The sequence below is a fragment of the Elaeis guineensis genome, chromosome 13 (assembly GCF_000442705.2).
Source record: "Elaeis guineensis isolate ETL-2024a chromosome 13, EG11, whole genome shotgun sequence".
Classification (NCBI taxonomy): Eukaryota; Viridiplantae; Streptophyta; class Magnoliopsida; order Arecales; family Arecaceae; genus Elaeis; species Elaeis guineensis.
In genome coordinates, this window is record NC_026005.2 from 77,198,750 (window position 1) to 77,264,363 (window position 65,614).

The 65,614-nt window shown below is 38.8% G+C and overlaps 4 protein-coding genes across 4 annotated transcripts; 2 read left to right on the top strand and 2 right to left on the bottom strand.

The window, feature by feature from the left end:
* Positions 1 to 1,362: 1,362 nt before the first annotated feature.
* On the bottom strand, positions 1,363 to 3,090 carry LOC105055852 (lecithin-cholesterol acyltransferase-like 1). Its single transcript, XM_010937858.4, has 2 exons — positions 2,679 to 3,090; positions 1,363 to 2,501 (listed from the first exon to the last, which is right to left on the bottom strand). Exons 1-2 carry the CDS (start codon positions 3,044 to 3,046, stop codon positions 1,601 to 1,603), a joined length of 1,269 nt encoding a protein of 422 aa, XP_010936160.1. The 5' UTR covers positions 3,047 to 3,090; the 3' UTR covers positions 1,363 to 1,600.
* Positions 3,091 to 14,815: 11,725 nt separating this feature from the next.
* Positions 14,816 to 15,747, top strand: LOC105055851 (uncharacterized). The gene has a single exon (XM_010937857.4). The coding sequence runs from the start codon at positions 14,932 to 14,934 to the stop codon at positions 15,355 to 15,357; it is 426 nt and encodes a 141-aa protein (XP_010936159.1). The 5' UTR covers positions 14,816 to 14,931; the 3' UTR covers positions 15,358 to 15,747.
* A 2,001-nt stretch (positions 15,748 to 17,748) lies between these two features.
* LOC105055849 (peptidyl-prolyl cis-trans isomerase FKBP62) lies at positions 17,749 to 25,241 on the top strand. The gene is given in 18 exon segments (XM_073247409.1): positions 17,749 to 17,846; positions 17,849 to 18,040; positions 18,184 to 18,240; positions 18,243 to 18,269; positions 20,458 to 20,712; positions 20,846 to 20,926; positions 21,132 to 21,212; positions 22,423 to 22,461; positions 22,464 to 22,583; positions 22,586 to 22,615; positions 22,836 to 22,922; positions 23,067 to 23,242; positions 23,313 to 23,424; positions 23,533 to 23,690; positions 23,773 to 23,900; positions 23,993 to 24,132; positions 24,898 to 24,971; positions 25,076 to 25,241. Coding segments are annotated over 18 exon segments (1,887 nt in total). The 5' UTR covers positions 17,749 to 17,821; the 3' UTR covers positions 25,181 to 25,241.
* Positions 25,242 to 32,922: 7,681 nt separating this feature from the next.
* Positions 32,923 to 43,776, bottom strand: LOC105055848 (serine carboxypeptidase-like 18). The gene is given in 15 exon segments (XM_010937854.4): positions 32,923 to 33,134; positions 33,228 to 33,273; positions 33,382 to 33,495; positions 33,606 to 33,724; positions 35,074 to 35,145; positions 35,740 to 35,895; positions 35,975 to 36,055; positions 36,826 to 36,927; positions 38,119 to 38,156; positions 38,872 to 38,974; positions 39,079 to 39,201; positions 39,278 to 39,354; positions 43,207 to 43,352; positions 43,459 to 43,582; positions 43,585 to 43,776. Coding segments are annotated over 15 exon segments (1,428 nt in total). The 5' UTR covers positions 43,628 to 43,776; the 3' UTR covers positions 32,923 to 33,050.
* Between the last annotated feature and the right edge of the window lie 21,838 nt (positions 43,777 to 65,614).

Below are 65,614 nucleotides of genomic sequence, written 5' to 3' on the forward strand. Positions count from 1 at the left end.
TGTGTATTCAAGTATTCTAAATCATAAATAAATTAAGTATTTTTTAAAATAGAAATAATATATTCAAACAATTCAAATGTAGATACAATCAAGAGAATCAGAAAATAAAATATCCTTAAGAGGGCTTGGGATTATCCCCTACAACTCAAAAAAATATTCCTGAGTTCCAAGTACTCTACAACATAGGCTGCAATACAGTCGACTATAGTATTTGCCTTTCAGAAAATATGCCTGGTCACTCACATGGCATTCTGATAACAGCACAGATATATCCTTTAAAAGGAGATGAGGTGTAGTTCTAAATCCACATCACCACCATAGTAGAGTCATATTCGATCATGAGATGGTCGGCCCTTAGGGTTTGCCTGGCATGCATAATCTTAGTCCAGGCAGCACGCAGCTCTACCTCAGGTACCGTAGATGCAAAGAGATAGCTTCTCCCAATAATTATCAATTTGGAATCAGATCCATGAATCACAAAGCTCGCCCGACCCTATATGTCCTAGACACCGCCATCAATATTGACTTTCAAGTACCTCAGAGGAGGGGGCTTCCAAGCAATAAATACTCATCGAATCGCTGTATGAGTAGAATGGGAGTTCCAGATCTCTAAGGGTCTAGAGGTCACGTCAATCATTTTCATAATCAGAATATGAGCTCTCTCTAGAATAAATCTCACTGGGCTTCTCTTGGACCCAAACACCAGGATATTCTTAGCAAGCCAAATGTGATAGGCCATATATAAAGCACATGAACCCAATGCACCGAGAACAACTCCTGTCACACTCCTCCGTAGGTACTCTAAGAATGTTTGAGCAGGAGCTACAGCTTGGATGAATTGCTGGTCCGGTGAGATACTAAACCTGCTTGACTTTCAGACATAAAAATAAAATGTACTTTACCATCTCATTCTCTACACCAGAGTATCAACAGGTTGGCTAGATCTCCATACCTCGGCCCCTCAGAATGGATCTCATTAGAAGCCGATTCTAAGCCACCTTTCAAAGAACGATAAATTAAGCATATTCACCATAGGACTCTAGCCTTAGGCTGGTCATTCTTATTCATTGCTTGCCCGTGGAAAGGTTTGAGGTTTGATTTCAGAAATTCTAGAAAGACAAATAGAAATCCAAATTTTGCTTTTAAAAAGAAGGGCCAAATAATTAAGGGCTAGGAGGGAAAAGAATAGCACTGGAAATTTTAGCAAGGTGACCATATCGATGGTGCATAACCTACAAGCTCATTTTCCAGAGGTCAATTTCAGTGTATGGCCATGAAAGCTTCGTCGACTTCGGACCTTTTTGGGGCAAAAGAGTTTGGAATTTTTGAAAACTAGAACTCAGCAGCAACCCAAGCACGAAATTAGTAAATCTGAACTTTCTTTCTTTTTCTTAAGTACAGAAATTTGAAACAGTACACCAGGCATTTGCAACCAAGATAGTGCATCACCAACATGGCCTTGCTAGCTGTAGGAAGGCTCTGTTCTCCAAGATCTAAATCCAAGCCCAGGACGCGAACCTTACAAGGCCCAATTTGGCCCGGTGCATGACCCGGATACTTGTCTGGTTTGACCGCTTCAGACAACAAAAACAGCAGATCTCTAGAGCACAGAGCTCAGACTAACGGAGTTAATACCACGAATCTCTCCAATAATCTCCTTCAAAGCTGCACCATCTTTTAAAATGGATGCGTGCGACACCCCTGGCAATTTAATCACCTTCAGGACCTGTCTCGCCGAGTCCGCCCACTCTGACTCAAGTGCCAACAAGCTTACCATATTCACAGTCCCATCTCCATCCCCATATACCATCTCGGGTTGCACGTCAAACCCCTCCGTTCCATAGAACAACACTTCTGGCGTCTCGATCCCGGTTCCAACCATACAAGTCACCGGCACACCGGCCTCCATCAATCTCTCGGTCATCGGTAATATCCTCGTGTTATACGGAATAACCCCTTCATTATATCCGATATCCTTGAGAAACTGTGGTATATCGTATGCTGAATAAGTTTTGTTTTGGGCCATGACAAGTGGCTTCTTACCGAACACTGTGGGCGAAGGTAGAAGCCATAGATTGCTCTCCGAGCTCCTCTGCTCGTCTCGAACCAACAATGGGTCAACGATGGGGATGCCGAGGGTGTATCCCGATGCGAAGGTGAGCATCTCTTGAACCGTGCCAGCCCATGGTGCGGAGAGTGTGACCAGGTGTTTGATGTATTTCCGACGCCATGTTAAGGGGTTGCGAACGAGGAGTTGGAGGGCAAAGAGGCCACCGAGGCTGTGGGAGAGGAGGATGACAGGCTTGCCGCCGTTGGCGGCACTAGCTGCTTCGATGAGTTGCCTGAGGTCCTGGAGGTATTGAGTACCCACTTGGCTGGGGTGGCCTTCGGCAGAGAGGCCATAGCGGAAGTCATAGGGGGCGCCGAAGAGGTTGTGACCATCTTCATAGCCGATTTCTTCCAGTGAGTCTACCAGAGTGGCCATGTAGTTGGTGATAAACCTGCACATATTGATTCCTTGCAAGTATAAATTTGGTGCCGGAAAATGATGAGGAGAGAAAGGAGCAAGTTGGCGGCAACATGGTTTGGATTTGGTGAGGATAATTTCCATAGAATTGGCTCATGGAGCTGGCTCGCGCAATAAAAATTTAATAACAACATGGGCTTGGTAAACGTACTTAAGATTAGGGTCAAGGTAGAGAAGCCCCTGAGTAGAACCGAAGTATGGGACTCGGGTCTCGACGCCGGGGGCGTTCCGGTAGTCGTCGATGTCGCCATGGTAGTAGAGTGTCATCCTCTCGGCGAAGCACCGGGTGAGAGGGGCCACCAATACAGTTGGGTCGAACCATAGCCTGAACCATCCCTCTATCCTCCTTTCGACTGCCGAGAGGCAGCAAACAAGGTTGGAGGGCTTGTAGGCTTCAGTTAGCCGGGCCTCCAGCTGGTTGCCTCCGCTTCCAGGTATCACAACCAAGGGGTGAAGCTCGCTGCCTCTCACGGAGAGGCACATAGACAGCAGCAGAGCCATGAAAGCCGCCACTCCCATTCTTGCTGGAATAGTTTGATCTATTTCTGTGCTGCGGAGGAAACGCCAGTTTATTATCTGGATTTTATTGGTTTGGTGTCGTCGTGGTGGGTATTTTGCGTGGTCGGCGCTTCCTTGGACTACTTGGATGGTGGGGTGGCCACGTATTCTCGGTGAACTCTTGGTTGTGATGCGCACCCTGAACTTTTTTGTCTAAAACGATTACAAGTAATGGCTAATTTTTTTAACAAAATAACCTATCAAAAAATAATCAATTTTCTCCGGCGGATTATAAGGCTGGCTCGTAGACTTTCTCAGGGTAGCAACTCTGCATCTGGACTTATAACTGGGAAAAGAATATATTCTCAATTGTAATCCTTGATCAAATTATATGGTCAAAAAGTAACTGGCTGCTCACTGATATTTTATGGCTTGGTTTACATATTAGTCTTGATTGGTTCAAACTCTTTGGTGATCATGTAATAATTAATTTTGAAGGCCGTATTTGATTGCAAAATAAGTTAAACTGAAGTATATGAATTAACTGACTTCTCTTCCTTTTTATTTTCTTTTATAGAAAGGACCGTACACAATAAATTATACAATGTAGCTACTAGCTAGCTCAAAAACCCCTATTCCCCCAAATCTTGGTGAAGGCAGGACTTAATCATAGATAATTTGAGATAACTACAAGAAATAGGATAAATTAAAGAAATACTTCCTTAACTTGAGCCTAATTTTATTTACATCCTCTGCATTTTAAAAAATATCAAACTGGCTCTTCTAACTATCAATATATTCCAATGATCCATCTATCTATCTTTATTAATAGAATAATGTCACGTGATATCATTACTTTATAAAATGATGAAAATACTTTTATTTCCATCTTCTCCATCTCTCTCCTCCCTCCTCTCCGATTGATCCCTTCCTCCTCCATCGCTGGAGTTTCTCTTTTTCTCTTCTTCCCTTTCTCACCCATCCTTCTCATCTATGGTGGTTCCCTCCACCTTCGCCTCTTTTTCACCGACAACCCTCTTCTCCCTCCTTCCCTTCCTCACCTACTTCTCCTCCTCGTCCTTCAAGCTCGTCCATGAGCTGTTTTCCTCCATGATGGCTCCTTTTATCTCCAATCATTCTTCATCGACGACCCCTTCATCCCTTCCTCTCGTTCCTCCTTATCTATTTTTCTTCATCCTCCTCCTCCTCTAAGCCACCTATAAGTTCTTTCCCTCATGGCGGCCCCCTCTACTTCCATCTCTTCTCGTCAGCAATTCATCCTTCTCCTTTTTCTTCCTCGTCACTCTCTTTTTCTTCTTGTCATCCATTTCCTCCAAGTCTGTCCATGAGCCCTCTCTCCATGGTCGTTCTCTTCATCTCTACTCATTCCTTGCTAGTAGTCCCACTCCTCTCTTCTCCTTCCTTCTCACTTACTTTTCCTCTTCATCCTCTTCCTCTTCCAAATCTGCTCATGAGCCCTATCTCTCTAAAATGGCCCCTCCACCTGTATCACTTCTCATTGGTAATCCATCATTCTCCCTCCCCTTTCTCTTCATTCTTTTCTCATTTTTGTCATCTACTTCTTCTAAGGCTATCCACGAGCCCTCCCCTACAATAGTTCTCTCCATCTCTCCACTCATGCTTTGCCGATGGCCCCTTCTCCTCCTCTCCTTCTTCTTCACCTCCTTCTCCTCCTTCTCCTCCTCTAATCCTATTTATGAGGCCTTCAACATCATCTTTCCCCTCTACATTGACCTCCATAGCCCCACCCTCCCTCTCTATGGTGGCTCCTTTCACCTCTATCTTTTTCTTACTGGAGATCTCTCCCATATGAGTGAGAGGCATTTTCGTCCATTGATAGAAAAAGCTATCATCATTTATTGAAAAATGAACGACTGGATAATATTAGAATATATTGATAACTAGAAGGACTAGTTTGATATTTTTAAAGTACAGAAGGTGTAAGTGAAATTTTGCTAAAATCGAAAGGAAGTTCTTTTAATCTATTCCAAAATTTTATCAACTTGATAAGCAAATATCTTTATTTAATCCTCATTTATCCTTCCACCAAACATAGCTTGAATACATATTTGAATGCTAATGCTGTCAAAACTTCAAAACAACCAATGATAGACTACATTTCACAGTAATGGCCAATGTTTTGTGTCTTATGATTAAGCAGTTAATCTTTGGAGTGGAAAAGTTTCATTGAAATTGACATGCTATGCCAATAACCCAAAGGCAATGAACTCAACATGCTTCGAAGCGGAGCAGGGCAATATAGTGTACATCATGTAGTTCTTAGCATATTAAATCTATAATAAGCTTGGCTTGCATCGAAAATTATAAGCGGAAAAATGAGCATTTAAGATCTATTTGGGTAATCTAGCAAGTTAGGCTACCTTTCTTACTTGATTAATGGACTGGGCAGCCCATGGCTCACATTAACCCAACACTTACTCCCCAGCCCAAATCTTATAGGACGATTAAAAGATCTCTTTTGTGTTGGGCGGGGGTGCCTGTTGGGATGATGCAAAGGCTGGAAGTAGGCCCAGCTAGGCCTCAGAGTCGTTGGACATGGGCTAGGCAAAAGGCTTGTTGGACCATAAGTCGGGCCTAAATATAGATCCCGCAGAATTTTCATGCTGAGCTTAGGTCTACGTGTGGCTCGGCCTGTTCCAGACTTGTAGATGATGCCTAGACGAGGCCCGAAGATTGAGCCTAGAATTAGGCCTAATATCAGCTCGGAGCAAGGCCTAAACATGCCCCAATGTGTTAGAATATATCAATTCTGAAAAATTTTATTTTTATTTTTCCAAACTTATTAATTTTTTTAATTTTTTCAACTTTTTGGCTTGTATATTGAGGATGTACTTACAAAGTTGGTTTAATTTATTGATAGCCCTTGACATTGGATTCTTCACCTTGATAAATGAATCAATCCTTTTTGCTCAAGCAAGCTTTTTAAGCTTTTTGTTACGGCAAAAATCTATCCTGAGCCGAGATGGCTGGAGTCGGAAGGTGACCGCGAGTTGATGACTGCATGACCTACAAGAAAAGTCTCCATGAGTCAGAGTGGGCTCCGACGGAGATCCTTCGATGCTCAAGTCAGATTTTTACAATAGGAGAAAAAGAGTCAATGCTTGTTTAGAGAGAGATATGGCATACCTCTTGGATCCCTGATTACTTTTTTTTTATAGATGAGATTGGAGCTATAAGAAGGGGAGAGGCCGCCGAGACCTTTTTGCCCCCCATTGAGTATGTTCTTGAAAATTACGTCGAATCCTCTGACTTCTTTGGATTTGATGGGTGTTGTCATCTCATCTGGTAGATGGCTAGCCACTTTGATTAATGGCTTAGGATTACAACCAGAAATTTTAAGATTGATGTAACCTTATCCTACTCATGGTCACTCGCACATCCTAATGAGATGACATGACCGGGCCACAGACGGGTCTTGCGGTCATCGTGACAGGCTGCTATTTTTAATGGCTCAATTTGATGGTCATACAGGAGCTTCTGATAAATACCACCAGATACAGTGATCGAACTAAAAAATAGGAGGAATGGACCTCGGGGGCTACTTATACGCCATCGGGCAACAAAGCCAGCATGAATGCCCAAGTCGGAGCCAATGTCAGGACTAATGGCTGAAGTAGGAGATTGATAGCATGAACAAGATTTGACGGCTCGAGGATGGTAATGCTAGCAAAGGGTCGGAGGATCCACTAGTAGATCACCAGTTAGCATGGGGGCTGAGGTCGATAGGGAGCTCATAGGTTAAGGTGGATAGTCAGCTCATTTGGGATTCACTCGTATCTTTGGATCGGATGCTAGAGTTATATCCATAACATATGCCCCTTTCTCCCTAGCTTGAGCTAGGGTCAAGCCCAGAGAGTATGAATCAACATGCAGCTCCTGAAGATACGTGTTAGGTCCCAACTTTTCAATCAACATAATGCATCCGTCATGTGGCCATATTCATCTGGAGATGAAGCATCTTTGAAGAACTCCTAGCTATATTTATTTGGAGATGAAGTATCCTTCTCAAGGCTATATTCATTCAGAGATAAAATATCTTTGAGGAACTCCTGGTTATATTCGTCCGGAGATGAAGCATCCTTCTCATGGCTATATTCGTTTGGAGACAAAGCGCCTTCGAGAAACTCCTAGCTATATTCGTCTGGAGACAAAGCACCTTTCTCGTGGCTATATTCCTCTAGAGATGAAATGCCTTCAAGAAACTCCTGACTATATTCATCTGGAGACGAAGCATTCTTCTTATGGCTATATTCGTCCAAAGATGAAGCATCTTAGAAGAATTTCTGGTTATATTTGTCCAAAGATAAAGCATCCTTCTTGTGGCTATATTCATCTGAAGATGAAGTACCTTCATTCTGAGATGAAGCATCCTTTTTGTGGCTATATTCATCTGGAGATATAGTACCTTCAAAGAACTCCTGACTATATTCATTTGGAGATGAAGCACTATTCTCATGGCTATATTTGTTAGGAGACGAAACGTCCTTCTTGTAGCTATATTTATTCAGAGATGAAGCACCTTTGAGAAATTTTTGGCCATATTCGTCTGAAGACAAAGCGCTCTTCTCATGGTTATATTCATCCAGAGGCGAAGCACCTTCAAAAAACTTCTGCAACTTGGCTGAGTTCTTCTTTATCTCAGATGGTTGGAGTTTATGGGCTTCACTTGATGCCTTTTGACTGTTGCCATTATGACTTTCGCTCGACTAGACCATGGGTAAGGAGTGTTGGTCGGCTTTGAAGTCGCAGATCCTATTTTGATCAATTTGCCACTAGTCGGTCTTCATTGGTTGGTATTTTTTAAGTCAATCCTTTCACTCTAATTTTCAGGAGCTTGATTTTAGGAGCTCGACCTTCACAAGCTTGGCTTTTAGGAGCTCGACCTTCACAAGCTCAGATTTCAGGTGGTTTACTTTGGAAGCTTGGGGTCAGCTTGTAGTTTTGCTTTAGCTCGAGTGCTCAAGGACCTATGGTCTTGCGAGAAGGAAAGAAAATAGAATAGCGGATGGGGATTTGAGAAACTCTTACCATGAGGAGCTTTGAGTTTCGTTTGAGAGCCCTTAGATTTTGCTTGGCTCTTTCTTGCTATTCACCTTGGCTTGGTATGCCCTTCACCTCAGTTCGGCCTTGATCTTCACTTCAGATCGATTTTGATCTTTACTTTGGATGGGCTTGATCTTTACTTCGATTGACCTTGATCTTCACCTCAGATGGGCTTGATTTTTACTTTAAATTGGCCTTGATTTTTATCTTGGATGGGCTTGAGCTTTACTTCGGATTGACCTTGATCTTTGCATTGGCTTGGTCTTGACTCTTACTTTGGATTGGCCTTGATCTTCACCTCATATGGGCTTGATCTTTATTTCAAATTGACCATGATTTGTGCATTGGCTAGGCCTTGACTCTTACTTTGGATTGGCCTTGATCTTTAGTTTGGATGGGCTTGATCTTTACTTCGGATTGGCCTTGATCTTTGCATTGGCTTGGCCTTGACTCTTACTTCAGATTGGCCTTGATCTTCATCTCAAATGGACTTAATCTTTACTTCAAATTGGCCTTGATCTTTGCATTGGCTTGGCCTTGACTCTTACTTCGGATTGGCTTTGATCTTTACCTCAGATGGGCTTGATCTTTATTTTGGATTGGTCTTGATCTTTACATACTCTTACTTCAGATTGGCCTTGATCTTCACCTCAGATGGGCTTGATCTTTACTTCGGATTAGCCTGGATTTTTGCATTGGCTATGCCTTGACTCTTACTTCGGATTGACCTTGATCTTTACCTCAAATGGGCTTGATCTTTACTTCGGATTGGCCTTGATCTTTGCATTGGCTTGACCTTGACTTTTATTTTGGATTGACCTTGATCTTCAGCTCAGATGGGCTTGATCTTTACTTCAGATTGACCTTAGTCTTTGCACTAGATTGGTCTTGACTTTTATTTTGAATTAATCTTGATCTTCAGCTCCAATAGGCTTGATCTTTACTTCGGATTGATCTTAGTCTTTGCATTGATTTGGCCTTGACTCTTACTTCAGATTGGCCTTGACCATTGCATTTGCTTGACCTTGACTCTTGCTTCAGATTGGCCTTGATCTTCACCTCAGATGAGTTTGATTTTTACTTTGGATTGATCTTGATCTTTGCATTGGCTTGGCCTTGACTCTTATTTTCGATTGGCCTTCATCTTCACCTCAGATGGGCTTGATCTTTATTTCAGATTGGCCTTGATCTTTGTATTGGTTTGGCCTTGACTCTTACTTCAGATTGGCCTTGATCTTCACCTCAGATGGATTTGATCTTTACTTTGGATTGGCATTGACCTTTGCATTGGCTTGGCCTTGACTCTTACTTTAGATTGATCTTATTCTTCACCTCAGATGGGCTTGATCTTTACTTTGGATTGGCCTTGATTTTTGTATTTGCTTGGCCTTGACCTACTTTGGATTGACCTTGACCTTCATCTCAGATTGGCTTGATCTTTACTTCGAATTGGCCTTGATCTTCGCATTGACTTGGCCTTGACTTTTACTTCGGATTGACTTTGATCTTCACCTCAGATGGACTTGATCTTTACTTTGAATTGGCCTTGATCTTTGCATTGGCTTGGCCTTGACTCGGGTGCTCGAAGGCCTGTAATCCTATCAGAAGGAAAGAAAGTGAAATAATGAATGAGGGCTTAAGAGCCTCTTATCATGAGAGTTTTATGAGAGTTTCTTTTGGAGCTTGATTTTTCTTCCAATTTGAATTCCCTACCTTCTATTTTAGGCCTAACTAGGATAGCTTGGGGGGTTGCCTCCTACGCTGGGTTTGATCATTGCACGACGTGGACTATCATAGTCAACGCCCGCACTTGGATGCTAGAGTATTGAACTGATCCTGGTTCTCTCCAAGAGCTGGCAGAGGAGATTGTGGGGATGCCTCCAGTAGCTAGTATAGAGCATGATTTTTAACCAGAGCTTCTGCCAGCCGGTGTGCTATGGTGTTAGGACGTCTCGAGGATTCTCTTCGTGGCGGCACAGTAATGGGTTGTGCGCTCTTTTCCAAAAGTGGGCAAGATAGTGTCAATCTGTTGCAGTAGAAATCCATTTTGGATCGGGATGTCTAGAGTCAGGTGATGACCATGAGTCGACGGCTGCGTGACATACAAGAAAAATCCCTGAGAGTCGGAGTAGACTCCGATAGAGATCTTTCGACGTTCAAATCAGATTTTTGCAATAGAAGAAAAAGAATCAGTACTTTTTTAGAGAGAGAGATGGCATACCTCTAGGATCCCTAGATCACCTCTTTTTATAGGAGAGGTTGAAGCCGTGAGAAGGAGAGAGGCCGTTAGAGATTTTTTTGCCTTCATTGAGTATGTTCTTGAAAATCACGTCGGATCTTCTGATTTTCTTGAATTTGATGGGTATTGTCACCCTATCTGATAGGTAGCCAGCTACTTTTATTAATAGCTTGGGACTATACCTAAGGGTCCTGAGATTAACATGACCTTACCCTACTCATTGCCATCCGTACATTCTACTAAGATGATGTGATCGGGCCATAGAGGGGTCTTGCGGTCACCGTGACAGGTCGCTATCTTTAATTGCTCGATTTGACGATCGTACGGGGACTTCCAATAGATGCCACCGGATGCCATGATCAGACTAAAGAGCAGGAGGAGGCCTTGGGGGCTAGTTATATGCCGTCGGGCAACAAAGTCGGTGCGAATGCCCAAGTCGGAGCTGACATCCGGACTGACGACTGAATTAGCAGGAGGTCGGTAGCATGCGCAGGATTCAACGGTCTGAGGACGGTAATGCTGGTGAAGAGCTGGAGGATCCATGAATAGATCAACAGCTAGCACGAGGGTTAGAGTCAATAGAGAGCTCGTAGACTGAGGTGGATAGTCAGCTCATTCTCTTCAGACCGGATACTAAAGTTATATCCATAATAGTTTTCATAGCAGCTTACCATATAATAAACTCCTTTCCTTTTCAACCCTTCCTATCATTCTTCTAGTGATTCGACAAGATCAATCTTTGCCGCAAAACCCAAGCTTTCCATCTCAACTTAGGTATTTTTTAATTTTTAATTTTTAGTTTTTATTTTTTGGGGGAAGGAATTAAGTTCGATGTTGCACATTTTAACTGAAAATTAAGGTTATAGTTTCTGTTGGGTATAAAATACCCCTCCCAGCCGAAGTTCGGGTCGGGAGTGACCCTCTCGGGACTCTACCGACGTCCGACCTTGGGCAACATATTTTCGAACCTCTTCGGCGGTTGAGCTTCCGCAACATTCTCAAGTTCTGCTGACGGATAAACTCCCACAGCTTCTTCCGCAAGTGTCGACCAGGTTCCCCCGACGGACGAACCCCTGCCGCATCTCCCAGACTTCTCCAACGATGAGCTTCTTCAGTCGTCTATCAGGCTGCCCCAAATGCTCTCGGGATTCTACTGTCGACCGACCTCCTACAAGGGTCAACCGTTCTCCGGACCTCTTCCAGATTTTTTTCCCCAACAGGATTCGATCGACTCCAATCCAAATTTCTTCCAGAACTTCGTTAGTTCGTCAGTGGCTGAACTTTCCCAACAGTAGATCTCTACGACGGATGGACTCCATCCAAGTTTCTACGACGGTCGACCGCCTTCCGGACTTCGTTCGAGCTCCCACGGGAGCCGGACTCCTTCTCCGAACTCCTACTGCAGGTAGACTTCGTCCGAGCTCCTACGGGAGCGAGACTTCAGCCCTGAGCTCCTATTGCAGGTAGGCCTCATCCGAATTCTGACAAGGGTCGGACTCCGAGCCCCCACCACAAGCGGTCTACTCCGAGCTACCACAACAAGCGGTCTGCTTTGAATTTCTACTACGGACGGTCCACGACAGATTTCTACTGTAAGCCTCCATCCAAACTTCTATTGTGAACGAATTCCCTCCGAACTTCTATTGCAGGCAGGCTTCGACCGAGCTTCCTCTACAAATGATCTCTATCCGGACTTCTACGGGAATCGAACTCCGACCGAACTTCTGTAGCGGACAGATTCAGGAGGAACTCCTACGACACACGAACTCCAGCAGTCGGACCCCTCCAGCGGGTGAACCTCTCCAGCGCCATCCGACATCCGCTGCCAGTCGATCTTCTGTCGGATTCTTCATGAAACCGAACTTCGTCCACAGAAAGCCCCTGACCGAGCTTCTACAGCAGATGACCTTCGCCTGCAACACTAGCGCCCAAGGCACCCAACGGTAGAAGGCTTGCAAGCAATGTCCGAGCTTCTCTTAGACGGAGAACCACCTCTCTCCACCAGACACCCCAATCGAGCTTCGGCCGACAGGCCTGGACTCCCTGCCAGGCCACAGTAATGGCCACGACTCTACTCCACTTCCTGTAACGGATCCCATGCGGCTCCATCATGCTCTGACGAGTCACGACAACGGGTATCACCCCACTCTCCACAACAGGCTCCACGTGGCAGGCCACGGTGATGGCCACGACTCCACTCCATTACTCTCCGTAACAAACTCCTCATGACCCCGAACGGCCCACTACCAGGCGGCTGCAGACATCGCTGTCAATCTGTTACGCCCTCCGCCTATAAAAAGGGACCCCTAGATACGTTATTCCTTAAGCTCTAATCTCTATCTCAAAACTCTGCTAAAAATTTCCGTTCGAGCACTCCATTCTTGTTGAGACAGAGAACTGACTTGAGCATCGAAGGGTTTTGTCGGAGCACCTCCAACTCTGGTTTAGGCTTTCTTTGCAGGTTCTGGCGGTGACCGCGACTCCCTCGACTCCAGCTTCTCCGACGTCGATGAATTTTTGCACCAATAATTTAAAAAAAAAAATATTTACTCTAATAAGGACTAATAGGCTACAATCCATCAGTCAAATCCTTCATTCGTAGAAGGTTAGCATGTTCCAAGTGCAGTCTTGCAAGGCGTTTCTTGAGCAATGATCACAAATACTTGTTGCATGTTCGTTTCTTTAATCCAATCATGCCTTTCAAGCGACCGGTCTTGCCCCCCATCATTGTTCCATGCAGTCAACTCTTCATGGTTACGCCGGTTCGTGGTACAACCCAATGATAGACCATTCCGAGGCCTCTATTGCAACATTTGAATTTGACGTTCGATGGGCGTTGCGCCAGTAGATGTCAATTTTGCCATATCCTCTGCTCGCCCTCTCGCACCAAATTGACCGGCAAACGCGGTTTTACCAACGTCTCAACTCCGACGGGTTCTCAACCTCTGCCAAGCCAGAACGTTGGAAGCGTTCCGTCCTGGGCCTTTACATTTGACTTGACCCCTCCCTAGTCCCCAAGAATGACAAAAATGGAAGAACTGATATGTGTGGACGCGTGGGAAAGGGGACGGTCTCTATTCCCTTCTAAGATTTTTCTGATATCTTAAAGAGTATTGAGACCATAGAGTGATTTCCAGCCGGTAAGGAGCTCAACCAGCTGTCCGACCGACTGTGGATTAATTTATTAAGCAAAAGGGATAAGTTTGAGATGGATATAACGAATTAGTCCATTCAAAGGGTCGGTCTTACTAAATTTTCTGCTTTAATGAGACATGATAATTTTGATTTATGTGAATGCATTTACTCAATTGGCTTTTAAGACCAACGGACCAGAGGGAATGCCGTATATGGTCAGGTACCGTTGGAAATTTGTTCTTGGCCAATAGGAAAAGGATGTCAACGATTTACCTGGTCAGGTACGGTACGAGAGGCAGTTCATCGTTTGTAAGTGCATGGCATCGCCAAACAGAAATTAATGGTCATACGCTTCATGATATAAATAAATATGCACCAGTCTTAAGGGAAAAATCTAGCATCAATCAAAGAAAAATGTAAAAGTTTTTGTTAGGATTTAGGTGCTTGTCCTTGGACTAATTTATCAAGAAATTACTCTACAGTTGTAAGTGGGTAAGATGCAACCGCCATTAGAATGTCGTCAAGCTACCTAAATATACTGCAGACATACCTCTTTAATTGTACATTGCATTTTCCTTAGCTATTTATCCTGATAAATAGAATTTCGCAACTTTCCTTTTTGGTTTCATAAATTGCAAGAATGATTCAAAGGCATTGTTGATGGTAGAATGAAACTTCTTTCTAAACATTCCCTTAGAATTTACCAGAAAAAAACACTTCCTTATAAAAAAATAATAGTGACGATAGAGTAATGCTAGTATGTTGCTCAATCACAACTGCACATTCGAGTTCCTTTTTTGATTTATCTTCTTTATTTGTCAAGATCACAAATCATGTGCTCCTCCGTTCAATATTCAGACTTATTCCATCTATCACCAACCCTTTGACATTCAAGGCCATCCATTATTTTAAAAAATCCAACGGGCAATCGATTTATCAACGTGTCAAGCCACCGACCGTCTGATGAAAGTTGACGGCAGCCCGACAGTGACCCTCTAGCAGGAATACCCCAACTCCCTTCTAATTTTCTGCTCATCATCAGCACTAATTATGCTATAGTTTCCTTCCTATTCCCTTAATCCTTTCTCTAAGTACACTGTTATCTACTTTACAAGTAACTAACTCAAGCACCCAGGAAAACTTGGCGAGGAATTGGCGTAGCATCCGGGGACGTGTGCTCGACGCCATCCCATCGATCCAATTACACCAGTCCACAGCGCTTTCCTCCTTGGAACAAGTCCAAGGGGATCATTTTTTTTTTTTTTTTCTCCCCTTAATCCAAAGCCATCTCCAAACCCCAAGGAACCGCTAGCTATAAGTAACTCTCCTCACATCCATCCTTCCCTCAGCCCAAATCCAACCCTTGCGTGCCTGCCTTCCAAAGGTCTCTCTCTCATTTCCTTGTTTTAACTAAATAGCCGAAAAGTCTCCTCCCTACCACCAAGCCATGTGCAAGGGAACAACTAGTTCACCTAGCAAGCTGAGCTGGTGCTTGAAGGCCCCCATGAGAGCACTGTGCCGTGCTAGAGATTTCTACGTTAAGAGCCTGACGGGCTGCGCGGGCCGCGTGGAGAGGGGGCCTATCAGGGGCATGCCAGCGGGGATGGTGTCGGCGATGCCGCGAAGCCAGAGCCACGGGTTCTACCGGCAGCAGGGCGGCGGCACCGAGGACGACATCCGGGAGCTCATCCGGCTGACGGACAGGGCCAGGCAGGCCCAGTCCAAGGACGGGGTGGTGCCCAGGAGCCCGAGCGTGGCCACCTTGAGGATTGATGAGGACCGGCCCTGCGAGTTCGAGAGCCTGGATATGGTCCCAAGGAGCAAGAGCTGTGCCGTTGTGAACAACAAGAGGAAGGTGGGTGTAATTGCTTGAAGGTGAGCCATATTAATTGGCGCAACGCCCAGAAGAATTTTGAGATGTTCTAGCCGATCGTAGAGATTTCAACACCAAGAGGCCGTGAGACAAAGATGGTTTTGTTGAAGTGGGAGAACTCCTCGAGGGCTCCTGTTGCTGCTAGGTTGTCGGTACTGTTTATTTCCTCCCATACGTGTGTTCTTCCTCAAGACTTGAGGTTTGTGTGTGAATACTGGGGCTTCTTGGCATCTTTTCATCTTCAACCATACGCGTTCGCATGGCCCATGTCTTGTTCTTCCTTCCGATTTTTGTGTAATTAATAGATGGGCAGCTTGGAAATTTCATAGGACCATATTCAAACCTTGTGATAACTATTCCTCGAAAAAATATATTTAAAACTTGTTGCCATTTTGTTGTGAGAAGTGGGGCCTTTTCTAGTTTATTTTATGTTAATTTGATCGATTGAAATGTCGTTAGCGCTGCGGAAGTTTGCATTTGAAACAGGCCTTGATGATTTGGTCTTGATAGGCAGAGACTATACGTCACGACATTATTTTCTTGGCATTTGCAAAGGCAACCAATGTGCAGAAAATTCAAGGGACAAGGGGTTGTCCGGCTTCGCCCATCTCTGGATTCCCAAGTTTCTACTGGAAATTTATGGGCCTCACACTTTTAAAGATTTTTTCTTCTAGTGTTTCTTCCTAGGAAACATCTATTTTTTCCCCTCGCTTTTCGATAGTTATTATAAAACTAAGTAACAATCTCGCTATTTTTTTTTTGGTAAGAACGATCTCGCTATTTGGCACAAATCAGAAAGGACGTCTTCTCCTCCTGACCCACTAAACAGAACAAAAAGTCAGTGTTCTCTATAGTTTTAGATTTTGAAGTTTGAGGTAATTGTGGGATTTTAGATCTCATAATTTTGTGTCGCTTTTTGACATGGCATTTAGTTTGAGCTAATTATGGGATTCTAGATCAAATAATTAATTCAACCCAGCCATAACTCTGCAGAAGTTAGAAGTAACATCCTTTTGTCACTGATCGGAAGCCACTTACCACAAATGCCAAAACGGCTTGGGTCCTTGGGGCAAATCAGGATCCTTCACAATATATGTTTTGGACCATGGACAATTGTGCATCATTGGATAGACGGCATGTCAAGCATCCCTAAAATGAATGGCTATCATTGGATGAAGGAGATGCTAGTAAAGAAGGGCCTCCCCGAGGATTTACTGGATGGCTGCAAACCCTAAATGATGCCGTTATGGATGCTCAGGCACAAGATGCGAGGTAAGCTGATACCCAAGGCTTTTCTTTGTAATTCACTTCCACTTTGAATCTCCTAATTCCTGGTTGCTATATGTAAATAGGATTTGGATTTTTTCTCCTGGCATGTTTCGCCTGCATCTATATGCGAAAAGGAGATCATGAATAGGCTCCTTGAATGCAACAAAAAGAAAAAGAGTATGCTCCAGAGCTACGAAGCAAGCACTAAGTACTTCGCTTGGTGTCTGCCAGCATTTTGGATAATAACTACATGACTTTTAGCTTTTAGTTGAAATGTCAAGGGTGGGATAAGGGATGGTCAATTGTGGTAGATGGTTGCTTGAGGATTTAGGATGTTAAAGTATGGGAATCCGTATAATGGGTTGGGAGACTCTTATTTTATTTAGAAAGTTTTAGGATATAAAATATCATGAAAATATCATTATTTGTGGAATTTATGTACCCATATTATATGAATTGGAAATGAAATTGTGTTGGTCCATGTTTGCAACATTCTTATGGGATTGGTCATTCATTGTACAAAACTGACTGAATTGAAATCAAATGAGGAACAACATTTCAACTAAAACTTAAAAATTGTTGTATTTTCAAATTATTGAGATAAATATTGATTGAGCCTAGAACTTAAATATGACCTTTGATTTTACTTATTTGATCTAAAATAATTTAAATTGCATGATATTTTTAATAGATCAAAAAATTGAATAAATTCATCAATTTAATGATTATTATTGTGATTTATTTTGATACATCAAGCATGATGCGAGTGCACTATATGTTAAATTTTATTGTTGTTAATGGCCATGACCTTACATAAAATTTTACTATTTAATGTGCATGTATGTGTGTGTATATACACACATATACATACATACATATATATATATATATATATATATATAATATGTTATTATTGGAGTACATTATAATATGTCATTATTGGAGTGCATTATTTATTTATTTTGTTTTTTAATTAACAAATGAATTAAGCAGGATATGCTAGTTTATGGCAAGCATGAATTTAATTTTTCCTACCTCATCTTTGCCGTTCCATCAGTGGACCCCTCTTTAGTGATCATCAGAACAGAACAAATTGAAAAAAAGTGAGAAGAAACGAAAACCCGAGATCGGCTCTCTTCGCTGATAGTGCTGCGAGCCGCGGCGCCCTGCTCCCACTCCTTTCTTCCACTCCGAGATGTCGAGGCTCTTTTCCTCGGCCTCCGCGCGAGGGCGGCGGCCGCGAGGGACACCAACCTCGCCGAGCTTGACGACGAGGAACCCGGCGAGGTCATCGAGTCCGCGCCGCCCCTCCGCGTCGGGGAGGAGAGGGAGATAAATGCTGCCGGCCTCAAGAAGAAGCTCCTCAGGGCCGGTCGTGGTTGGGAGACCCCCGTATCCGGCGACGAGGTCACAGGTTCGATGAATTAGAACAAAATTAAGTAAACGATCGGATTGTAGTTCTCTCAGATTCTTGAATTCGAGCTTGGAAGAGGACAAAAATGGTTTTTCGTTAGATTTTCTAGTGATACTACTGTTGGATTTCTTTCGCAATCTCAGTTCATTGCGTGGGTATGTTGCTCGATGGAAGCAAGTTCGATTCCAGCAGGGAGAGAGGCAGCCACTCACTTTTAAGCTCGGCCATGGTGAGTTCTGGTTCCCTTATTTGCAGTTTAGATTGATTTGATGGAAATTTGATGTTTGAATTGCGAACCTTGTTTCCTTTTAAGGGTTTTTGTAAAAGATTTTCCTGCAGGTTTCAATGCGATTGCGGTTGTTTCCATTGAGACTTTGCCTGGTGATTGTTTCGAACTGTTTGTATGATTTCGTTGTGGATTTTGGGGCAAGTTTAGTTTAGGATGCATCATTTGAGTACACCCAAATAAAAGCACCATTTTATTCTATCAAATATGCCTCTTTAATTGAAAAAGACCATTAGGAAGAATATTTGAGCTCTGAAATTTGGGGGAAGATATATCAGGAAACTCAATATGTGCCTCAAGCTTATAAACCATTCTTATTTTGTAGTGCCCCTTCCAAGCAAATATTCGTCATCGCCACTAATTGTGATCTTGAGTAGTTATCGCTTTCCAATTGCAACCTAAATTACACACGATCTAGTTAGTGATTTAAGCTATCGCATTTTCTTTTATAATTCAGACCTGGATCTAAAGACACATATTTGAATTATAATTCAAATCCCATTCTACTTAAAACTTGCATTTTGATTCCATCATTGGCCACCTCAAATGCTCTATATCTTGTTTTGAGTTCTGCAACTTTGTTCTATGAAGTTGTTTTTTCTATAGTCGTGAAATTTGCCCACAATCTGACAGATGAATGAAGTAAACATCATGGGCAGCAATTCCGCTGCGTGGGAAAATATAAAACTCTCTTTTATCTCCCTTACCAGCCATCACTTCCATCTCCATTAACGTGTGAATCAAGAAATGAATACAGAACAGCCAGCAATTTTTCCAAGTCAAACTATAACTCTTTCTCATCTTTTGTTCCATTTGCTTACAAAAAGGGAGTGTGCTAGAAAGTTCCTGAATATGGCTCACCTACATTATTTTGCACCTCACGGTTATATTCTCTAGGAAACTTAGTTTCATGTGCAGGTCTATTTTGAAGTGTGTGCCCAAAATATAGATCTTGATGAAAATGCACTGCTTGCACCTGACTATGTGTCTTTTATTAGTAGCAGATCCACTAGGCCTTTGCTATCTTCAGAAATATTTGAAAGAAAGAGATGGCTTTTTAATCAAGTTTACATTATCTAGCATAAACTCATATGCTAAACATCGTTTTTGTAGCATGTGCTATTAAGTACATTTAATCAGCATTAAATCCTCATCAGACGTCTGTAAAGAACTAGGAGCAAGCAGCTCATATTCTTTATGTTTTATTTTGCACTGTAGTGTTCTTTCCCTCTTTCTGTAAGATGTTTCTCATATAAAGAGGGTAGTCCATGAAAGTTATGCCCTATATTTTGAAGACTGTTCCTTGGTAATGGTGTCTGACTACCTCAATTTTTGCCTTTGGCTTTGAAAACATAAGTTGGACGAACCTTGTATCTTTTGTATGTACCTCCTTCTTAAGAACCTTGGAGATTTCTTTAGTTTGTTGACTGGTCCAAGCATGATCTCTTCTGTATCAGATATTATCCCGATTGATTACCATTTCATCTTGAAGCCCTTTCTCATCTCCTCCATGAAACCATTGTAGTTTTGTTTGCTTGGATAAACTTCGATAACTGTACTTTACTATTTTATTTCAGGACTATTCTCATTCAAATTGTCATTGGCCATTAAGTAATGGAAAAACTGTGCCATAGTGCAGCATGACATGGTGAAATTTGGCTGTCCTTACTAGAAACATTGATATTCTTGAATTATTAAAAAGATAGGGAGTGTATAGAAAATCTTTGTGCAAAAATTGATCATTGAAAAGAATATTAATGTTTAAGGCCGTAATCTACAAAATCATTCCCTTCATAGTGTCAGGGATCTCATGCAACCTAAAGTTAATTCATTCCATTAATCACAACCTAAATGATCTATTCTAACTTGTTATTCTTCCAATGCAACTTAAAATCAAATCCACAATATTTCAAAGTAATTTTACCAACGTAGAACATCTCCTTGTTTGGCTATAAGATCTTTTTCCCGAAAATTTTGTTGGCTTTTGTACTCGAATTTCTTTATTATACTATTTTAAACTTTTAATGGATATTACCTATTTTATATTTGTGGTTTTGTAATCATGGGATTTGACAATTTTATCTGCAGATTTTTTGATTATAGAAACTGATAAATTCTTCTCTTTAATTAGGAGAAATGGTTACTGGTTTGGATCAAGGGATAGTTACTATGACGAAGGGGGAATTAGCATTATTCACTTTGCCTTCTTCATTGGGCTATGGAAATCTTGGTGCTCATGATGTTCCTCCTGGTGCTGATATTCAGTATGAGGTGGAGCTAGTGTCATGGCTGACAGTCATGGACATCTGCAAGGATGGTGGAATTGTCAAGAAAGTTTTATCAGGTTGTGATGATAGGCAAACTGGGGATCTTGATGAAGTTACAGGTAACACCAGGATGATTCTACTCTCCAATTTACTGAATATTTTACTTTTTTTTTTTTTTTTGTGCCTTCCAAAAAGCAACACATAGATTTTGTATTGTTAGAATAATGCTGGTTTTTTCTGTAATGTGTACAGTCAAGTACCAAGTCAGGCTACTTGATGGATCAGTTGTTGCAGAAACCGCTGAAGGAGGATTGGAGTTTTATATAAATGAAGGTGAGATGTGCTACAAATTATATATTCTTTTGAAGAAAAATTGTATTTTATCTGTTTATTTTTCTTCTCTCACATCTTTATTCTTGTGTGATTGATTAACTTTGCTGAAGATCTCCAAATTTTTGCTCAAAAGGTTAATGCAGATAACATGTGCCAAATGTTATTTTGATTTCGTGACCATTGTTCTAACCATTATGTTATGCAGGGCATCTGTGTCCAGCATTGCCAAAGGTCCTGAAGACCATGAAAAAGGGGGAGAAGGCTGTTGTAACTGTTCAACCACAATGTATGTCTCACTATCATGCCAATTGCTGATGTTTGGAACTTTGGACATTTACTTGTAAAACTTGTCATTATTTGTTTTCATTTATGACATTTTTTTCTTGTACTAGAGCTAAATCTCCTCTGCTAGATTTTTTCTTCTTCCAAATAATAGTTTTGGAAATGCTTGCATCATCATCAGAAAGACTGCTGAAGAAGGATTTGTAAATTTAACCCTGGACAGTTGCGATTAAACTTGACAATATGATATGTGCATTTAGACAGCAGACCTCTAGTAGCTGAGGCCTTAATGGTCATGGTTATGGTTATTTCTATGGTGTGGTTTGTTCTGTTTGACTTGATTTATATTCCTTTAGGTGTTCTTTTAGAAACACGAAGTGAGTTCTTTGTATTGCAAAATCTTTTTTGGTTATTTGTCTGGAAAATTCTTTAGCCTTTGTGACATTAACTTGGTGTAATGAGTCTGTTTGTCTGGATGGTGTGGTCCTATTAAGCTCCTATTTATAAAAAAGTGCTGTGGCTCATTAAGTTGATCTTTCTTTCTGGTTATTATTTCTTTTTAGGAACAAAAACAAAGAAAGGTACACCAGAAATTTTTGTCCTATTTCTATTGGAAGAGCTTTCTCTTGGATATCCTATATCAATAAACCTAACAAAATTTTAATTTTGATTGAAGTAGAATAAGGATTTTAAGAACATGCTGCCCTTTTCTATGCAATGCTTTTGCTATATGGATGAATAAATGTCCGCATGATATATATCTTGGGATCTACCAAATGTAGCTGTTCGACAATTAGTTAGGAGTGCAGAATCTTGCAATTACCGCTTTTTTCTGCACATTTTATAGTTCTTCTTCAACAATAAAATCTTCTAATCAATTATGTCAAACAAGGATGAAGGATTAGTATATGTAACACATGGGCCATTCATTAAGTGACTGTAATAGCTCAGTCCAGAATATGGGTTGAAGTAAACTGGTGAAACTGCCTTTTTATGTCTTATCAGGTATAACCGTGACCAGGAAATGAAGCTATGGATTCAAGTAGTCGAATATTTAATCGTTGAATATTTGTTGTCTTGTTTGGGGTTTTAGTCATTGATCTTAGCCTACTTGGATTGCTCTGTGCGAGTGTGTGTGTGTGTGTGTTTTTGTTACGTGTGCCTGTGTGTATGCATGTGTGTTTGATCTCACTCGTGATCATAGTAATCTGCAGATGCATTTGGAGAACAAGGGAGAGATGCTAGTGATGGATTCCTGCTATCCCCTCAAATGCTACGCTGAATATTGATGTTGAATTGTTATCTTTAAAGCCCGTTCTTGATGTCATGGGCGATTTGAAAGTACTGAAAAAGATTTTGAGAGCAGGAGAAGGTTTCCGCGGCCAAATGATGGAGAGATGGTCCGTAGTAAGTATGCTTGCACTTTCCAATGATGAAATGCCATCTATGCATTTATCAAACAGAATTATTGTTTCTTCTGCAGTCTGCTCATGTTCTATTGATCTATCCAGGACTATTCATATCTTGATTTGTCTGTAGATTATAGTTTTTATTGTTGTTAATTTTTTTGTTTGAGAGTTATAGACTGATGTGGACTGCTGAATTTGTATGTATAATTGTACTCCAGTTAGGTATACTGCCATGCTAGAAGATGGCTCTGTGTTTGAGAAAGTAGGCTTTGATGAGGAGCTCTTTGAATTTGTTATAGATGAAGGTCAGCTCTTGTCAACCTCATTCATCTCATTTTCTATTAAACAGCACTGCCTTTATTTCTAATGCATATTAGAGCAGTGGAATGCTCACATTTGTAATCTCCATTTTATGTTATATGGTGATGCATTGTTTATATGCTTTGCAGAACAAGTAATTGCTGGATTAGATTCTGCTGTAGCAACAATGTTAAAGGGTGAATTTTCACAAGTGACCGTGAAACCAGAATATGGTTTTGGAAATGATGAAGTTAAGTTGGCTGTTACAACAGTTCCCCCATGTTCAACTTTGATATATGAAGTGGAGTTGGTGGACTTTATAAAGGTGATGATGCAACCAACTAGATGGTTTAATATTTAGTCATGCATTAACTATACCTTGAATAAAACTACAGGAAAAGGAACCATGGGAAATGAGTGGTCTAGAAAAAATTGAAGCTGCTGAGAAATTAAAAAAGGCAGGCAATGATCTATATAAGATGGGAAAGTTTCAGCGAGCTGCAAAAAATATGACAAGGTAGTGCAGTCAGGGGTGGCTAATAGTCAACTTATTTTGTGATAAATGTCCTCTTCTTGTTGGACCGGTATCTTCTGGAAAAGAGCTGTACTGATGCGGTTACTCTCAGGCTGTTAACTATATTAATGAAGATGGACCCTTCAAAGGTGGTGAGGAAAAGCTAGTTAAAACTCTGAGAGTCTCCTGTTGGCTGAATCATGCAGCATGCTGCCTCAAATTAAAGGATTTTCAGGGAGCTATCGAGTTATGCTCCAAGGTATATTGGAATTTGGGGGATATATGTTATAGTAAGACAGACTAGACTTCACTTCATAACCGTTACTTGTTTACCCGTTCAGGTATTAGATATTGAGTACTGTAATGTGAAGGCTCTATATAGGCGAGCACAAGCTTACATGGAAGCTGCTGATCTGGACTTGGCTAAGTTGGATATTCAGAAAGCACTGGAGGTTGACCCCCAAAACAGGCGAGGGGGGACCCTGATATACAGTTGTGAAATATTTGCTTTTTATTTGTGGTATTATTAACTTCTTGAATGTAAATATTAAATGGTTACAGGGAGGTTAGATCCCTACAAGTGACGTTGAAACAGCTTCAGGCGGAGAGCAACAGAAGAGATGCTAAGCTATATGCTAACATGTTTGAGCGGATGAGAAAAGACACAGATGTTGCACTGAAGGTAATGTCTTTGAACTGAGGTTTTCAATTATGATATTCCCATGTCAGACCTATCCTTTGAGATCATTGTCTGCCATAATAACTATAAGCCATTTGCCTAGACCTTTTGAGTTCAAGCAATTAGCTAATATGTCTAGCAACCAAACCTATGCAAGTGATCACCACTACTGCCAAAAAGTGGAACATGTAGCGACCAGTATCATTTCATAATATCAAAAGTAAAAAAAGGAAAGGCAAAAATTTTACTTGGGCCGGGTGTGCCTTTACATGCATGCGCTTGACTTCTAAGATTTTGTATATTTTGGAACTTTGGGTTCCACATTATGGGTGGCATCAGATATGAGAAGTTTGAGGTGGGGTTGTGAAAGTAGAGATATGTCATTGGGAGTGAGGCGGTTCTGCAGTGGAAGCCAAAAGTATAATCAGGATAATTGTAATTGCACCTATTGAGGATATAATTGCAAATAATGTCAGATTATGTGAGAATATATGAGGTATTGGAGTTGTTGGGAAGTAGGAGCAAGATTATAGGTAATTAACAAAACTATCATGGGCAGAGGAGGTAGTTTGGTAAGTTTTCATAAGCCAACCACAAGGGGTTGGGACCAGGCGTGCTCATTATACGTCTATCTATAATCATGCACTTTATTAGATGTAAGTTCATGATACTTCACTGGAAAATATTGGACGAATGTAGAAAATTGCAAGCAAATGACAAGCTGCTTTTGTTCATTGTGTTGAGCTCATAATCTGCATCTCTCTTGCAGAGACTCAAGGTTGAAAAGCACAGGATGATGAAAGGGATGACCCTGAAGTCCAGACAATGGACATTGAAAATCCCATGGTGAAATAATATGCTGCTCCATTTATAAATTAAGCAGTACTTGGATTCTTCAGAATTGTTCGCTGATTGAATAGTGTTTAAAATGCTTCATGCAGAGAACTGTGGCTGAGAAAGCACAGGAGTTGAAAGTTAATATGGAGTCCCAGGCAATGGAAACTGAAACCCCTCTGGTGGATGCAGCTTTTGCTGGAAACAAGATGATGGTGGATTTGATTGAACGATAAAACAGATGTTGTTGTTTCTTAGATATGTTTATGAATTAATAAAATCTCATCTTCCTGCTTATCATGATGGAAAAATTAGAATGCTAACTTTTCAATCCCTCAGGTCTCAATGCCCTGCCTCAACATTTAAAAAAAAAAAAAAAAAAAAAAAAACTTCCAAATTCATGAATCCTTACTCTTGTTCTAAATTTTGTTAAAAATCTTGGAATTGACCTTTTAGGAAGTTGCTTGGTTACTACATAAAGAAGTTACAGTGGGTGGTCAAGGTGGGGAGAAAACCAGGATGTATGAGAGTGCTGCCTATAGCAGGACTCCACAAGCTTCGAAGTGCAGAACCAATAACCTGTTTTCAGAAATTCAGATGATGCTTATATAAGCAGGAAATACTTCACAAAATTATTATGATTTAAACGGACATCTCAATGCATGATAGATCAACTTTTTCTCCGAGTTATCCTGACCAAATATTCATCAGTACATGTTTCCTCTTCATGCTTTGGGTGATTGCTGGTAGAATCTCTTGTTGAGTGCCAGCTGCCCTTGGAGCATGAATTCGTACTTCTACTAACAATTGAAAGAGTTGAAGCGCAAAATTTTGGCCAACCCATTCTCACGTCAGACATGGATGGACAAGTGTTTTTACCTCGCAGTAAGTAATTTGAATGTCTGGGCCTTCCCCTGTTGTTGCCACTGCCCTGGTAGAGGTACCATCTTGCTTCAGAGTAAAAAAGCAAGCAGCCCTGTTGTTGCTAGGCAGGCCGTAGGTTGAGACGTTGCCTATTTCTTCCGAGCACCTAATTACCAATTATAAATTTCCTCAAAAACGTAAGGGAAATAGCGGCCTTAAATTTGTTTAGTCAGTTATTTGGCTAACTATGTCAGCCTGAAAATACTGCATCCTTTATTGCAGAGCACTTAGATGATGTTTTATGGACTAATCAGGAGATTGCTCCTGGAACTTTCCGTGACATTCTGTTTTTTGGTCTTCTTGGATATATTTACAGCAGACTTATATGAATACTCTATCTTAGCAAAATGAGATTTTTAGAGCCAGGGGTTGGTGAGTTCTAGTGAAAAGCTCGAGGTACAGTGGTTAGCCGTTATTGTAATAGAAAACAAGAAAAGCCACAGTACCTCCACTCTGTCCTTTTCTTCCTTTGGCTTTGGCCTAAGCCAACTCGGCTGTAGCCAAATCAGGCATATATACAATAGATCACTCGTACATTAACCACTTCCCATAAACTTGATGGGAAACCTCCCATTTCATAATAATAATTAAAAAAAATTAATAGCAAATATGCTCTTGACTTCACAGCAAATGAGGTTTAGGTTAATCGGGATCACAGGAGGACAAATACGCTCGAGTTAATGGCAAATAAGCTTTTGGATCTAGTCTCTTCTCTTTCACTCTATTCTTGCCCAAGACTTGGCCACTAGAAAACCAATGATACGGAGGAACTAGCTAAGCGGTCAACTATGAGCAATAGTAGTAAAATTGTCTAGAATATTCGAAATTAATACTCTTAGAAGAAATATAAGAAGAATATTCCATTATCATATAGTTAAGTTAAACCGAAGGATGTACATATAATAAAATTAAAAATTTTAAAAATAAAGTTTAAATTTAAAAAAGATATTGACTAATATTTAATATTAAAAATTATCAAGGATTTCTTATAGAAAAGATGAGAGGACGGGAGAGATGATAAATAAATAATGGATTCCATACCTATTTTATTCAAAAAGAAGATAAAAAAATACCGTTAGGGGATTGTGTTTTTTTGCAACACTAGATTACCAAATAGAGATAATTTGAAATTATCTTTACTTGACAAAAATATCCTCATTTTTTTTATTGAAACCTACAAATACTTTCTTTTAATATTATCCATTCCACAACAATCCCAACTCAAAGTACAACATCAATAAATCATTTTTAGTAGTTCAATATATGATTATGCTAAATCCAAATTTCTAATTTTCTATCTAATAACTTAATTCTTTCCAAATTTAACAATTAATGGTGTGGTTGTGTTTAAATAAATCTATTTAATAAGAATTTTAAAATGCTAAAACTTATTTATAATAAGAAAAATAATTTCTAACATAATATAATAAATTTAAAAATATTTATTAACTCATGTAAATATATTTTAATATTTGAAATAGCTAACAATGACAGCCTTCATATGAGTGGGCCATAAATGGATTCAACAATAAAAAACATGTCGTTCAAAGGTATTGTAAATAAATTGGTAATATTTTCATCTAAGATTATATTCAACCAAATATAGTATTTTTTTTAATGTCATTTCTAGAGTAATTTTTTACCAACCAAACATTATAAAATTTATTTTCTTCCATAATCATATTTCTAAATATCGTCAGGTTATCTCGTAAATTGAAATATCCTAACCAAAACAACCTTAAGCTATGAAGCGAGGCTACAAAGACCATAATAGTTAAATCCAAAAAGTATGAGACTAGCACAATGTAGTCATCAAGGCAAACCAACCTTTGAATTTCATAATGGTCAAAGAAGTGGTTGTTCTTTTTTAATTTTTATAATGTAAATAGTTGGATAATACTTAACTTCTTTTCCACCTATACTACTGGCAGCAAGGTTTGTTGTGCCAGTATTAGGGCCCGAATTGATTGATTGATGGTATAGTTCTGTATACCCTCATAGCATTCTACATCGAGCCCAAATCGACATAGCAGAGAGGGTAGAGGGAGAATGAGAGAGAGGATAAGAGAAAGAGAGAGGAGGGAGGAAAGAGGAGGGAGAAGGAAAGAGGGCTTCTGTTGCCAATTTCACCTGAAAATAGCAAAAATAAAACATAAAATAAGAGTCGAAGCTCCTATTTCAATTGAAAGGAGGGTGGAGCACCTCCTCTAACTTTCCAATAGGTTCGATAGCAGTGCAGTGGCGTCAATGGCTCTTCGATAGCCTTCGAAGGCCTCCTTTCCTCTTTCCCTCTCCTTTCCCTTTTCATCTCTCTCTCTCTCTCTCTATTTTTTCCTTTATTTCCTTCTCTGTCTCTCTCTCTTTTAGCCAGTATCTCATTTCGATTGCTAAAATCATTCCAGTCCACCACCTACGGTTTGATATATTTCAAATTGGGTGGTTTAGGATAGTTTCACAATCCTTAACTAGCAGTCTTTTTCATAAGAAAATAATAGGGATATTATGATGGCTTGGTTTACTAGACTAGCCGACATATTGATGGCCTTGTAGGGCTCTTGGGCTAGCTTGAACTAATCGGGCCCAACTCTAACTGAACCATGTGCTTGGCACATGAGAGGAGGGAGAGGAAGAGAACTCTGATTGAGAGTCTTCTTCTCTCATAATTTTCATCGAAGACCCAGATTTAACCTACCAAACTTAGATTAAAATGGCCATAATTCTTGCCTATACGTATTGATCTCTCTTCCTTAGATTTCCACCATCAAATTCCTCGGGAAATTGCCACTATTTCTGAGTATTTGAGTCCTTTGCTTGGGATTTTGCTAGAGAGATTACTAGTCTTCCTCTTCTGACTTCCAAACTTAGGTATAGGACCTAAGGCTTGATTTTCTTTCTTTTCCAACATTATCGCCATCGATTGGAGCCGACAAACTGTCGGTTTTGGGCAAGAGCAGGATCTTCTCTATTGCAAGCCTTCTTCCTCTATTTTGTCAACCATCGATTACTGTGGCTACTGCTGGGGTCATGTCTCAATCGGCATCGGATGCTTTCATTAGCTGCCAATCTGGGTTCCATGGCTATAGCCGGATGAAGAGGAGAGAGGAAAAAGGGTTCGAATACCTGTTTAAAGAAGAAAAAGAGAGTGAGAGGGCTGCCTCTCTTCTTTATTTCTTCTTTTATTTTAATCTTTCTGTCCTCTCTCTCACTAACTAGGCTGAGAAAAAATTATAAAAAAATAAGAAATAGATAAATAAATTTTAGGGGACTTGGGTGTGACTCATGGCATGTCGATAAAAGGTTTACATAGAATAATTTACACTTTATATATTATTTTACTAACATCTAGATTGGTTTTATAGGAGCACAATTTTTCGAACAGAAAATTATTGAGCAGGTCCTTTAACACTCGATTTGTAAATTGGAGTGTAGACTGATATGTCACAATCTATTGAAAATCTTGAAAAGGAAATAACATGATACAGTATTTTTTTTGAAATTAATGATATTTAATAATTGATGATCAAGAAAAGAGCATTTGGGCTAGCAATGTTGAACCAAAAATAGTCTATCATGTGCAAGAATATAACATTGAGAATAGTCTATGGGTAAAAATATGGTATTGAGAATAACCCCATCATGGATAAGAATGTGGTACTGAAGATAGTTCACCATGGATAAAAATATAACATTGAGAGAATAGCCTCACCATGGGTATGAATGTGATACTGAGAATAGTCTTGCTATAGGTAGAAACATGATACTAAGAATATTCTGCATAAACAGAAACATGACACTAAAAATAGCCCCATCATGGATAGGAATGTAATACTGAGAATTATCTCACCACGGACAGGAATGTGATACTTGAGCTTATTAGTCATGGGCTAAAGCATGATCGTGATTAATCCAAAAATCTTAAAAATAATTATTGATTGATTCGGATCATATTTATGAGATATGATTTTATGAATATGCATGATGTGTATCATATGCTTGTATAACTATTGAGTTACAAACTATGCATGACATGAGATTTTATAGTTTATGATTTTTTTATAATTATTTAATTATTATTTTTGAATCATATTATACTAGTGTAAGTGTATAGGATTTTTTATTAGACTATAAAGCTCATCTTCCTCTATTCTTTTTCTTTTTAGAGTCGCTAGATGCACAGCATTAGTCAGGTTGAACATGAAGTTCGAGTGCTAGACTTATTAGTATCATTAGTTAGTTCAGTTTGTGATACCATAGGATATTTGAATCATTGTAATTGAATAAGTTGACTATTTATCCTGATGAATCTATTTAGTTGATAGCTTGATTTTTATTTATGAATTCTAAAAATATTTGAATTTTTGTCTGTTTTAAGATTTTGTATGATCTCTAGGGCAATGCTCTGGGATTCATGTAGCCGTGTACATGAACGAACCAAATGTTGGGTTTGGAGTATGACTGGACCCAAATCCCTATCAGATAAAAAACAAAGAGAGTCAGGAATCTTCTTCTTCGATGAGTCTAGGTGGGAAATGAACTCCTAGGGTTGTCAGACCGAGTGGAACTATAGGAAGTCCTCTATAAAAAGAAATCCTCTTCTTTCTCTCTTCTTCTATCTTGAGATCATCAATTCCTAGCTTTGCGCTGATTTCCCTTCATTGTGGTTGTCAAAAAACAAGGTCGAAGAAACCACCAGAACCAAGGTAAAACCCTAGCTTTATCTCTCCTATCATCTCCTTTCTTTCCACAGCCTTAGGCACCCCTTGTTGGTCGATACTTTATCGAAAACTGACCAAGATCCGCATCCCTATTTTCACAGCCATCTTCTTCATCCTGTCGGCCACTCATGCCATTGCCCCTTGATGTCGAACTTCTGGTTGGGTCATTGGCCCCCTACCACCTAAATTGATGAGGCCATGGCCGCTGATGAATGGCTAATGACCAAAAAAAACCAAGAAAGGGATGGATCCATTATTTTCAAGCCCTTTCAATGTTTCTTGCCGGTCGGTCATTGTCACTATCACTGGCTGCTAGGGGCAGCAATTAGGTCGGGTCAGATCAGATATGGGTCAGGTCAATGCAGGTTGGATTAGAAAATTATCAATGCAAATCTGATCTATTTATTAAATATGTCAAAAATTCAAATCTGAATCTGACATGTTTATTAAATAGATAATTCGATCTGACCCATTTAATCCATTTATTAAATAGGCTAAACAAGGTCAAATGGGTTAAACATGTTAAATAGATTAAATAGATCTGATTAAATAGATCAGAAATAGTTTAAGCAAGTCTTAAACAGATTAAATAGGTTTTAAACAGGTTAGATATGTTAAATAGGTTAAACATGCTATTTGACTCAACCCAACCTAATTATTAAACGGATTAAAAAGATTAAATGAATCAGATATCTAAAATCCAAATTCAATTTAAATATTAAATGAATTAAACGTGTTGATCTGTTTATGATCCAAATCCATTTGACTTAAATCCAAACTTGTTTATGGGAGATCGAACATGAATCAAATTGATGGATCGGATCTTATTGTGCTGGCTTTACTGACCGCTAGCTAGGCCTTCTGGCATGATTTTCGATGATCTCGATCTTGATTTTCTTTTCTAGGAAAGATAAAAACTCTTTCTCTTTCTTATTTTCTTTCTCTTATTTCTCTCTCCCCTCTTTCTCTGTCCAAAAAAACCTATGGATCCTAGTATCGAGTTCTATCTTGTTGGTCCATGGATCCAAAATGGCCTTGGCAAGGAGATGCTAAAGTGCTCTGGTGCTCATATGACTTGTCAGATCGATCCCTCAGTCAATATTCTTCTCTTCTAACTATTTAGTTTTATCGAATTCATTGAATAAAAATTAATTATTCTTTTAATGTTTTAAATGGAATTAGTAGATTCACTTAGTAAAGTTTAAAGGTCTAAGGCGGACGAGATAAGCAAATTTTATACTCATTACTTTTTAAATTATCATGTTTTCCATGCATATAGTTTACTAATGATGATATCACAATTTATTTAAATAAGATCAACATATATAATATAAAAAATATGCTTTATTATAAGCAATTGTCCTATGAATATTTTTAATGAAAAAGATATGCTTGTGAAGCTCAAATCTTTTTGTATCATTTAATATTTTTTTCATCTACTTATATGTATACTTTAAGAAAAAGATATAGAGATTTTAAAGGCTTTCAAATAGTTATGATAGCCTCACAGAAGTAAGATCAATCAATACCCCAAATTAGCATCTAACAAAAATGATCCTTTACCAATGAGTATAAAATAAATAACAAATATAAAGTGATATTTTATCGAATTACAATGACGGCCCTATCACGAGTGTAAAATGACTATAACAGAAATATCTGTGAACGATGTTTTAAAATATGATAGGAATATATAATAGAAAATGACTTATGACTTTATTTACAATCATATTTATGAGATATTTATTGTTTATGTATGCAGATTGACTTTATGACTTGTTTTGTTATACTATATGAAATGCACTATTTTTGTAATATCTATTATTTTATTTAAATGATACATTATCAAAGAAAAACTTATGTATGATCTAATAAGAAAGTGTAAATTTTACTTGCAAAGTTGTGTAACCCATATCTTTTTATTTTTCTTTTATTCTTTCTAGACAAATAAAATTATTAGAAATAAAGAATGATTCAAACATTGGAGAGTGTTTTAGCAAGATGATTTTGTAACAAAATTTTAGTTCTTTAATTGATTATGAATTTGTAATGGGCGACTTTATGAATTTGAAGTTATAGATTTTAATATTTGATTTTAGATTTAACCACTCTGAACCAGCATCTATTTCATTATTTAAGGATGACAAATTTAGATCCTTGTGTTATATTTTATTTGACATGAATTTATATATAGATTGTGAATGTTGCTTTTGCGAGAGCTTGTTATGCCCCGAATTTGGGGCGTGATAAATACAACAAAGCTGGTGTATACATAAGGGTTTATAATTTCAAAGATGAATTACTTTGGAATCTTCGTAGCTCCTTTCCAATTCAGGGACTTCTTGCAAGTACTTTTTATTATAGAGATCATCAGTTGACCCCAAGCCTTCTTTGGCTTCCACAGATTATAGTCAGGCTACCGATTTCGGAGCCAATGTTCACAATTTAATTATGGAGGTTAATCATGTTACAGAGGAGCACCAGATAGCCACCTTTGAAGCATAACCAAGCATTCTTTTGGCCGATATTCTGGAGCTAGGTGTCCCCCACCCTACAAGGACAGGAAAAAACTGTGGATAAAACATCATTGTATGAATAAAGTCCCTTATGATCTCCTACCATCGGGAGGAAAATTGCCGCTTACCTTCACAGTTACAAATGTTAGGTTATTTGAGTAAGTCCTCGTGAACCTGAGAAGTGAACGTCAAGACTTATGATGCATGTTTTAAAAACTACAATGTGAAGCTCGCTAATGAAATTGGTTAGTCTTTTAGATGAATTGTGCAACAAGAGATCACCCTGCAACTTGCCCATCTGCAGACCATGGCCGCCAGTCATCCACGATGGAGAAGTTGAGAGATCTAATCCATGCTTGCGTGCCCACAAAGGGTACAATCATGTCGTGATCACCACTGCACAAGAAAAGCAGCATCAAATAATAACATTTTGGCATGGAAAAATAGAAAACTTAGTATAGCAGGTAAAATTAAAATATCTAATGCAAAAGGTGCGGGGACTTCACCTGTATACCAACGCTCGGTAACCTATGCTGGTCAGATTTAGATGAAACTTTAAAGAACTTGGGACATCGTATGCATAATGTAGGTCATGGTTGCATCTCTGCCAATGTTGCACCGTCCCCTGTTTGGCATCATCAAAAATATGCATCTTCACTCCATTTTGCATCACTTACATCTCAACTAGAAGAAATTTTAGTTTGCTTGATTGAATTATAGCACCATGAGCAAAGCTATGTAATGAATAAAATGGAGACATCCTATGGTAATCACAAAGAAGCCGCATGTGACTGAGACTATTGAAGGAAATCATTGTGCCAGTGTGCAAGCAAATATTACAATGTGCTGCTAAAAAGAAAGAGCTCTATCTCGTATGTATTTCTTGTATTCTCATAACTACTAAGAGAAAACTGATTTACTGGTGTTGCATTGTAACCTAAACGATGGGTTTCCATACTGGTATAATGTTTAATCTCATTCACTTCCTTGACAAAGAATTCAGACACATCCTTTGGTGATTCAAAAACAGAACATATGTTATCTGATCGGTGAAGACAAAAATATTATGCTAGTAGCCCCTAATGCAATGCTATCCAAGCAAATGAACCCTGAAATCCTATTATTTGCTTATCAATTCCTCAAATTCTTGAAAATTGCATATTAGTCTCTAAAAGTTATACCTGTCAAGGTATATGTATGTCCTTCTTGCCTAGTTTAACCACTTTTTGTGGTTCAGGGTTACCCAAGTTGTAATGTGACCTACATGTTTTTGACTACCATGGGGTATAGGGGAGAACTATGTAACTAAGTTCTTCCTTAGTCAGATTTCAGGATTTTAGACCTAGAGATTCTCTCACTCCACGATTTCCTCCATCACACCCTTTCCACATAATATAAGGAAAAAATGAAAAAAGAATTGAGGGATTAATATAAAATTAATCACAATGATCGATATGCATATTTTAAAAGAATTGAGGGATTAATATGCCAGTCACAAAGATTTTAGGGACTTATTGCAAAAGGATGTACATAATTTAAGGTTAACATGGTTGAGATATTTTGGACAGCTAAAGACTTGAACAACAAGTACCGCATATTCCACAAATCTCTGCCTCTATCTGTGGTTAACTAGACTTCAAGGACTCTATGTGGTGGACCATATTTTTTCAGGGACTGTTAAGAAATTCTTTAAAATGAAAGGATTATTAATACACAGACCAAGTACATTTGTCAGACTTCAATGCAACAATATCCTTTTTAAAATGGAAGGATTAGTACACAGATCAAGTACCTTACACAGATTACCATGCAGCAATATCCCATGAGTAACTTTGGCAAACCTTGTCTTTTTACTACCCTTGGAATGTTAAATTTGTGTAGCAGATATACATAACATGCATGATGAGATTCCATTGCTTACACTGTTTATCTCACTACCTACAGCTCAGAAGCGAAGATAATCATGTATAATACCTTACGAATGTTGAGAGCCTCTCTAACAGTATTATTGTCTGCCCAGAAGTAGGAGAGCAAGTATCCAGAACTCTGTAACAAAATACATGGCTAGAAACAGTGAGATTTCTTGTCCAAGAAAAGCGACAATTTCAAATTTTATGTAAGTGGGCAATCCTCACATGATTTAGCATGTATAAAAGCAAATAGAGCAACTCTTAGTGCATATGTGGAGGTCTGTTCCACTAATTAACAAGCACATGCACATTACTACAGAGATAAACTCCTGCACAGCTGCACCTGTTGCACATATCAGAATGCACAAGCAAGCACACATAAATGCATAAACATCGGCAGTTATGTTACATATGAACCAACATAGATGCATGCACAAGCACTCATACATGAAGATAAATTAAGTGTAAGATATTACTCGGCTGGCCAAGAGCAAATCAGATGAACCAGTATTTTCACATAGCAAGATTCTAAACTTAAGTTTCAAACAAGGATCAAGTTTCAACCTGAGTGCAGGGATAAGAAGTAGCTTCAAAATCTAAATGCATTTTAATATGCTAATTCATTTGAGCACATTGATGCAAGAGTTTAGAAAATACATATTACGACACTTGATAGCATCTGAAAGTGTTGGTGCATGTGTTAGTTTGTGTTGGAGAGGTGGGGATTTACTCTACACTCCAAAGGAAGGCCAGATTTTAATAAACGAAACTCTTTAATATCTTCTTTAAGCAATCTCCTGCCATATGCAGCAACTCTGCCGGGCTTTGGGCTTGCGTAAAAGCACACCGGCTCCAAAATTTGGAATATGTTTATTCCCTCGGTACACTGCATGTATCCAAAAATCCTTTTCCAGTTAGAAGGGTCAAAACCATGTTGTACCTTTAAGAGTGAACAGTGCACACACCTCCTCTATAGACTCCAGATAATTTGCACATTGGTCATTTCTAGGACTAGCATATTCTTCTCCACAACTTTTCTTGGTGGACTGAAAGAAAGAAATGGTACGGAATTAAATATTATTAGCTTTCTCCAAAAACTAAGTAATACAAATGCAGTTCTTCATAATAAGAAGTCATAGTGTAAACAACTCAAGAGCATTAGGCTTGGATATTATATAATAGCTGTGACAAAAGGTTTTCCAAATTACTATTATTGTTGTAGCAAAGCTGGGACATGTACCCAACTTCAAAGTAGCAATATCTATGATAAAATTCATATGCAATAATTATGGTGCCCTTTTAGTGGTTGCTTTCTGAATGCTACTTGGACTATTTAAGGCCAGCATGATGTTTAGAATTCCGTAAATCAAACTTAAAATAATAAAACAATTTTACCATAAATTATCAATAAAATGCTGATTAGCTAGAATTGATATAAAGGAAAGAATTTAATGAAAATCAATGATATAAACTAACAGACACATCCACAGACATGGTCCAATAGAGACCATCATCAGATATCTTGCCAAAGATGCTTATCTATTTATAGAACAATCTCTATGATGTGATACTTGCCAACCAACAACTTATTTATATCATATGGTTTCTTTTCATCTCCAATCTAATGCTAATGATTAAAAAAAGAGAGAAACAAGAAAAACAAGGAATGCTTTGTTTGATGCATCTGACACACCTCAGTAATAAATTACCTAACATGGATTCTGATTGCTCAAGATGTTGATGATGTTAAGTGTTCACAAGGAGAGCATAAAGTGTTTGACATAATCTAGGAAAATGTTTGAATAAATTCTATCACCTCATAAAGTTCATCAGATATAAGTCCCATCCCATGAGCAAATGGGACAAATGCTCCCTTATCAAACTTATCATCTGTCACCGGGTTGCCAACCAGATAACCCTGGAACCATATCCAGAAAAGAAATTTACAAGCACATAAAGATAAGTTGTACATAAGCAAGATTACAGGCACAGGAAAATGATAGAGAAGATCTCAAAATCTGCAAGCAAAATGATATGTAAAGAAAAAACCAAAACTTGAACAGCACAGAAGAAAAGAAAGGCCTACAGTGTGGAACAATGATCCCTGTACAAGAACATTAAACAAAATTGTGATTTTTGTCAGTGGTTATGGCCCTATGGATCATTCAGATTGGGTCCAGCTCACCAAACATTTTTGACATATGTTACTAATGGAAATTCAGGAATAATGTGATGATAACCTTTTACTGTTATATTTTGAAATTCATATAAAGACCACTTCTTCGCTTCATCAAAACCATGATTATGTTGCAGGACTGGTAGTCGTTATGTCTTATCTTTGGTGGATTGGTCCATGTTGTACAATAAAGAAATATTGAGCTACCTTTTGCTGTACAATATCTAATTATTAGGAAAAGTGGAAAAAACACCGCATGTCAACAAAAAGGTGGTTCTTTGGTGGTCAAAATGAACTTCCCCTTCATGGTCCTCGGTGAAAGGTTTCTTCCATACCATGATGGAAACAACATGCAGTTTAAGGTCAAAATGCAGTTAGATTTCACTATCATAGGCATTCTCTGTCAGCAGTGACGATGAAAAAGCTTTGCACAGTTCTGTACAAAGCTGTGGAATCATGATCAAATACTTGTGATGTGTTGCGCTATCCCCAAATGTTTGTTACTAATTGACCATCTAAGAAGAGTATGGATCTTTCTCCCAATAGCCATTCAGATTATTTATTAAAATAAGGTTTTATATTATCTCAATGTTATTCTAGTCCTGGATGACTCAACTTCACTACGTAAAGTGAGAGAGAGAGAGAGAGAGAGGGTAATTAATAAAGTACGTGCTGATGGATGTTATTTTGTGAATAATTTGTTCATTTAATTTCCAGAGAACATCCAAACAGCTATATATGCCGCTTGGTCCTGAAACAGTGACCGTTCGTTATTGCTTTCATAGATTGCAGTTCTTATACTTTCTGATAAAGGCAAAGAAAATCTAACTGATGTTGCCAATATATCAGGAAAGATATAGAGGAAGAAGTCAATTATATTTTGTTTATGAATGCATAAACAGTTAGGCATATTTTTTGGTAAGGTCCACCAACCTTGAGATTGTAAAGCAGTTTATCTCCATCTTGATCACCTGTAACATAGCAAACCTTTAAGGAATAAAGGCATATGAATGTATGAATACATCAAACTTATCAGTGGAGCAGTACTTCAGGAAGAATTCTGAAAACTTTAAAGTTCTGTAAATTCTGCCAGTGTCTCCTGTCTAAACCCCAGCTGTACTCCTGGACTGCAAAAACTTCTTCTCTCTTCTTTTGTTCCTGCTGTAGTTCCTTCATCTCTTGTGATTATCGTTACTCTTGTACATAAGTTTTATTTGGCTTAATAAAATCGGTGACTAATGTTGCTAATGCACATTAGTCTCCTTCTGACTCAGAAAAACGAAAAGAGAGAAAGAGAGAGAGAGCTTTAAAAAATTATGATATCCATGATTAAATATGACCTGCTTAGTAATTCTTAAATTGTTGGCCATCATAAATTATTCACATTATGCACTAATTAGTTTCCACTATTCAATATCTGGGCATTGTTCGTCAAGCCCCTTTGCATTTATGTTCAGAAAACCTCGAAGAAACTATAAACATGGACAAATGATTTGATGCAATATTGAATTTATGCCGCCATTTTTGTTTGTAAGGAAGGTTTAAAGGAGTGGAAGCTTGTTTCCCTCCTAATAATCATGGTATCTTTTGATTACCAATGTTATAACAGAGATTGTTGAATTGTTATCACATCTGATTTTAGAGAATTATCGATCATCCAATAAACAATGGTTTTCAAGAAATTACCTTTTGCTATTTCTTGAGCAACAACAGGCACAACAATACCAGAATACGAATCTCCACCGATGTAGAGTGGATTGGAAATGAACTCCGGGTGATCAATAAGCCACTGCATGACAACTCGGCTGCTCGTAAATCGATCGCAGTAATCTCCTCCTGAACGTCTTAAACTTCTGAATTCAATAAACCAAAAGAAATAGCAAAAGCTCCCACCTTTCTAAGGAAAGTGTGGACTTGTCGGGCCGCTTTGGTATCCCCCGTCTCGTAGCTTTTCTCCACACTCGAATAGGAGAATCCAGTGCCCACCGGCGAATCGAGAAAGATGATGCTGCACACCTGAAGACCCACCAAAGCTCAGAGAGAGAGAAAGAGAGAGAGAGAGAGAGAGAGAGAAGAGAGAGAGAGATCAGACCTTAGTCCAAGAATATGGGTTGTTGACCAAGCTTGGCAGGCCTTCAGTGTAGCTGGCAACGTCAAATTTTAGAGGGCCTGCAAGAATAGAGAGAGGCACAAATGGCATCAATCCTCCAACGCTTACATTGCAGAGTTGATGACCCATCGCAGCTAATGCAGGTATTATGCGACATGATCGGAGACTCTCCACCTTGCCGGATGATCCACGATCCACCGCTGCATTACTCGGTACTCGTACAATAATAGACTCCTTCAATATCAAACCATCGATAATACGCGAACGGTTCGTGCTCCAAACTAATCCGGCCCCTGTTTAGCCCTAAATGCAGAGGATCCAGGCACTGCCCTACTTAAAAATCAAGTGTGTGGTGCCACCCAATTATTTCACTACAAATACGTAGAAATGAAGCCCTCCTCTTAGGTAAGAAGCTGATGCTTCGTCTCTACTAGTTTTTAGAACCACCAAGGTTCGTAAAATCAAACTACCCACTGAGATAATCTCTGATCTGGGTGAATTGAGTTGGATTAAGCGAAGAGCCAGACCCAATCTTTGAAATATACTCCATCGAGACCGCAGTGAACCCAAAACCCAACCACCAAACTCAAACCAATTTGAGTGCAAAATTATGAACTGAAATACAATTTAAATTGGGTAAAGTTAGACTTGGTTGCACGAGATTTTATCTTAATTTCATTGTGGATGTCGCATAAGCTAAGTTTGCGCCTGCTGTGTAACTTATCCTGATTGTCTCTTTTGAACAAGAGGGATCACATCAACTGAACATGGGCGCCGTTTATCAGGTCACATGAATCTCATTTCATAGAAATAGAACCTAATCCTATCATTTTCTCTTTTTTTGCTTTTTCCAGTAGAGGAGAAACGTTTGAACCCTCCTAACATTGCAGGGCTTACAGAGTTAGATGTACATAGCTCAACATTTGGAGAGATTATTTTCATGCTTCAAATCTATAATAACAAAATCATAATATCGCAGCATTCTACTGAGGTTTGTTTTTTGAGGAAAGAGGGAATAAAAAGATATGCTACTGCACAAAGCTCGCTTTGAGAGGAAGGTTCAATTATATGCATCATTACACCCTATACAAAGAGACCATTTTTTTGTTTCAATTATATAATACCTAAATTACAATGGGGCAATCTTGAAGCGAACCCATAATACTCGGTTCACATGATCCTTTTTTTTTTTTTTTTTTGATAGTAGTTTTCTTTCTTGACATTAGATTCCTTCATCTCTTTTACTTTGTATTTATAGACAGAGCAATGGTGCGGTGACTGAAAATTGTCACTGAAAAACAATCACTCAATGGCTAGTAGCTTATGTTTAGCTTTATTGGTAAACTGTCACGAGATCAATTCATGAAGGATATATCTATCGGACATTAGAATTTAAAGCTACGTGTAGTAGAGCCATTTTATATGGGGCCGAACCCAATTTGAGCCACCTTGGACCCGCCACTTGGGTCAATAATTGTGCATTAGGCACATATGAATGAGGAGAAAGCCTCTCGATGGGAGTCTTCCTGCTCAGAGTCTTCCTCTTTTCCAAGTTCAATGAGGACCGAGAGGTCTAGGGCTTATTGGAGCTCTAGATATTGGCTATAAATAGACTATCCCTCTTCCTCTTAGCTCATCGACTCAATCTCCTACCAAATTGTCAATAAAATATGTAGGGTTTCTTTGATTTTTAGTCGGATGTTTCTAGTGAGCTACCTTTAATTTTCACAGAGAAAGAGACCCAATTATTTTATTAGAGACAAGATATGGTCTCTGAACCTCTTTCTCCTTTTTTTTTTTTTTTAATTTTTTAATATCCTCATCAAGTAGGTGGTCCTCGATTTCGTGAATAGGGTGTTCTCTATTCTTTCTTCTTCGCATATGTTAGACCAACCATTGTCGTCGGCCCTACTCTAGTTGCTGAGGGCGAAGCCACCAGGGTCTACATCCATCATGGGTTGTCGTTAGGGGCACTGAAATGGGAAACTGACTGGCCTAGGATCTTTCCTTTACCTATTTTCCATAAAGAAGAAATAAAGATAGAGAGAAAGAAAGGGAGAAGAAAAAGAAAAAAAAGAAAGGAAAGAAAGAAAAAAGAAAAGAAAAGAAGAGAGAGTCTCTCTCCCTTTCCTCTTTTCATTTTCTTCCCTTAGTTTCTCTCTCCACTGTCTCTTTATAAGTTTCTCTCTATAATTTTCTCTCTTTTTGGATTTCTTTCTCTAGATGTCCTTTGGATTAATGGATGGTTCAGATACCTACACAAAATTCAGATCATGGTTGACCCTAGGAGGGGGTCCCAAACCACGTTATGTGAGCAAGGTTCCTAAGCTAATATTGTGCAATCATTTATCTAAATTTTTATTAGGGACCTTGGATGTTTATAATTGGTTGATGGTGTAGACTGGCTTTATTGGTGAGTAATTATCGGGACAAGATAGTGTGGAGTTGAATACTTTATTTTGGGTTCATAGATTGAGAAACGGGTCGATATTCATTGTACTTGGATTTCTCATTAGTAGAGATAAGGGTTCTTCAACACGATTATCTATATATTTATGAAAAATTAAATCTGTATGATTAATATATATTCTATATCTATCAATATATGCATTATATGTTATTGAATTGATATTGCTTAAATTATGATTAATTGATGCTTAATAATTGCTGAATAAAGAAAATATGATTTAACATAATTTATAAGATGTGGGTACATTTTGGTTAGTCGATCATGCAAGAAATGCTGGATCAGTCTCGGACTAAGGTGTGGTATTATTGTTTTGATCTACCATGGGATGTAACATAATTGTAACTAATCTAATGCTAAAAATTAGATTATAACTTTAATTATATGGATGAGGTATGGGAGGTATTTAGATTGATTGGCTATACAAGAAATATGGTGGATATGCTAGATCAGCCTTAGATTAGGATGCGGTGTTATATTAATTTGGTTTATCATGGAGTGGAGCATGGTTTTGACTAGTTCAGTATCAAAATCATATCAAAATGATGAATCATATCTAATTAAATAGTATTTGGACTCGCTAGAATATGTGAAACGTGATATTTATGATGTCAGCCTCGGACTAAGATGTGATTGTCGGTTACGAGCAAAAACATAATATGTGTTTAGCCTGTCATAGGTTGAAGCATGGATAGATCTAGGCTAGTGCCAGAATGATAAAGTTGTCAATATTGGAATTGTGTTAACCAATTAATGATAAGTAATCTCTCTGAATAACTACTGCATAGAATTGTTAATTAGTGATGCATGACGTATTGAACAAAATTGTGATCATATTATTCAATTATCAAATTGATGATGTATGAATTTTATTATTTTTCTATCAGTTATATATATATATATATAAAGATATCTATATTATGCTAGTATGAATGTGGAGGATTTTTACTGGACTGTAAAGCTCACAACTCTTTTTTTTTTTTGGCAAAGTTGCAGGATACATAATTTTGGATGGATTTGATCTCAAGTTCGAGAGATAAAATTATTTTATAGATCTTGCATGATTCTAAGATTTTGCTTTAGGGTTCATATGGCCATATCACATGATCGATTCTGTTGCTAGGTTTGGAGCGTGACACTATGCTGATGTCATCTTGAACTTATGCTAATGGCTAATATTACTTCCATTCACAGAGTCATGTGTAACAAGATAGTCACAGCATCATCTATCAAATGTTTTGAGTTCCCGATTTCCATTATGATAATTTTTCTTATTTGACCGTATGCTCCTCAGATCTCTTCCTCCCCTTCAATCCACATATAAACGCTTCTAACCAATGTAATAGACTATCAAAGTGAACTGAACACTTCTAAGCAGCATAACGAAAATATTGAAGCGAATCATGGACTTGGATCGTGATACCTAAAACTAAAAGAACCTTACCAATCTCAAACACCAATGCTGAGAACCCCGAGCAGCCCGGGCCTCCAGTCAGCCACACAATTAGAGGGTCCTCCTCCGGCTTCCTCTCAGACTTTATGAAGTAGTAGAAAAGCTGCGCATCATTCACCTCATCCACCTTCACGTATCTAAAACACGCAAAGTAGAAGCATGAGTTTCCTAAATTTTTAGACAATTGAGAAGCAGCAGCCGTGCACCAACTAGAACACGGGTGTTAAAATATGGAAAGCTCACCCAGTTTCCAAATAGAAGGGCAGGGTTCCATGAAATCCTGGAAGATGGGTGATGGTGTTCAGAGCCGAGACAGGAGAAGGACATGAGAAAATTGTTAGCAGCGGCACAAAAAGTATAGAAATGCCGCTAAGGAAGAGGAGAGCTTTGTTGCTTCCTTAGCGACCATCATTCTTTTGTCCCCGCAAATTAAAGATCAATAGCATTCGCCACCCCTTTTGAGAGGGAAAGAAACGGATCGGTAGCTAATAATTAACGAGCAGAGGTGGGGGTTATTTTAATGGTACAAGACCATGAGGATCTTTCAAATTTCAACTCATCTGAACGATGAAATTGGACCGGCAACAGAAGGTTAAAAAGAATGAAGACAACGTTGGATAACACGAGAGGTGGAGAGATTTGGACCAGTTACGCAGTGACCGGTTGTTTGTCTGTCATAAATGAATGGCTAGCTGCTCGTCTGATGGTTAATTATTTCAATGAGGTGGACATCATATTGTAACATCGCAAGGGCTGCAAGCGCCACCCCTGTGATTATTCAACAATCTCGAAGCCTGTTACAGGTCATGGATGACGTACCAGATTTCCACCAAGAAACGCAGATGGAGCAATATAATATGTCCATTTCCTCCATTTCTATTCTGTGTGGCAACGATCTTGTCGAAGGGTTAGTTGTGCCCCGTCAGCAAGATTACATCACGTGGTCGTGTACCATATCAATCATCTTATCTCGTTCATATGAACTCTATTTACCAGTCTCTCGAACGATTGGCCTATATAAATGAAAGATTTAACTTAGTTATAATTTTCTAATATACTTACAAACTATTAAACCCTTATCTTTGATATTAGAAGGAGATATTTTGGCTATTTGCAAACATTCAAAAACAAAAAATTGTAGAGAGATTTACAGTCAAAAACAAAAGCCATCCACCAAATAATGCAAAAGTTCCCTACTTCTAGCCTGTCCCTTACTTCATGGTTGCACAGATTAATCTGATATAACAACTTATCCATCAATTTGATGGACTGTCCAGGTTTCAGCTTCAAACGATGCTTTAAATTCATAATGGCTGGTGATTTACAAAACATAGCTAAGCATTCATGAGGCCGATACTCCGAAGTTGTGTCCTGCACCCTGTATACATAATAGAAAACTGACTTGCTTGAGAGGTCCTCTCTCTCTAATAATATTTTCAGGAAGAAAATATCTTACCTTTACTATTGCGAATGCTAAGGATGCATTTGATTATACTTTTTGATTTTTATTTTTTAAAAAATATTTTTTATTTTTTTGATTTTTGCTACAGAATAAAAGTAAAAAGACAAAAAGTATGTTTAGTAACTAATTGCTTTGGTTGATTATCTAATTTTTTTTAAAAAAAATGAGTGACTAATTAACTACATACCTCTTTGTTGGATATTGCTTTGGTTGTTATCATATTCTGTATTTTTACGGACTTTCTGAACCACTACTCAGATGTTGTCAGCAGCTGAACCAGACTCCTCCTCCGGTGCTGATTCTACTCCCAGCTGCCCTCCCTCCAATCTCCGCTAATGCATGAGCTGTATCCCCGAAGGGAACCGCGCATGAATCCAAACCTAAGCTTTATTACATCCGCCTTGGATCCCTCCCTGGTCATCTCCCGGCACTGCCACTCCTCCGCCACCGGTGTGAAATTAAGGCCGGGGTTCCCCTCGACGAGCTCCAATAGATGGGTATCGGGCTCCCGTGGATTGTTCCGGAGCGAGAAGATAGTAGGATTTTAGACGATGATCGAACCCTCGAAGTCGTCGAAAAGGTCGAGTTCCTTCCACATTCGAAAGACAACACGGAGGGGAAGAAATCGGGAGGGGGACATGGAGAGAAGGTGGGAGAGGCGATCCACGGTGGGGGGGTGGCGGCAGAGGTGGAGACTCTTGGAGGGCGATCTGGGAGGCAGAGGAGGCGAGGCAGATGAGCGCTTGGGAGGAGGAGAGGTCGTAGTGGAGGGAGAAGATGCAAGATTTTGCACTTATTTTTTTAAAGCAAAATAAATTTTAAAAAGCAAAAAAATTTTACTTTCCACAAAAAATAATTATTTTTATTTTTTATTTTTTATGATGTTACCGAACATTACTTTTTGATTTTTGCTTTTCAAAAATCAAAAAACAAAAAAAAATACTTATTTTTTATGGTTAACCAAATGCACCCTAAATTGTTGGAGTATGTTTTTTGTATACCTAAAAAGGTAACAAGAGAATACTGAGTCAGATATTTTAGATGCTCCTATTTGTATTATTCATATCTAAAGCTTCCTCTACCAATGAGAAACTCACCAAGCTACTTGGCCACCCACACGCCACGGCCGCCGGTCATCCACCCTCACGAAGTAGTTGAGAGATTTAATCCATTTTTTGGCTCTTGGAAAAGGTATAGCCAAGTGATGGTCCCACCGTAAAGAAATTAAAACATGAGAAAAAACCTGTGAGCTACGTTATAAATTTAGAGATACAACTGAGTAATTACAATAGGATTAAATTGAGAATTTCATCAGAACTTCAGCCTCCCCATTGCACTACCCAATGGCCAATGCCGGGCCCCAACTGCTGGCAAGTGTGTTGGAATCTGAGGATAATCGAACAAAGGGCTCAGTTTGATCATTTTTTGATGACTTTTTGCCAGTTGGCCGCTTGCTGCCAGTCATCTCCTACTCCAATGCTGCTAGCCACCGCTATTGGATCTCCGACTGTATTGCCGCACCCCGTTGAAGCATCAACCACTCTTTTTCCATTTTTTCAAAGAAAAGAGAAAGAAGAAGGAGAAGAAGAGAGCAAAAGAAAAAGAAAAAAAAAAAAAAGAAAACTGGGAGAAAAAAATAATTAAGACCTTGCATGGGCACCGAGAACAATGTCCATCTTGAAGTAACAAGTCCCATACCTTGAAATAACCCCATCAGAATAATAAAGCATATATCTTTTAGAAAGTATTGCTCTAAATCAAAAGGAATAGAGGAAAACAATTCATATAGCTTACCCCAACTAATTTGGGACTAAGGTTTGATTGAATTGAGCGCTATGGTCTAGGGCTAAAGGGTTTGTAGACATTTTACCTTTTGGATGTGGAAAGCCTCTTTAGTGGGATGATTGTTTGCCTAGTAATAGAACAAATAATGGGTATATGACTGCAAGAAAAAATATTATTTGATACTAACAATATGTTCAAAACTGTGATTGTCTGGTCCACTGGACTGATCCATCAATAAATTGGCCCAAGTCTCCAACCAAACAAAAAAAATAATCTCCAACCAAACTATAAAAAAAAAAAAAATGTTAGAAGAGGACCAGAGTCATAAGGCAAAGAGGGCCCCAGGGTTCTCTATAAATAGCCCCATATTCCCCTACGGCCCTCCACCAGCAAACATTGAGCCTCCTTCTCTCCCTTTTCTCCCATTAAAGTTGCGACCAACTATTCTTGTGCCCACCAAAAATTAGAGCTGGAGACACTGCAAGAGCCAAGGTAAGGCCCTGATCCTTCCTCCTCTTTTTCTTCTCCTTCTTCTTTTGGCCTTGGGTGCTATCACCGGCCACCGTCTTCGTCGAAAATCCACAATAAAGAAATCCTTTATTTCTACCATTATTTTCCTCTTTTCTCTTTTCTCCAGCTATCTCCACCACTGACGATCATCACCAAGGGCTTTGGCCTCCCAATTGCACCAGTCAATGGCCAACATTGGGCGCTAGCTATCGATGAGTGGATTGGGACCAGAGGACAACCGAGCAAAGGGCCTCAATATGGTCATGTTTTGATGACTTTTTGCTGGCTTGCTGCTTATTGCCGGTCGTCCTCTGCTCCACCACTGTTGGCTACTATTGTCGGACCTCTGACTGTATTGCCACACCTCACCGAAGCACCAGCCATAGTTCTCCCATTTTTCCAAAGAAAAGAAGAGAACAAAAGAAAAGAAAAAAAAAAGAAAAGAGAGAGAAGGGTTCTCTCTCTCGTGTCTCTTTCTTCTCTTTAGGGTTTCTGTCTCCACTATCTCTTTCTTTCTCTATCTAATTCATGGATCTCATATAAACTTGAGATAATCTTTTCAAAGAGATTCAGAATCATTTCGATATCCATGCAGTATGTTGGATCTCAGCCCAATCCTTATTAGATATTCATATAATTTGATCACTGTTAAACTCCATGGAGTCATCTTGGCATGACTCCGGATGATCTCAATCATGGTTTCCTCTTTTGAGTGATACAAAGACTCTCTCTCCACTTTCTCTCTAAGAAGATCTATGAATCCTAGTATCGAATCTTATCTTTGTCTTATAGATTCATATTGACCCTTGGCTAGGAGGTCTTGAACTACCCTGGTGCCTAGGTAATCTATTGAACCGACCATCCAATCTATAGTCTTCTTTTCTTATGATTAAATTTATCGAATAAAAATTAATTATATTTTTAATATATTAAATAAGTTTGATAAATTCGACTAGTAAAGTTTGTAAGACTAGGATGGAAGAGGTAAGTAATCTTAATACTTCTTATATATTTTTAAATTATCAATTATTTTATCATAAAAATTATTCTATATTTTCATAAAATAAGAATTGAGTATATACATTATGAAACTCATGAATATCATAAAACAGTGATTCCATGATTATTTTAATATAAATAACTTATTTATGAAATATAAACTTTATATTTATAAAATTTATATTTTATTATGAAAAGAATGATTTCATGATTATTTTATTATAAAATTATTTATGGTCCATGAGCTCTATAAATTATTTAGTATCTCATTTATGCATGATTTAAGAAAATATAATTCAATAAAATATGATTAAGAATGCTTATTTTAAGAAATATAGAAAAAGACTCTCAGATAGGTATGTGTAGCCTCTAAAAGTGAAAAAGATTGACATCCAGAGCTAGTATCTATATGACCTTGTCAGTGGACAATAGTTGTTAGCACATGATTCTTCTAGCGGATAATAGTAGTTGGCATATAATCTTGCCAGTAGATAATAGTAGTTAGCACACGATCTTACCAATGGATAATAGTAGTTGATATTTTATTGATTATAGCCCTATCATGGGTATGATAATGACCTTAATATTTATCTGAGAGAATTATTAAGAATTATGATATAATAAAATGATTGGTGCTTTATGACTTTATCGATAAAGTAACATGATTTATGGATTTATTTATGTTATGCATTATAAACTATATTTATGTAAATTACATAATTTATGTATATGTAAGAGTATGATTGTTTTATAATATACCGTTATTATGAAAGTTTTTTCTTCTAATGATAATCATCTTCTTTAAAAAATTTATTGATGCATGTATAAATTTATGCTTGATTTGATAAGATAGTGTAAGATTTATTTACTGAGCTTGTATAGCTTATATCTCTTTATTTATTTTTTTCTTTTATAAAGGAATAAGATTATGAATGATGGGTGATCCAGGCTTGCAGTCTACACTAGCAAGCTTAGAAATTATTAGATGATTATAGACTTATATTAATTATTTTTATGAATTTTGAGACATAAATTTTGGTATTTGATATTGAATTTAAATGCTCTGGACCAATCTTGGTTTATTTGCTTAATGAATGATTGAATTAAATTTTTATTATATTTTATTTATGATATATTTTAGCTGATTATGATCGATAGACTTTACGTTCTTGAGGATAATATTTTTCGATAGTATGGCCGTGCTATGTCCCAGATTTGAGATGTGATATTTTATAGTGTAAGAGCAATAGATTTGATCATGGGTATAACTTAAAGTTTAGCAATAGATAATTAGACCTTATTTAGTTAGATCATGTTTAATTGAGTGAGGATAGATAAGTTTTTTTAGAATTCTTATTGCTCATTTGAGGAAGCTGATTAATATTAGTATTTTTGATAAGTGACAACGAGCAATAGGGAGGATGAAGCCTTGGTGAACTTTGCTATTAGGAGGAGAGGAACAAGAATAACTATGCGAAAAGATGCCAACCAGCTAGTTGAGTAACCTTTTAATGTGCTAGCCATTCAAGCAAATATTGCTAAAGTATACCTAGTGGTGGCTTAGCTTTTATAGCAATAACAACAAATGCAGGCCACAATTTTCCTATACCATCTTTGGATATGAGAGGTTTAGAAGACTCAACCCATTATTATTTAAGAGTGGACCTAACACTCTGGTCATGGAGATCTGGATTTAGGAAATGGAGAAGATGTTTGATGTCCTACAATATTCCGAAGATATAAAGGTTAGATTAGCCATACTTATACTGAAAGAAAATATTGAATTTTGGTGGACTATAATAAAGGCTACATATGGGAGTGCTGATAACCAGCTAACATGGGAGGAATTTAAGAACATATTCTATGATCAGTGTTTTTTCGAGTCAATGCGATTAGTAAAAAAGAATGAGTTCTTGATATTGAGGCAGAAAGATGATATGATAGTATTAAAATATGTGAATAAATTCAACAAATCACATTGCTTTTGCCCCGCCCTCATGGAGTCCAAAAAAAATAAAGCAAATAGATTTGAGCATGGTATAAGATATAAAATTTGGTCTCACTTGTCTTCTCACCTTTCTAACAACTACTAGCATATATCAGAACGAGCTTTGAAAATTGAATCAGATATTAAAAAATCAGAATAAGAAAGGAAGGATAGAAAGAGGTTTATACCAATAGAAACTCGGAGTGACCAATATGAAAACTTAGAGAATAATTTTAATAAGAAGAAAGGAGCAAAGACTTGTAAGTATTATGTTCGAAATCATAGTGGGCCTTGTTTTAAGAATCTTGGAATATGCTTTAAGTACAACAAGAAGAAACATTTGGTGCAGGATTATTTTAACAAAAAGAATAACTTTAAGACTGTCAAACCCACTTATCAAAACCAAAAAGAGAATGCACGAGTATTTGATTTGATTGAGCAGAATGCCAATGCAAGTGATCAAGTTTACAAGTAATATTCTAATCAACCCATAGAAGCTCATGTGCTATTTATGATTCTTTTCATTCCTTTGCATTCTCCAAATTTAACTATATATCTATAGATTTGAATAAGCCATTACATGTTATCTCTTCTCCTAAGAAAGTTATTCTTATCAATGTTTTGTTCAAGAATTGCATCATTTTAGATGAGGAAGCTAGGATAGATGGAAATTGATATAGAGTATGATAAAGATGATAGGAAAACTAAGTATCTTTACTTATTTAAAAATGAAGATACATTAAGTTTTGAGGATGAAATTTTTTTCTTAAGAGGGTAAAATGTGATGGCCCGATCCATTGGACTGGCCAAACTCACTAAATTATTCCAAGTCCCCAACCGAAGCAAGAAAAGAAAAGAAAAGAAAAAAAAAGCTAGAAGACTTCTAATGGGAGTTTTTTTCTTAGAATCAGGGAGTCTTCTTCTCTGATTGATTTCAGGAAGAGCTAAAGTTCTAGGGTAAAGAGGATCCTAGGGCTCTCTATAAATAACCTTCACATCCCCCTATGGCTCTCTACCAGCGAACATCGAGCCTCCTCCTCTCCCTTTTCTCCCATTGAAGTCATGGCCTATCATTCTTATGCCCATCGAAATTGGAGCTGAAGATATTGTTGGAGCTAAGGAAAGGCTCTGATCCATCCTCCTCTCTCTCCTCCTTCTCTCGACCTTAGTTGCCATAGCTGGACCCCGGCTTCGTCAGAAATTCACCATAAAGAAATCTCCTATTTCTGTCATTATTTTCTTCTTTTCTCCTTTTTTCGATTACCTTCACCATCGACAATCATCACCAAGGGCTTTGGTCACCCCTTGCATTGGTGCGGAAAAATAAGCCCATAAGTAACCATGAATAAGGCAAAAAAAAACCTCACTCAGTTATGAATGTTAAGGTTATATGTAATCTTCCCAATAATTACTGCAACTGCAACTAGCATTCTCCATCAAGATGAGTCTTTTTAGCATTACAACCGACTTTGATAGATTGTGTGCAGTTTATAATGATTTTTTTTCTCTTTTTCGATCAAGGATGAATTAATATCCTTTACCAGAAAATAATGTATTGGGGGCAATTTTATCCTGATCGAAAATGTGAAGCCTACAAGGAAGGATTGACCTCTAGGGATCCTCAAATCTTAGGCCTCTTTCAAAAATTCAAACGATCCTGATACGACAGCTCGCCACAAAGCAAATAAGGATCATATCTCTCCATATAAAGTAGGATCAACAACCTGATTATCTCTTTAGAACCAATATTCTTGATGAGAAAATAGGTAACAAATATATCTTCCTCAATAAAGAAAAAGATAACAGAAATATCTCTGCAAGCAAGACAAGGCCAACCATCTGATCCTGTTTTGCTTTCGGCTCTTCAGCCTTCATCTATAAATAGAGGTCTATAGGGGTCTCTCAAGATATGAAATCTTCTCTCTCCCAAAATGCTCACTCTTTCCCTTCTGTTGCTAGATTTCTGATTTGAACATCGGAGGGTCTCTACCGGAACCACCTCTGGTTAGAAACTTTTTTTGTAGGACCTGCCACCGCCGTCCGACCATCGCCGACTTGCCATCGCCGTCTAACTCCAGCTGATCCGATCTGGAGATGAAAATCTGAGTCAACACAATACATTAAAATCTTGAATTGAAATCTTTGAAGTTATTATAGGCAAGAAAAGGAAAAATATAGAACAGAAGGATTTTATTGGCAAGTATAAATGGTAGAATTTTTTCCCGAAGTTAAAGACAATACCTTTAGATTGAGAAGCGGCTGCTGTCCAATTTCAATGCCTATGACATAACCCAACTGAAAATGCATCAAAGCGGATTCAACAAATCAAAGTACCTTTTCCTCAAACAAGCAAATCACGCTTCAGAAGTTCTGTATATACACTAATATGACAAAGCAAGACGATCTGGTCACATGCATCGCTCTGTCCGCATCTAATTGCGTATTTGTATTTTCTTTGATGGAAGTCAAAGTTCCCATCAAAGTCTTACCAAATATTTTCTTTTCTAGATCTGATTATGGAACAATAGCAAACAACCAAACAGCGCATTATTGATACAGAGAATATATACATTTTTTTGGAGTGTTAAGGAGGCAAAATGACACAAGGAACTTACTCTAGAAGCAAGGAATATGCAGGATCCAGCAAAGTAGCCAGAGGACAATGAAGAAAAAAACCAGACCAGAATACAAAGACCGAGTTCACACCTAAATACAAAACAGAGCAACAACAACAGATAAACAGCAGGCCTCAGCCGTCGGAAAAAACAATTCAGTCCCAGGAAATCATCAATCATGCACTTGTGCAGGTGGGACCAAAGATGAAGGTCACACCATATTTTTTGGTGACCATCCGCTGGCCTCCTGGACCCCAACACCTCCCAAGATTTGATGGAGCTCAGAGGATGTTTGATTGATAACCAAATCGGAATGAGGATGGGAATCAGAATGGCTTGAAATCAGAATCGAATGGTCAAATCCTCTGAAGCGTTTAGTTCGTAATCGGAATCGGAATCGAAATCGAATTAGAATAAAATTTGAATCTATAGAGGAGAGTAGGGATTGAGTTCTATATAGATTGAGTCATTCCCATTCCATCCTGAAATCGAAATCGGAATGAGATTCTTTCTATCAGCAACAATCATTCAACCAACATTCTATTTTGGCTTATTTTTTTCCTATGTTTAGCAAGTCAACACATATTCATATTTGCTGCATCTATTTGTCTTTCTCTTTATTTTTTTTCTTTTTTATTCTTATTTTTTTCTTTACTTGTATGTATCGAATATTCTTCTTCTTTAATTGCTACAATAGCTAGACTTGTAATCTATATATATCTATTGCAAACAATGAAATGTAAGAATTAGAAATTATCCTCAATAAAGATATTACTTTTTATGTATCAGAGCATTGAAGCTCCAACGAGCATCTCTTTTCTTCTCTTCTTGCTGATACTTTCTAACCAAACCGTTGGAATGAAAGTCATCCATTTCGATTCCGATTCTAGATCTCCACTCGTCCAAACCAAACACCTCCTCACTTTTTTTTTACAGAACAAGGAAGACCATGCTTCCTTTGTTAAGAAAGACCCGCCTGTTTCTTTGTTGCCACACATTCCAACAAAGAGCTGTGACCAACGGATCCCAGGCTTTATGCATAGATTTCGCAATTTTGCTTCTCCTCCTAGTGGTTCACAGTTTTTGAAAGTTAGACAGCCACCGCCTCACCCTGGTTTTTAAGGTGGTCCACGTGCTTCTCACAAAAGGCAACAAAGAAAAATATGTCACAGTTTCTTTTGGAACAAGACTCGAAGAATTCTTGATGTGATTTAAAAAAATAAAATAAAATTAATAAAATTTTGTTATAGAAAAATTTAAAATGATTTAGAGAATATCAAAAATAAAAATGATCAAATTCGAAAGCATGCGAGACGATGGACTAAGACATATTCCCCTCCCTCATGCAGAAAAAATCAAAAAAAATCATCCCGAGTTATGACTGAGATCCTCTGCCTACAAGCATGACTGTAGAGTAGATTAATGAAGATTTTTTAAGCAATCAAAAAAATAATTATAAAGAAAAAAATTGAAGAGAAATAGTTAGAAGGAACAAAGGGAGAGGCTTAGATGAGGTATTTAAAATTAGGTCTCAAGATAGCTTTCTTATACCCATCCAACTATTTACGATAGTTTAGACTTTTATTGACCCATTAAGGCTTTTAATAAAGAGTCCAATAGTCAGAAAATAAAAATGAGATTAAATGCATATAATCATTTGGATTTTACTGATCCATTAAGGCCTAAAATTAGGAGCTCAATGGTCAGAAATTAAAAGCACAGTAATGAACATTTAAACAATAAAATTTGAAAATAAGGTAAAATGCTTGGAGAAAAATTTTAGAAAAATTTTAAGTTTTTCTTTTTGGATTCTCTCCAATAATCCCTTACCAAACTCATAATTTTTTTAAAAAAATATAAAATATAAATATAAATTTCAAGATGCTTATACTATGCACTAGGTAAGATGTCTTTTCAAGACTTAACTTCACTTAGTGCGCATAGTTTCGATTTGAAGGAATTGGAATGAACCAGATCTTGAACTACATTTCTTTGATCTAGACTTCAGTTATCACACGTATGGTGCGGAATTCTTTATCGCAAGTCGATGCATCAGTGGTCCTATACATGTATCTTGATTTTCATAAGAGTTACTAGAGATAGTCTATATCTCATATCCGTGGTTATGCACAGATACTTTTATATAGATGAGCTCCTCCAGGGATGTGTATAATGTCATATTTCAAAGAATGCTTCTCAGATCTTATTCAGAGATAAACTCTTTCTAACCACTATATAGGAGCGCTAGGATAGAGTTTATGATTCCTATATTAGATAAACTATATGTGCTCTCTAACCAACCAATCGACTTGTTATTACGATATTGAACCTCCTTCAAAAGATTTTCTATCACAGTAGGTTGGGTTTCCAATATTGAAAGATCTTTTATAGGCTAAACTATATCTCTCTCGATGACTCTAAGATTTTAATCCTATTTAAACCTTTTATAAGATGGATGGATAAAAAAAGACCTCCCTCTATAATTTCTAAGATATATTAGAACTTATGGCATTGACTATATGCTGTAATTATTCAGCTACATCATTAGAATAAAGAAAATAAATAGAAGATATTTTTTTATCATAGGATGCTGTTCATCATTTCTTAAATGATGAGATTTCGATGAATAGATAAAAAGGAAAGTTTATCAAAAGTCACATATGCATTAAAACTCTTGCTTGTCCCCCTTATGCAACAAATCATTCGAGCCACAGGGTTTCATATAATTTCATTCCTTGAGTCATCTACTTGTCAAACTTTTGTTTAAAAAAATTGGATCAGGTCTTTCTACTACACATTTATAATAATATGAATAAAAATATATATATTTAAGAATAGAAAATATGACAATCAAGACAGTAATCATGCATGATAATTCTTTATATTCATATTTAGATAGAGAAAACATAGATATAACTGATTTGTATTATTTTTGTTTAAAATAAATATGGATACATGTAATATTTTATTCACTTCTATATCTTTTTATAACAAATATGGATCCAAATAGTACATGTTGTGCCACGCAGATAAAAGGAAACAATCTCATATTGTTTTTTTTTTGGGTAAATAACAATCTGGTATTGTTGAAAGTGATTTACAAATTATATCTAAAATAAATATTATAGTAATAAACTTAATTATAGGAATATAAAGACAACATCAAATAAGTAAAATATCAATTTATTATGAGATACTCTTCAATTAATTGTGGCCAGAACAGAATTGATAACATAATTCTAATAAATGATTCATACATTTTAATTTAGCTGTATCTATTTCATTTGTTTCAGGCTTATGCAATTGCTGCTATGAACAACTTCAAGTCATCCTAGTACCTTCTAATGGCACCAAAATTAGGATAAGGAATGTTATCTCTGATGTGAGCATAATTAGTCCTATAGAAGTTTGGCATCAGTTAATGAGATAGCGCACACTAATAAATATAGTCAACTAACTACTAGTGAATAATAGAACATAAAATTGCCAAAGTTATAGATCACAATTTTAATGACACCATGAATAGTGCAAGCAACCATATGCACATGAATGGAAAGCCATGATTTTTCTATGGTATATGAATAGTGTTGATAAGATAAACTTAATTTGAATTAGAAATTCTATTTTTGAATTAGAAATTTAAGTTGGATAGTTATGGATGGATAGAGATAAAGATGTTATCTTGATTAGTTGTTATCTTATTTTGTTTATTTATATTTTAAATTAAATTTTAAGGCTATATATATAGAATGTAATCATTCCACCGCAAAAAAATAAAAAGTCTTATTGTTTCATTCCTTCCAAGCCACATTCTTTTTCTTTTTTTTCTAAATTAGGATTTTTTTTATCAATTGGGTATTGAGCCAGATCGAGATGTCGAATGGTGCAGATTCAAGTACCACACCTCATAAAAGAGAATTATGAAAATGAGAACATTCAAATGAAGGCCCCACTTAGATTATAGAATGCCTGAGAGGTGGTTGAAAGAGGCTGTGTTGAGCCTCAAGATGATTCAACATTGCAAGTGGGGCAATAGATGTCCTATGAGATTCGAGGAGGAAGGATAAGAAGGCGCTCTTCCTCGTCTATTAAAACGTAGATGAAGCCGATTTCAAGAAGATCTCCACCATGACAACCTCCAAGAAAGCATGAGAGATTCTCCAAAAGACCTACAAAGGCATTGACAAGGTGAAAAAAATTCACCTTCAAATGCTGTGAGGAGATTTTAAAGTCTTGCAGATGAAGGAATCCGAGAGCATCTCATACCATATCATCAAACTTCTGATGATGGTGAACCAACTTTGAAGGAATGGCGAGAAGCTGAAAGACATCCGAATAATTGAAAATATTTTGTGGTCGTTAGATGATAAATTCGATAATGTTGTTGCAGCCATTGAAGAATTAAAAGATCTAGAAAAGATATCAATGGATGAGCTTATGGGATCATTGCAAGCCCATAAGCATCGCATCAACAAGAAGAAGCAGGAAGCAATAGAACATGCTCTTCAAACGAAGCTCTAATTAAAAGAAGCACAAGAAAGCTCCAAGGATAATGGAAACCCAAGTGATCAAGGCTATGGCAGAGGCCGAGGTTGCGGTAGAGGCTATGAGCATGGTCGTGGCTGTGGAAGAGAAGGATGAGGCAGAAATAAAGCAAATCAAAACAATGGACATGAGAGATCAGATATAAAAAGTCAGAGGTATAAATTTAAGGTTCAATGTTATACTTGCAAAAAAAATGGACATTATTCCATTGTATGTTTTTATAATAAAAATAATCAAGTTGAAAAAATAGTTAATTATGTTAAGAAAATAGAAGAGGATTCTTTATTATTGTTAGCTTATAAAGGAGATGAAGCCAGCAGACAGAAAAGTTGGTATTTGGATAGTGGGGCAACTAATCACATGTACGGTCGTAGAAGTATGTTTGCAGAGTTAGATGAATCAGTGGAAGGACAAGTCTCTTTTAGAGATTCTTCAAAAGTTTCGATGAAAGAAAGAGATAAAATTCTGATCTGTCTCGAAGATAACAGTCATCAATTTATTTCTGATATGTATTGTGTTCCAGATATGAAGAGTAATATTTTGAATTTGAGACAGCTGCTTAAAAAATATTATGATATCCATATGAAAAATAAGAAGTTTTATTTGAGAAATAATACTAATGACTTGATTGCCTAAGTAAAGATGTCAAAGAATAGGATGTTCACCCTTGATATCAAGAATGATGTAACCAGTGCATAAAAGTTTGTGTGAAAGATGCCTCATGGTTGTGGCAGTTGAGGCTCGGGCATCTCAACTTCGATGATCTCGATATGTTATCAAAAAAGCAGATGGTCTATGGCTTGCTTCATACTGACCATCCCGACAGTTGTGCGAAGGTTGTGTCTTCGACATACAACCTAGAAGATATTTTCCACGTGAAGTGATACAGAGCAAAGAAGCCACTTGAACTCATTCACATAGATGTATGTGGACCCATTGTCCCCCATCATTTGGTAAGCATCAATATTTTCTGATTTTTATTGATGATTGTACAAGAAAAATCTAGATATATTTTTTGAAAGAGAAAGTAGAAGTTTTTAATACGTTCAAGAAGTTCAAGACAATTATTGAAAATGAGAGTAGCTATTCCATCAAAGTCGTTCACTCAGATCGAGACAGCAAGTCTACCTCCAATTCATTTAAAGCATTTTGTGAACGGAATGAGATTCGACATCAACTGACCACCTCTTATTCATCCCAACAAAATGGTGTAGTAGAAAGGAAGAACCATACTATTTTCAATATGGTGAGAAGCATGATTAAAAGCAAAAACTTGTTGAAGGAGTTCTAGGCCAAGGCGGGAGCTTGCATCGTCTATATTTTGAATCGATGTCCTACAATAAGCTTAAAGAATAAAATCCCACAAGAAGCATGGACAGGAAGGAAGCTGAACATCTCACACATGAAGGTCTTCGAATGTGTGGCTTATACACATATTCTGAAGCAAAGAAGAATCAAGCTAGATGATGAAAGCTCAATGCTCATCTTTATCAGATACAACACTAAATCCAAGGCTTATAAGTTATTTGATCCTAGCAACTCAAAAATTATGATTAGCAGAGATGTAGAGTTCATTGAGGAAGGTGAATGGAATTGGCACAATAAGATTAGCCAAATCATGGGAGATGGCCTGCTCAGATTGAAGTTGAAAAATCTTCACCCACTACTGCACCGCCATCAACACCAATACCTTCACCGACACCATCATCGTCCACTACATCAGATTTATTATCGGATGGGAGTCCTAGAGCACCACAAAAGATGAGAAGTCTAAAAGAACAATGAGATAACAGATGAAGTATACTTTGTTTGCCTTTTTGCAGATTGTGAGTCTGTTGAATTTGTAGATATCACAAAAAGTGAAAAGTGAAAGTATGCCATGGATGAAAAGATAAAAGCTATCGAGAAAAATCATATATGGGAGTTGACGACTCTTCCTAAAGGAGAAAAAACCATGGGAGTGAAGTGGGTGTATAAAGTGAAGAAGAATCCAAAAGATACAGTGGAGAGATATAAAATCAAATTGGTAGCTAAAAGATACAAGTAGAAGGCCGATATTGACTATGATGAGATATTTGCCCCCGTTATTCATATGGAGCTATTCGATTAATTTTATCTATTGTAGTATAATATAAATGGTTAGTTTTTTAAATGGACGTAAAATCAGTTTTTCTGAATGGCGATATTGATGAAGAGATCTATATGGTGCAACCGGCAGGTTATGTGATAAAGGAGTATGAATCAAAGGCCTACAAATTAAAATAGGCATTGTATGGTCTAAAGTAAGCACTAAGGGCATGGAATGCAAGAATTGATGCACAGTTCAAGAAAAAATGATTGCATCCAGTGCCTATATGAAAGTGCCCTCTACATGAAATTCAATGGGGAGGATATTTTACTAATTTCTTTATATGTAGATGATTTGATTTTTACATATAACAATCCGGCGATGTTCAAAGAATTCAAGCAAGCCATGATTCGGGAGTTCGTGATGATAGACAATGGCCTTATATCATACTTCTTTGGGATTGAAGTCATGTAAAGCAAGGAGGGCATTTTTATATCTCAGAAGGCCTATGCGAGGGGGATACTGAAAAAATTCAAGACGGAGGATTGCAAGCCGATTTGCACACCAATTGAATATAGAATCAAATTATCAAAGTACGATGATGGAGCGATAGTTGACCCTACATATTTTAATAGTCTTGTTGGGAGCTTGAGGTACTCGACGTGCACAAGGCCGGATATCTTATATGGTGTTAGGATAATTAGTTGCTTCATGGAGGAGCCAAAGTCGACACATTTAAAGGCTGCAAAGTAAATTATGCACTATATTAAAGGTACTTTCAATCATAGAATTTTTTATTCGATTTCTAATGATTTTCATTTAGTTGGCTATTTATATAGTGATTGGGGTGGAGATCTAGAAGATCGAAAAAGCACGACTGGATTTATAATTTTGTTTGAATGACACAATATTTATATGGGTTTCGAAGAAACAACCGATAGTGACGTTTTCAACATGTACAGCTGAATATGTTGCAGCCTCTTCATATATATGCTATGCTATATGGCCATGAAATCTTTTGAAGGCAATACAACAACCGCAAGATGATATTATTAGAATCTATATTGACAACAAATCGATGATTGCACTAGCCAAGAATCTAGTCTATCATAAACAAAGCAAGTACATTGATGTATGCTTTCATTTTATTTGAGAGAAAGTCAAGAAGAAGGAGATAGAATTGGATTATATCAAGTTTGAAAATAAAATTGCGGATATTTTCACAAAGCCCCTCAACTTTAAAGTATTTTGCAAATTGAAAGATTCACTTGAAGTCATTGATGGAAGAGAATTAAGTTTAAGGGGGATGTTGATAAGATAAACTTAATTTGAATTAGAAATTCAATTTTGAATTAGAAATTCAAGTTGGATAGTTATGGATAGACAGAGATGAAGATGTTATGTTGATTGATTGTCATCTTATTTTATTTATTTATATTTTAAATTAAATTTTAAGACTATATATATGATGTATCGTAGGAAACATAATCATTTCATCGAGAAAAATAAAAGTCTCGTTGTTTCGTTCCTTGCAAGCCTCAGTTCTTTTTTCTTCCTTTCTCCTTATTTAGGATTTCTTCTTTTATCAAATAGCATATCCCAGATAGCCTAATGCATGCCCTTTTCTGTTTTGGAGATATAATAAATAAATAAAATTTTTCAAGGAATACCCAAACATGATTAAAAATTTAAAATATTATTAGTTTCTTTAATCTACATCCGGAATTTTATAAGCATTGTTCTAATAGTTTTGACGTTGCCAACACAAAGACAGCATCCATTGCTCATTGCCCAACCTTTCCTGTCCATAATTTCCTTCGTATGAAGTCTGCTCTTCGATGCAAGAAATAGAAAGACTTTTACCTTCTCCGGAACTGCAGCACGCCAAATAATTTTGTAAAATGGGCAGACCAATCGACCTTTGTTGAGGAACTTGTAGAACGACGCCACCGTGAAGGGTCCATGTTGGGTCAATTTCCAAACGGGGGTGTCGGCCGGCGACTCTTGAAGGCCTTACAAGGGACAACACCTCCATCGTCCTCTCAAGTTGCGCCATTTGCGTCTCTGTAAGCGCCTTTCTAAGTTTTAATCGCCACCTAGAACATCTCCAGCTCCACTGCGAAGCCACAGCAACGTTGCATTTCACTGCCACGGAACGTAAATCAGGGAAAATAGAGAAAAGAGGTGCCGAACCCAGCCAGGAGTCTTCCCAGAACCGGACATTTTGCCCATTCTCCAAGGAGAAGCGAGTGCAATTCCGAAAGGCTGAAAGATTCTTGCAAACATCCCTTCAGGTGGGAGAATAGGATAACAAACATCTTTTGACCCTGATGCCAAACCTCTTTCTGGAGTGATAAGAACGTCTGAGCAGTGATCCTCCCTTCCCAAGTTAGACTGAGAATCATTAATAAACTTCCAGACCCATTTAGCAAGAAGAGAAGTACCGTTCATATTATCAATGTTCTTAATATCAACCCCACCTTCCTCCTTGGATTTATACACATAATCCCAGTTTACCGAACAATAAAAGCTACTCACATGATTGAAAAGCCCATCTCAATTGGACAATCCGGTTAGCAACCCACCGCCGTAATTTAAAGATCAACAAGATGCTGGAGGGCAGCCCCGAAAGCACGGAATTGATCATGGCAATTAAGATGCGTGGAGTTTGTTTCCTACGCCCTGCCAACCACCCCAACCTAAAAAAAAAAAAAAAAAAAAAAAATGAAAGAAACATCTTTTGACGCACATGGCTTTGTTGCACTTTCATTTCCTGCCCTTTGAAAATTTCAATCGGGTCCACAAAGTCGGTATTCCATTGCAATCTCGCCCTAATATCAGAGTTTGATAGTTTATAAGTATATTAGATAATTATAATTGAAGTTAGGTCTTCCATTTCTATAGGCCAATCATTCGAGTGCATTGATGAAGGGAACCTATAGAAAAGACATCTTATACTCGATATGGTGCACCACTATGTGATATAATCTCCGGGGAAAGGAGACAAGCAACCTTTTGATGACATCGCTACACAATAGGAAATGGACAAACTACATGGCCCCATCGGTGCTTCATGTACAAATCTCATACGTCATCCATGACCAAACACCGAGTACAAACAGGGCCACGCAAAAATTTCTCCTCGTGCAATGAGTATGACCATGAACCATTTTGCGTGGGTGTCGTATCCTCCGCTTGCTTGACGAAGGCACTGGGTTTGGATTTCACTGTAATATGCTTTGAGATTGTTGAATAATCACAGGGGTGGCGCTTGTAGCCCTTGTGATGTCAGACTATGACGTTACTGAGGCTGCAAATGGATCGGCTTAATCCATGATCCGATCCGATCCGATTAGATCCGATCCCAACTCATTTAAAAGACCCATAGAATCGGATCGGGTTCAAAAATTAGACCCGTTTTCTTTTTCGAGTCGGATATGGATTTTTTGAATTTGGACCCGATCTGATCCGACCCGTAAAAATTTTTGGATTAATTTGGATCTAAAGATATATGACCCGATTCGATCCGACCCGATCCAAATATAGGATCCAAATCTAATTTAACTATTTAAGTGGCTCACCCAAAACCAGCATTAAGAAAATTATCTCACAGGATTTCCTATAAGTCCTGTTGGTGCAAAAATCTGCTTGCGCCGGAGAAGCTGGAGTCGGGGAAGCCGTGGTCGCCGCTGGGACCTGCAAGGGAAGTCTAAACCGGAGGTGGGGTTGCTCCAGCAAGACCCTCCAACGCTCAAGTTAGTTCTCTGCCTCAACAAGAATGGAGTGCTCGAACGGAGAATTTAGCAGAGTTTGGAGATAAGAAATGAGCTTAGAGAATAACGTATCTGAGTCCCCCTTTTATAGGCGGAGGGGGCAACGGATTGATGGCGATGTTTGTAATCGTCTGGTAGTGGGCCGCCCATGGTCAGGGGAATTGATTGCGAAGGATAGTGGAGTAGACACGTGGCTATTATTACGGCCTGCTACGTAGAGCCAGTTGCAGGTAGTGGAGCGGCGTCCGTTGCCGCTAGCTGTCAGGGAGTAGTGGAGTCGCGCAGCACCTGCCGCAGGGAGTGGAGCAGAATCATGGCCGTTGACACAGCCTGTCAGAGAGTAATGGGTCCGCCGCAGGGGGTGATGGAGCCGCGCGGAATCCGCTACAAGAAGTGGAACAGGATCATGGTTGTTATTGTGACCTGCCAAGGGGCGCGGACCTGTTGATTGAAGCTTGGCAGCGGTCGGAGTCTGGCCTCTGTAGAGGTCCAGGAGGGGTCCTCCTATCGGTTGGGGTCGTGGGTGGAGCCCGACTTCCGTGGGAGTCCGGGCGGAACCCTCTCGGAGCTGAAGCTGCTGGCGGAGTCCTCTGCAATCAAAGTTAAAGGTGAAGTCTGGCTCCCGTGGGAGTCCGAATGGAGCTTACCTGTAATTGATACCGAGGCAGAGCCCGGCTCCCGTAGGAGTCCGGGCGGAGCCGTTCTGTAGCTGATGTCGGAGGCGGAGCCCGGCTCCCGTAGGAGTCCGGGCGGAGCCGTTCTGTAGCTGATGTCGGAGGCGGTGCCCGGCTCCCGTAGGAGTCCGACTCCCGTAGGAGTCCGGGCGGAGCCGTTCTGTAGCTGATGTCGGAGGCGGAGCCCGGCTCCCGTAGGAGTCCGGGCGGAACCGTTCTGTAGCTGATGTCGGAGGCGGAGCCCGGCTCCCGTAGGAGTCCGGGCGGAGCCGTTCTGTAGCTGATGTCGGAGGCGGAGCCCGGCTCCCGTAGGAGTCCGGGCGGAACCGTTCTGTAGCTGATGTCGGAGAAGGAGCCCGGCTCCCGTAGGAGTCCGGGTGGAGCCGTTCTGTAGCTGATGTCGGAGGCGGAGCCCGGCTCCCGTAGGAGTCCGGGCGGGGCCGTTCTGTAGCTGATGTCGGAGGTGGAGCCCGGCTCCCGTAGGAGTCCGGGCGGAACCGTTCTGTAGCTGATGTCGGAGGCGGAGCCCGGCTCCCGTAGGAGTCCGGGCGGAGCCGTTCTGTAGCTGATGTCGGAGGCGGAGCCCGGCTCCCGTAGGAGTCCGAGCGGAACCGTTCTGTAGCTGATGTCGGAGGCGGAGCCCGGCTCCCGTAGGAGTCCGAGCGGAGCTGTTCTGCAGCTGATGTCGGAGGCGGAGCCCGGCTCCCGTAGGAGTCCGGGCGGAGCCGTTCTGTAGCTGATGTCGGAGGCGGAGCCCGGCTCCCGTAGGAGTCCGGGCGGAGCCGTTCTGTAGCTGATGTCGGAGACGGAGCCCGGCTCCCGTAGGAGTCCGGGCGGAGCCGTTCTGTAGCTGATGTCGGAGGCGGAGTCCGGCTCCCATAGGAGTCCGGCCGGAGCTGTTCTGTAGCTGATGTCGGAAGCGGAGCCCGACTCCCGTAGGAGTCTGGGCGGAGCCGTTCTGTAGTTGATTCCGCTGAGGGTTCCGGCTGTGGGTATTTTATACCCAACACCAGTCCCCCTACTTCCGAGTTTGAATTTCAAGCGAAGGATGTACAGAGAGAGATGGGTACAGCCGGAACCGTCTCTTCGAATCCTGCGCACTGCCGCCTCCAGATATTTTGACATTTAACGTGTGTACGTTAGAGCCCGCTTTTCGGTGAAGATGACCTGAAGAGTCTTTTCGGAACCCCCGTCGAAACGCGATCCCCAAGCGTCGTGCCACGGGAATCTGCGAACGGTCAACCCTCGATAGCGATGAAGGGGATAAGCACGATACGTGGCACGCACCAGTTGGCCCAGGAAGACTCGCCGCCATAACTGCGCTAGGATCCGTCGGCTATTTAAACCCCCTAGTCCTTTCACGGCTTCATCTTGGCGCCCTTCTTTCGCCTGAGAGCCTTGCTTCCCTCGCACCAGTCCTTGCCTTCTTCAGCCCCCCAATCCTTCTCTGAGGGTTTCCACACCATGTCCTCTACCCTAGAGGCTGTTCTTGAGGGGATTTTTAGGGCTTGGAGGAAGGTGAGGAGGAGAACGGCGGCCGGTGAGAATCTCCATCGTTTTAAAGGGGGCTCAGGGAAGAATTTCTTCAACAACAGAGGTTTAGTAACGGGGGCTGTCGGTGAAGTTATTTTGCCCGCGAATTTCAGAGTAGCAAGGTGGGGTGATACCGGTCAAGAGGGCAGAGCTGCCGTCATAAGCCATGACGGGATCCTTGACGCCGTCGGGGCCGAGGGATCGGAGGCGGTCGGCGTCGACGGTGGGGCAGTGGAACTTGTTGCGGGGACGGTGGAAGTAGCGCATGCCGACCTTGCCGGAGCATTTTGGGTGGCGGCTGTCGTGGGGTATTCGGAGATGAGGCACATCTCTGGCGTCGCTACCGCTTTCAAGGTGACTCCGGTTCTTCTTGAAACAGGTCTTCGCTACTGCCGCCGTTGCCCTTACCTCCTCCGGAGATCTATCCCACCCTTTTCCCGCTAGGGTT

What these genes read in the sequence shown, in the direction of transcription:
- LOC105055851 (XM_010937857.4), top strand. Translation starts at nt 14,932, where the DNA reads ATGTGCAAGGGAACAACTAGTTCACCTAGCAAGCTGAGCTGGTGCTTG.
- LOC105055852 (XM_010937858.4), bottom strand. Translation starts at nt 3,046, where the DNA reads ATGGGAGTGGCGGCTTTCATGGCTCTGCTGCTGTCTATGTGCCTCTCC. An exon ending in TACCTTGACCCTAATCTTAA is followed by an intron (nt 2,502 to 2,678) that starts GTACGTTTACCA and finishes CAATATGTGCAG; the next exon opens with GTTTATCACCAACTACATGG.